The 72089-nt window shown below is 41.6% G+C and overlaps 2 long non-coding RNA genes across 2 annotated transcripts; one reads left to right on the plus strand and one right to left on the minus strand.

Moving 5' to 3' along the window:
* Positions 1–14011: 14011 nt before the first annotated feature.
* LOC128096938 (uncharacterized) lies at positions 14012–24652 on the minus strand. The gene is made up of 4 exons (XR_008213773.1): positions 24154–24652; positions 22030–23013; positions 20774–20992; positions 14012–14120 (listed from the first exon to the last, which is right to left on the minus strand). It is a non-coding gene; the product is annotated as an uncharacterized LOC128096938 (long non-coding RNA).
* Positions 24653–57748: 33096 nt separating this feature from the next.
* Positions 57749–68754, plus strand: LOC128096854 (uncharacterized). The gene is made up of 3 exons (XR_008213758.1): positions 57749–57966; positions 64738–64884; positions 67377–68754. It is a non-coding gene; the product is annotated as an uncharacterized LOC128096854 (long non-coding RNA).
* Positions 68755–72089: the final 3335 nt, after the last annotated feature.

The raw sequence follows: 72089 nt of genomic DNA on the forward strand, positions 1-72089 counted from the left end.
TGGTCTCTGGTCACTGCTTTTAATTGGCACTGTCTTCTAATCTGAATTGATGTGTCCTACCAACATTTTGTTTTCTGTGTTCCCACTTCTCAGTGGCAGTTTTGTGCAGATTATTTCTCATATTATTTCATCAGAATATTAGAAATTGAGGCCAAGAGCAGAGTTTCCTTCTTGGCTGAATTGTACCATTGTAATGGAAATTATATCGGTGAATTGTCATGTGATCTTTAACCTGTTAAAAGCCAACTTTGGGGCAGGAGTAGTATCTCTGTTGATCTCCAACCGCACCTCCCTGTCTTGGGTCAAGGTGACTCCACAGTTCTGTAACTAGGAGAAGGAAAAGCAGCAAAAAAATTAAGAGTATTAAAAGCATCACACCCTTGAAACAGCTAGAAGGTAAAACTTTCCCAGCAGCGGTAACTGTTATTTACCCCATGACATAAAAATGCCTACAGTGGACAGAGGAAGGATCTGGAAGCTCATCCACAGAGAGAAAGCACAACCAAGAACTCCCCCTGACTGCTTCTACTTCTCCAGCTGAATCCTGATGAGTATTGGAAGACCCTGATTTGACTTACCTTTGTTTGCTCTTTTTTTTTTCCCCCAAGACATGGCTTCTCTGTGTTGTTTTGGTGCCTGTCCTGGATCTCGTTCTGTAGATCAGGCTGGCCTCGAACTCACAAAGATCCGCCTGGCTCTGCCTCAGAAGTGCTGGGATTAAAGGCATGTGCCACCGCTGCCCAGCCTATTTGTTCTCTTAATCAGGGTACTCATGATGTCTCTGTGGGATGTTGTAAAACTGCTGTTTGATGGTTTTGCTACCTCTCTGTGGTTTCTCTCTACCTGCTACTGTTGTTTGTCCTTTTGCTGTTGTGTAATATTTGTTTATAGACTCCCTCATTCAAAACCAAAGGTTCAGCCGTCATAGATCAGTCTTATGCAGAGTGACCATTAGGCATGGGGAACTGTGGTGGGCTATTTTTTTTTCTGTGATTGAGAGGCCGAGAAATTTGGTCTGTGAAGAGAGTAGAAAATGCTACAAAAGATAAAAGGGGTTCCTGACCCACCTTCTGCTCATGCTCATATTCCCATAACTCATAGAAGCCTGGATGCTTCCCTGCCTGGTTCTATATCTCTTACCGTCCACCACTTTCTCATTGGTTACCTCTGCTGGCTTCACTTGACTTCTGTCAGCTCAGTTGCCCTGATATGCTGGTCTGGCACATACGACACTTCTTTTACTTGTGACCTAACTAGAGTCAAAGAAAAAGAAAAAGAAAAAGTAGAGTGGGAACCTAGGCAGGTTTCTATTTCTAAGCTTATACATGTGTGTGTGTGTGTGTGTGTGTGTGTGTGTGTGTGTGTGTGTGTGTGTGTGTGTGTGTGTATGTATTAATTTGAGTACGGCATACATAAATATACTGTATTTGTATAATTTGTACCCACATTCTCCTCTAAATCCTCTCAAATTCATGACCTTTTCTTCTATATTTATCACACACGTGCACGCACATACACACACCCCTTACTGAGTTCAGTCAGTGTTGCCCTTACTTGCATGTGCTTAGGACTGAGCACTTAACACTTGGGTTTTGTCCATGAAAAAACAAAAACAAAATAAACAAACAAACAAAAGCGATTCTTCTTCCCTCAGCAGCCATTGATTACCTATAGATCTTTACCTAAGAGTGGGGTCTTGTGACATTTTCCTCAATCCATGCTGGTCTGTTCATTGATGTGGTCTTTGTGTGCCTAATGCAGGCAATCGTATTGTTGAGAGTTCATGGGAACAGCAACACTGCCCTGTCTGGAGGAAACTATCATGCAGTAGTTATTTTAGTCCTGGGACTCTTACAATTCAGCAGGCCCTCCACCTCCCAACACATGCACACAGTTCTGAGATGTTCCCTGCACCTTAGATGTAGAGGTTATAGTATAGATGTTGTATCTGGGCTGGGCAACCCACAGTTACTTATTCTCTTCATTTTGACTGGCTGTGAATCTTTCTAACAGTCTCTATCCATTGCAAGAAGAAGCTTCTCTGTGAGATGTGAGAACTGTAATTATCTATGGTCATAAGGATGAGCATTTAGAAGGCAGCTGGAAATTTTGTTACTTTAGTACTATGGCAGTAGAAGGTTCTCCTCTTGACTAGGTTGGCAGTTCTCGGCATGTATTTCCTCCAGTTGTGTGGGCTTTGGGTCTGGTTAGACAGCTGTTTGTTGCCGCCAAGATACACGTGCACCTCGAGGGATGCCTTGTCATTCTTCTCATTGTTGTGGTTCCCAGGCTTTAGAGGTAGTTAGGATTATTGGAAACCTTTCTCCCTCAGCAGCTTGCATAGCACCTTCTGATACTATGAGAGTTAGTGTGTGTAGTCCAAGCAATAGGGTCTTACCTTGATGTTCTAGCAGGCAACGAAGAGCTATGGCAACAGCCTACAGTGTTTTGGGGGGTCTTTTGGAATCCCCTAACCAACAATTCAAAGGGGGGTATTCTCTGCCCGGCCGGGGTGTTTGTGTTAGACAGTCTATGGTTTCTGGAGGGGGACACATTGTCCTACCATGCGGTCTAACTGCATTAAGACTGTGTATGTGCATGTACATATTTTTGCATATGTTATATGTGTATTTTTAAGTAAGTTTATAAAACAATAGGTTTCCTAATCAGTTTTCTAAATCTCCTATCCTATTTAGGACTACTATTGCTATGATAAAACACCCATTACCAAAGCAACTTGGGGAGGAAAGGGTTCATTTGTCATCATTTAAGGAAGTCAGGAAAGAAACTCAAACAGGGCAGGAACATGGAGTCAGGAGCTGATGCAGAGGTCATGGAGGATGCTGCTTACTGGCTTGCTCATCTTAGCTTCCTCGGCCTGCTTTCTTACAGAACCTAGAACCACCAGCCCAGGGGTGGCACCTCACACATTGGGTTGGACCTTTCCCGTCAATCACTAATAAAATGCCTTACATTTGGATTTTTTTTTTTCGAGACAGGGTTTCTCTCTGTAGCTTTGGTGCCTGTCCTGGATTAGCTCTGTAGACCAGGCTGGCCTCGAACTCACAGAGATCTGCCTGCCTCTGCCTCCTGAGTGCTGGGATTACAGGCGTGTGCCATCACTGCCCGGCACATTTGGATCTTCTGGAGACATTTTCTCAGTTGAGGTTCCCTCCTTTCAGATGACTGTACAGGGAAAAAAGTAGGAAATTCCTTAAACGAGGATAATTACAGCTGGGAATAAATAAGGTAGGCATGAACCTGGAACTTCATGAATATTAGATGAAGTTTTTAGATTTGAAGTAGAAAACCTGAAGACTTTATTTCTTGAGTTCCTATGGGATTCTTCTCACACACTACTTCAGACTTGGCATTATTTTCTTCACTTACCTGCATGGAAAAACAATGGAATGGGCATGGAGAAATAAAGCATTATGGCTCTTATCAGCACCTAGAAAAAGGCACCCCTGCGGTGGAAGCTCAAGAGCAGGATGGCTGAAGATGAGGGCATAAGGTATTTGCCTCTAATGACCAAAGGAGAATAGGATTTTGGCATTCCATCCCCAACAATAATCTAAAACAGTGGGGGCCTCAATACCGTGCTTAGCCAGTTCTCCCTTGGTCTCTGTAGACATGGGGAAAGAGAAAGGCAGGTGCCTCATGAAGGTAGCTCTGTTTCCTGTACGTCATAACTTGGTTAGGTAGAGCAACACATTTATCTGGAGGCTTTTTAAAAAGCGAATGTTGCCATAAAATGAAGGCTAAATAAAACTGATAGAATGCTGATTAATTTTTAATAGGCAGAAGTTGTGTGCTGCATGTAGTAATATTGAAATTAATACATAATTAAAGTAGATTTGTACAGAATAGTTCACTTGAGAGTTGAGTGGTACAGAACAAAATTGGACATCTCCAGATATGACTCATAGCTCTGCATCCAGATTTTGGAGACACAAGTGAGATCAATTTCCTTGAGGCAAAGCCATAGTTATTAGAGGCCATTAGGAAATCTCTGGGAGCTTTAGCCAGAGTCAAAGCCTTCAATGTTAGTTCATAGGAGGTGGCTTGGGACACCAAGTAGGATAAAGTCAGCCCATGTCACAGTCTTCACTGTGACTTTTCTCCTGTGTTCTCATTGGCTAATGAGTTTTTGTTGGGCCAAGCCTGAAAAGGTAGGAGAGCAGAGCTATGAATCTACATGCTTAAATATAATTTGAATTTGTTGTAGCATGACTAGCAAAATGGAACAATGGAATCCTCCAGATGATAACCAAACCATGGTTACAGTTCCTTTCTCCGCAGTTCTCCCTCAGTGACTAATAGATGGCCATGCTGCTTCTGAGTAGGGAGAGGACACCTGTGGATTCCAGCAGAAGAGTGTTACAGGGAATAGCTGATCTCTTCTCCTTTACCATTGGCTCCCAGTTTTTCCTCCCACAATTTTTAGTTCATGAATCCTAGATGGGATTAATGTCACTCTGGCTTCAGTAACAGGCTTGTTCAGGCCTGGCTGATCCGAAGGCTGCATTCACCTGCCCACTATGATTAATTCAGGGATTAGGATGTTACCTAAAATGGTCCAAATGGTCTATAAAGATCAATTTTAGAGTTTCAGAAACACTTTGGGAGAGAAACCTTTCTTTCTAAGGTCTTAGAGCTGAAAAGAGATAGACCTGGAAGTGAAGATGTGCCAAGGCAAAAGCCATTTAGAGAATAAACACACACAAAGAAGACATGTTATTATAAACCAGACCACTATAGAGAAAACATCTTCTAAAAGGTGGGTACCTGTCTGTACTGGCTGGTTTCATGCTAACTTGACACAAGCTAGATTCATCAGAGAGGAGGGAACCTCAACTGAGAAAATACCTTCCTAAGACTGTGCTGTAGGCAAGCCTGTAGGGCATTTTCTTAGTTAGTGATTAATGAGGGCGTGCCAAGTCCATTATGGGTGGTGCCATCCCTGGGCTAGTGTGGTCCTGGGTTTTATAAGAAAGCAGAGTGATCAAGCCAATAGCAACAAGCCAGTAAGCAGCACTCCTCTGTGGCCTCTGCATCAGATGCTGCCTCCAGCGTCCTGCCCTGCTTGAGTTCCTGTCCTGATATCCTTTGATGATGAAATGATGTAGAAGCATAAGCTGAATAAACCCTTTCCTTCCAAAGTTGCACTGGTCATGGTGTTTCATCACAGCAATAGTGACCCTAAGATACTGTCTGTATTGATATTTGAATAACATAGACTGGTGCTGTGCTGAGAGTCTGTCTACACCTTGACTTCTCAGTTACATAGCCAATAAGCCTCCCCACTCTTTTGTCCAATCTCATTTGAGTTGAATTTTCCACTACTGCAACTCAAAAATCTTGACTAATGCAGCATTCTCAGAAGTCTGAGCCTCCTCTGTAGTATTAGCTATTGAGAATTCTATGATTAATTCACATTCTACTCTATTAAGAACTCATGACAGGAGCTCTCAGATGACCCAGCATTTAAGAGTGTGTAGCGGTCTTGCAGAGGACCAGAGCTCAGTTCCGTGTCCTCGAATGTTCAGTGTTCACGACTTGTGTCCAGTGGTTCACACCCAACCACTTGTAACTGTAGCTCCAGAGAAGCTGATGCCCTGGAGTCTGATGCCCCATTCTGACACTGTAGCATCTGAATTCATGTGTACATAGCCCCCCTCCGCCATGCAGACACGTAGTGAAAATTAGAATCAATCTTAAAAAGAACTCAAGATCCTTGAGCCTGCCAAGTTCGCACATTGCTTCCTTCTGGAGACCCTGGCACTCGATTTGGTTGTTGGAATCACCCCAGGTCCCTTCCTCTGTGTAACCCTGGAAAGCGGGGAGGCAGAAGAACTGGACAGAAAGTTGGAAAACTCATGACTCCACAGCTCCGCTTTTCTGTTTGCTCCTTCAGGAAAGATCCCTCCAGACCAGGGCTTCTTGAGCTTTAAGGAGTGCACACATCAGCCAAGGATCTTGTGAAAGGCATATAATGACTCAAATGTCTAGGAAAGGGTTTGTGATTTCTAATAAGTTTCTAAGTGGTCTGTATTTTACTGTTCTAAGGATCAAGTTTTCGATTAGCAAGCAACTAGATATTATTTAGGCAAGTTAATAAAAATGAGAGATAGGTAGATAAATAGACACAGAGAGGGAGAGTGGGGGAAGAAAGAGAAATGGAAATTTTCTTCAAAGAATACTGGAATTTATTCAGGAAAATCAGAGAATGGTAACAGCAATACTGCAGTAAGCTATGAGCATATTCACTGTGTACCTGTGTGTGAATTTGTTCGTGTGTGTGTGTGTGTGTGTGTGTGTGTGTGTGTGTGTGTGTGTGATCAGAGGATAACTTTCCAGGGTCTCTCTTTCCAATATGTGGCTTCTGGGGACTGAACTCAGGTCACTAAGCTTGGCAGGAAGCCCCTTTGTCTGTTGAGCCACCCCCGAGTCTGTGGGAATTGAGGCAAGGTGAAGTTTCTAAAGCACCAGGATAATTTTGTATTTTGAAATAATGACCCTTGGCACCAGGTTGAGGTTGAAAAGTCGCTAGGCAGCTGCTCTTGCGGAAGTGGTCTTTGTGCAAGGTCGAAGTTTCGGCTGTCTCTCAGACAGCTGTTATCCTTTATAATCCCAGGCTTCACTTACGCTAGGGCTGACACAGTGGTTCCATTCTTATTCTCCTAATGTTTACCCATTTCCATCTTTGCACACTGCCCCTCAGCCTCTATCTAGGGTCTAGGCGAAGACCCCAAATTCTTCAAGAGACTTTAAGAATAATTTTCAAAGGGAGGTCATTCTTTAATCTTGACCACCTTGTTTGATGACAAAACACTTATTTATTTTAGAATATGAAACAATTTGCATAACTTATTTTTAGAAATGAAACCAGAAACTACTTCTTACATTCTTATCTTTAGTGTTAAAATTCTCCCAGAGACAAAGCACTTCTAACAGATGATCAAAAGCCAGTTCTGTCCTAAGCAAATTGAGACATACAGGGTCTTCTTTTCCCCCAGGCAACTGTGAACATCAATATAGATTTTCCAGACCAACCACTACGGTCTCTTGGAGGAGCCAAAGCTATTAGAGTTTCAGAGAAACAGACAAGGAGTCAGTCCTTTATTTAGTAAAAAAAAAAAAAAAAAAGTATCGGTTCTGAACCTTCAAGATTTTCTTTTTAACCTCTCTTTCTAAAGTGACAGATAATGATAAGAAGGATTCTGTGTCAGCACTGAAAGAGAGCAGAGTCAGAGGGAGGGCTCAGACATTTTCTGAAACATGGAAGGCAGATGGGCAGGAAAGCATGCCAGAGATGGAGGTCCTCACTGTAGCACAAAGGAGAGGGTCTGCAGGTGTGCCATGCTCAGAGAGAGCTGGGCCAGGACCTCGTCTGTTTGTTTATATATATATTGTTTTTTGAGATTATAATATAGTCACAACATTTCTCCTTTCCTTTTCCTCCATGCAAACCCTCCCATAATACCCCTCACCACTCTCCTTCATGGCCCCTTTTCTTCATTAATTGTTATTGCATGAACATACATACCTACAAACTTTTATATATTTCCAAATATAACCAACCTATTCAGTTCATATAATGTTATTTGTATGTAAATTTCCAGTGCTGACTGTTGGGCACTGGACAACCAATTGGTATGCTTTTCACTGGGGAGACCACCTCCCTGGTTCCCTTCTTTTCTTAGTCGCCTGTTGTTGTTCTTTGTGTAGGGTTGAGGCTTTTCCTGTCCACTTTGGCATGCTTGTTGGGGTCATCCTTCTTCAGCTCACATTTGGGCAGTCATGTTGGTGACACTTTATGGGTGTAGTTTCTGACATTACTAGGAGACACAATGTCACAGCAAACTCCGTGATCTTTGGGTTTTTATAACTTTCCACTTCTTCTTCTGCAGTGTTCCCCAAGCCTCAGGTGAAGGAGTGTTCTGTAGATGAATCCATTGGAGCTGGACTGGGCTCCACAATTCCACATTTGCAAAGAGAAGTTTTCTCTATGAGGGGCGAAGACTACAATTTTCTGTGGGTATAAGGACAGATGTTGACAGATTATCATTAGGGATCCTGCTGGTTAAGTAAATTAGAGGCTCTAGATTTTCCTACAGGAACATGACTTCACTAGCATTGAATAGCTGGCTGGGTTTCCAGTATTGGGCATCCTTGTTGAGCAAGTCTTATGTCCAATTAGAGAGCTGTTGGTTACTGCCAATGAATGCCTGCCATACTAGTGCACCTGTAAAGTTGCCCTTCTGTGCTGGCCAGGACCTTGTTTTGTGAACCTGTGGCAGGCTGGTGACCAGCTGGCCCTTCAAAGGAAAAACTAGCAAAAGTGCTGCACATGCACGTGTGTGTGTGTGTGTGTGTGTGTGTGTGTGTGTGTGTGTGTGTGTGTGTGTTTGCTCTCCTGTGTGTCTCAGTCATGTGTGAGAAGAACATTTTGAAGCAGCACCAATAACTTCTCAGAAGGAAAGTTAAAAAGAGACAATGCTGCAATATTTAGGCTTCAGGAATCTGCCTCTTAGAATTATTAGAATAAGCTACAAGCTTGATTAGTATTCCTGCTGGGCCTTTTGTTTAACTTTCGGCAAAAGGTTTTATTTCCCTGAAATATGATTCCAATATGATGATCATAAGCCTCAGTTAATTCTGAGACATTTCCCTTCACTTATGAAAAAGGGCTCATCAGCAGTCCCTGCCGAAAACTCATTAAAATACCTTTTAAGCTCTACTTTAAGGCCATTTTAGTATTCGCTGAAGTGTTAATTAGGAAGCTGCAGTTCCCTCTTTTCTGCTAGAAACCTTCTCAGGTAGCATCGCTGCTAACTCTGCTTGGCAATTCTGCTGACTGTTCTGTTCTTAGAGTTGAACTTTTAGCAGAATAAATGGCTCTGTTTTTGCTTTGCTCTATTTCTTGTTAACTGTTAGTTTTTCAGCCTCAATTTCTGATTAACCTAAAGCTATCACTTATCAATTTATTGAGATGCTACTCACACATTCTTCACAGTTAGAGAAGACACTAGTTAAAGTGACCCTTGCCGTGGTGAGCACCACAGAAAATAAATATGCGCTCATAGCACTGGCCTTCTATCTGGTTGAATTCCACTTTCTTAAAAGTACAAAGGTCTCCTGTGCAGATTCAATATACTTTTATTGTGATTTCTTGGCAGACATTCAGCAAAATCACTCGGCTATTGTTTTCAAGAAAGTGCACAGAGGAAAAGTAAGTTTATTTTGCATTTGAGAGAGTTAAGTTGAAGAGGACACAGGAACCTTAGCTTCCGGTTCAGGTTAAGGATATTTTCATAGCAACTCAGGCACAAATATAAAGTCAGAGTTTTCAAATGTAGTCTTGCTTCAGATTACACAGGAGCCTCTGTAGTGTTGAGGCCCAGTAACCTTTTTGTGTCAAACTCCATAGGGGTCCTGAGAGCTATTCCTTTGAGTACTCTTAGACAACCAGTATGTGGTGGTAGTGATGAATAGAACCACTGAAGTCAAATACATTTATCTGTGAGTAATTTAATCCAGGCAAAATGGTGCAGTCTATCCAAGACCATCTCAGGAGCACGTTGTAGCTGGAGGTAGTGCATTTCTTGCCTCAAGTCAAGAGATGTGAACTCAGTAGACACTATGATCCTGCTAGGACAAAAAGGATCAGTGAATCTCTTGAGCAGAAGAGCAGTCCTCCTCATCCTTCTTGTCCTCCTCCTCCTCTCCCTCCTCCTCGTCTCCTCGTCCTCCACATCCTTTCTTTACTTCCTTCTCTTCTTCCCTTTCTCTTCTCCCCCCACCCCCATTCTCTGAGACTGCTAAGGCTGGTCTAGTACTATGTAGCCAAGAGTTGCCTTCAAGTCACAGCAACCTGCCCCCCTCCTTCAGCCTCCCAAGGAAGTACAGCAGCCATAGTAACAAGGCAGTGATAGAACTGGGAAGGGTTGCTCTGCTGCACAACTCTAGGCACCACTGTTTTTATTTTTATTTTATAGTTATATCAGTCATCATTGCTCTGTAACCATCACCCCAAACTTAGAAGCTTGAAATGCTAGATAACAATTATCTCACAGTTTCCATGGCCCAGGCATCAAGATCTGTCATGGAGTTGCATTTATACTAATAGTTGGAGTTGACCAGGCCTTGGTTCTGTGCCACATGGACATGGCTGTAGGTGGCCTATGTGTCTTCATGGTATGGCAGCTGGTTTTTCATTAAGTCTCTCTCTTCTCTCTCTCTCTCTTTACACACACACACACACACACACACACACACACACACACACACACACACATATATATGCACACAAACATTGGATTAGGTCTAAGGGCTAGAGTTAAGGTTAGGGTTAGAGTTATATATAATACACTGGGTTAGGGTTAGGGTTATATATAAATACATACATTGGGTTAGGGATATATATATATATATATATATATATATATATATATATGTATAAAATATGTGTATTTCATAGGTCTTATTTTATCACATTGGGTATTCTATTTGCCAGAAGTATGTAAGTTAAATTCATATTCAAGAGTAGGGGACTTAGAGCTTCAAGGGGAGACTACCAAGAATGTGTCAATCTGTCTTTGAAATCTCCGTGGTCAGCCTGGAGATTTCAGTGGGTAAAGGTGATTGCTCCACAAGCATGGAAACTCGAGTTCAATCGTTGAAACTCATGTGAAGGTAGAAGGAGGGAACTGACTCCACAACTTTGTTGTCTGACCTCCACACACACCAACGCCGTGCACACACCATGCAACATATTCACTAATAATGAAGCCCTACAGCAGTCTGTGCTTCTTCCCTCATCCAGTTAGGTGAGGCACAACTCATGTGGATACACATTCCAGACTTGATTAAAAACCAAGAGACCAAGGTGAGAAAAGCCTGAGATGTTTAGAGCAATTCCGGTTATGAAGTAGCAGTGTCTCTCTGCACTGGACGATGGCACCCCAGGCCCAGGCTTCTGAGTCGGCCTCCTCATCTGTGTGAGGGGTTGTAAAGAGGCAGCAGCTTTGCCAGCACTGTCAGGTGACTCCCCACACTGGACGCTTCAGTGTGCTCTCTTGGTTCAGTCGCTGGCTGACTCTGAGGGATGTGTCTTTCTCCATGCCCATGGCCACCACCTCACTCCACTATGCTGTGTAGACAGCACAAATGGTCTTCTCCATGCCTTCTCTACCTACAGTCCTGCTTTTCTAAGACTCATCCACCTCACAGCAATTGGAATCACCTTTAAAAAGTATAAACTCCCAGATACGTTTTCCAACCCCAAGTGGTGAGCCCTAAACACATGTACGTATGAGTATATGAGCAACACTAAATGGAGGAGAGAGAGAGTGAGAAAGAGAGGGAGAGAGGGAGAGGAAGGGGAGAGGGAGGAGGGGGGAGGAGGGAGGAGGGGAGGAGGGAGGGAGAGAGAAACAGTAATTAGAGAAGAAGAGGTCATTCATTTGAAAGGAGTAGGAGTGCATGGGAGGAGTTGGAAGGGGTTGGAGAGGATGGAAGTGATAGAAATACAGCACTCATGTAGGACACTCATTTTTTTTTTTAGAGTGAAGAAGTACACATCAGGTTGTACCACACCTCTGCAGCAAGCATTTAATACTTTCACGTGGTTTTAAACTGCAATCAAAATTCCTCCCTGTGACTCAGGGTCTTCATGCAGCATGTCACTCCTGGTGTCCTTTCTATTTCTCCTACCTCAGGCCTCCAAGTCTTTGCAAGGCTGTTTCCTTCTTGATCTCTAGGCCTTAACTTAGCGATCACTCCCCACAGACACTTCCCTGATCACTGAGTATTATAACTTTTTACATAACTGTTTTCTTTCTTTTCTTTCTTTCATTTTTTTTTGATGGGGTGTTATTCGAGACAGGGTTTCTCTGTGTAGTTTTGGAGCCTGTCCTGGATCTCACTCTGTAGACCAGGCTGGCCTTGAACTCAGAGATCCGCCTGGCTCTGCTTCCTGAGTGCTGGGATTAAAGGCGTGCGCCACCACCCGGCAACTGTTTTCCTTAACAGCACTAAACTTATCTGTACTCTCCCTACCTTTCAAGTTTTTATTGTCTTCACCCACCTGGATGGCTCGCTGTTTGAGGAGAGGGCCCTATCTATTTAGTTTGCTGGCTGTTGTACCCTTAGGGTTTAACCCAACCTCAGGCATCCCAGCACACTCTCTGAAGTTAGCTATAAGTGAATGAATAGTGGAAAAAGGCATATTAAATGCTAACACAGTCCCTGGCACATAGTAGGTGTCAAGTACAGCCTAGGCAATTGTGTACTGGCTGTACTGATGTCTGTTGGAAAGGCATCAACTGTAGATCTTGACATGTTAAATTGTCAACCACAATTTATTGATGCTTAGCACTTTGTGTAATGGATGTGGACAATGGCTACTCATACATGTATTTGTCAACATGTATGTATTTTGGGACTTCCTGTGAGTTGAACTGACGAAATTTTCAAGTCTTCAAATCGATATTATTTAGATTTTAAATCCCAAGCCACCAAATGTTGTACCCCCATGTAGAGAAACACGAGTCAAGTGAGACGACCGTGTTATATGGCTTCAGTTTGTACCATAAAGCAGGCTGCGAAGTAGATCTTGGTGTTGGAAGCACCATTCACTCACACACTCCATCAGTTTGCCTTTCCTGCATATGACAAAAGCAATCTTCTTTGTGCATGCATATTTGTCCTCTTACAACAGGGACATGGATGGAAAAATTAGGATGAGAAAAATCATCAAAAGAGAAACAATTCTTAAATGTAAGGACTGTAATTGGCAGTTTTCATTATGGGTGCGGCAGTATCTTCTCTAGGGACATATCCATGCCACATCTCCTGGTGTCTCCCTTGGCAAAGAGGCTACCACAAGGAAGTTGGTCAGCATGTTTCTTAAAGGAAAGGAAACATGAATCAATGCCAACACCTTATGCACAGCCTAAGAAAAAACAATACCAGGTCTATGCTTTTGAAAGCAGGCTTTAGGTCGTTACCACTTTGCTTACTAGCAGTGTAACTTTGGACAATGTACTTAACTTCTCTGGCCCTTAGATTCTAACACTGTAACTGGGAAGTTGCTAACTTTGTAGCGCAGGATTGATGTGGTAAAAAATGGGAGATAAGAAAACTAATTGAATGAAGTCAGTTATTTTTATTTTCTTCCCTTTCAGCTGGCCTCAGGTTTCTAATGTCTTCAACCCTTCAGCTCCCACATGTGGGTGGCAGATGTCAGTTCTCCGCAGACTGTTGGACTCAAGGCCTCAGCTGGTTGCTGTTGCCTATTGAGTTCCTATTGTCTCAGGCTACATGGGCCTCCTTGGAGACAGCTCACAACATGATCACTTGCTTCATCACAGTGAGCAAGCCATAAGGTAAGGAGAGAACGTGAGCAAGGTTGAAGTCATTGCCTTTTGTGCTACAGTTTCTAAAGTGGTGTGCCATTGTTTTTGGCAGAGTCTCTTCCTTAAAAAGAAGCTTCTAGGTTAGGCCTACATTTGAGAAAATTATGCAAGGACATGGACATTGGGAATTGGGGATTTTTGGGGTTCATATTGGAACTTCCTACTGCAGACTTGGGAGGGTAAAAAAGAAGAGTCATGTCCAAGGAAGAGAGCCTCAAATAAGCTAAGCCTCGGAAAATATGAGTAAGCTGGATTAGAAATTGTAACTACTTTAAAGAAATGCATGTTTGATGGCAAGAATGTTGTATTGATAGCCTTATGTATTCATTTGCCTTGAACTTCTTAGTTGCTGAGGATGACCTTGAATTCCTTACCCTCTGGCTTCTAAATACCAGGTGCTGGTATTTTAGGAGCAATCCTTGGCTGAGGCTAAGAAGAATAAGTCTTAGAGGGCTGTTGTACGACACAGTGCTTGTGGCTAATCATATGATATTGTAGACTTAAAAGTTCTTAGTATGGTCTATTAGTTACTCTTCTATTGCTGTGACAAAATACCAAGTCCAAAGGAACTTAGAGAAGGAAGGGTTTATTTGTGCTTAGGGTTCCAGAGGATGAGAATCCATCACCATCATGGCAGGGAAGTGTGGCAGCAGGCAGGCATGTTAGCTGGAGCAATGAGCTGAGAGCTCACATCTTAAACTGCAAGCAGAAAACAGAAGGAACAAACTGGTAATGAATGGCACATGGCTTTTAAACCTCAAAGCCCATCCCCCGCAACATACTTCCTCCCGTAAGGTCACACCTCATAAGCCTAGTGTGGTGGTTTGAAGGAAAATGGCCCCCAAATGGAGTGGCACTATTAGGAGGTGTGGCTTGTTGGAGGAAGTGTGTCACAGTGTGGGTGGGCTTTGAGGTTTCATATGCTCAGGATACTGCCCAGTGAGTCAGTCAGTCAACTTCTTGTTGCCTCTTAGTCAAAATGTAGAACTCTCAGCTCTAGCACCATGTTTGCTTAACTGTGGCCATGCTCTCCACCATTATGATAATGGACTAAACCTCTGAAATTGTAAGCAAGCCACCCCAGTTAAATGTTTCCTTTATAAGAGTTGCCACGGTCATGATGTCTCTCTCTCTCTCTCTCTCTCTCTCTCTCTCTCTTTTAAGATTTATTTATTTATTATGTATACAGTATGTATGACTGCAGTCCAGAAAAGGGCACTAGATCTCATTACAGATGGTTGTGAGCCACCATGTGGTTGCTGGGGATTGAACTCAGGACCTCTGGAAGAACTTAACCTCTGAGCCATCTCTCCAGCCCCATGATGTCTCTTCACAGCAATAGAAACCCTAACTATGACACCTAACTAAACAGTACCACCAACTGGAGACCAACTATTCAAACATCTGAGTCTATGGGTAACAATCTGATGCAAACCACTAAGATCACTTGTTAAGTGGTCTTGTTTTCTTACAGTTCTGAGAACTGAACCCAGGTCCCTGAGTATGTCAGATAAGCAGCCTATCACTGAGAAGATCCCAAGGCCTTCATGTTAGTATTTTCACTGCAAAACAAAATAAAAGCAATCCATAAAATAGCCTGTAGGGATGCAGGAAACTTTTGGGAGTAATGGATGTATCACTACCACAATTAGGACAATGGCATCAGGAATACAGCTATTCCATCATTTCATGCATATGTCTGAATATATAAAGTTGTCTAGATGAAACATGTCCCATCTTCTATTTGTTATATCTCAATAGTGCAGTTATTAAACAGAGTTTATGAAGTGCTGTGTATAGAAGAGTAAAGAAAATTGAACTGTGTGCCTATGTAGTGAGGTGTAGTGAAGGAACTGAGGAGAGAGGAGGTTCCACACCATTGTTGGAAGATCATTCTTACATCCATGATGACAAAGGGCACATTCATTTCTCTCACAGCTACCGCCATCAGAGTCTCACAACCAACATGCCTGCCAGGTTCAGGTCTACAGAAGCAAGGAGCTTTGAGGCTGTACAGCATACTATTAAGAATCTATCAATCGATTATGAGGCCACATGAGCTGTATTAGTTGTAAGCAAAGGGCAGGCGATTGCTCTTGTTACAGTAATGGAACTCCTGAAGAAAGACTTTTTGGTCAAGAGAATGGAATCCGTGGCTTGAGTGGAGACCCAACATTCCAGTTGGGTCAAGTTGATCACCTACCAAGGGATCACCCCCAGGAAAGAGGGTTCACCTTAAGCCATGCTGAAGAGATAAGTGAAATAATTTAATGTTTTTTTATGTTAGTTCTTTGAGAGTTTCATACAATGTGTTTCGATAATATTCACTCTCTCCCCCCAACTCTTTCTAGATATACTTCCTCTTCCCTACCCTTCCAGGTTTGTGCCATTTTCTTTTAATTCTTAGAGATCAATTTGTATTACTCAAATATTCTTGCATGTCTAGACTTTTTCTGGAGAATAGTTGACTTACCAGGAGCTACACTTTTAGAGAAACCATCTAAACCATCTCTCTTTCTCTCCCAGCAGTTAACAGTTGCCAATAGATACATGGCTAGGGGTGGGATTATGTGCTCAACTCTCTTTTTAATTTTGTATAGCTTGGCATTGTACAGTTATTGTACATGCTGTCCCTCAGGGCAAGATCCCACATGGTCCCAACTACCATGTGTTCATATATTCAGCTAGTCATCTACCTGTGTCCATAAGAAAATGTAGTCTTCTACTACCTCTGGCTCTTATACTTTTTGTGTTCTCTTGTCCTATTAGTCAGGGTTCTCTAGGAAAGGAACTGATAGCATAAATCATTCTATCATCTCTGTATCTATGTATCTCTCATCTATCTATCTTTATCTATCTATCTATTAGAAATATATGCACATATACAGCATGAATCAATCTGTCATCTATCTATCAATCATCTATCTATCATCTATCTCTGTCTATCTATTGAAAACATACATATGTATGTTATATATTATATAATATATATAAATGTGTGTGTATATGTGTTAGGAAGTTGTTATAGCAGTAAGTTTCAATATATCTATTTTGAAATGTCTTTAGTGTTATCACTAATCCCTATGATCCCTCCTCCATCCTACCCTCTGCTCCACTACTCCAGTTTGACTCTTCCTGTGTGGGATAATTTTCCCATATATGTGTAATCTGTATAGATTTATATAGAGAAAGCAGGCCTTTGCTTCAGTCAGAAGGTGGTTGTTATTTCCCGTGATAGTCATGCCACTGTTGCACCAGTGGGCATGTCTTGCAGGCCAGTCATTGTTGTAGCTCTCAGGGTTTGTTGCTAGGTGTAATGATTACTTTTCTTCTCTGGTGACTTGTGTGGTCGTTTGAAAGAAACGGCCTCCAAAGGGAGTGGTAGTATTAGGAGGCATGGCCTTTTGGAGTAAGTGTGTTCTTGTTGAAGGAAGTGTGTCACTGTGAAGGCAGGCTTTGAGATCTCATATATGCTCAAGTCACACCCTCTGAGAAGTTCACTTTCTGTTGCCTGCAAGATGTAGAACTCTCAGTTCCTTCTCCAGCATCATGTCTGCCTGTACCACCATGTCCCACCATGATGATAATTTGCTAAACCTCTGAATTGTAAGCCACCAATTAAATGTTTTCCTTTATAAAAGTTGCCATGGTCATGGTGTCTCTTCACAGCAGTAGAAACTCTGACTAAGATAGAAGTTGTTACCAGCAACTGGGGTTTATTGCTGTGTTAGACCTGACTGTGTTTTTGCTTGGAGGAATTTGGACTTTGGTACTTTGAGTTAGGAAAGCAGTGAAATGCTTTAAGTATTACTTAATGGGGCATACTAGTAGGAGCATGGAAGACAATGGTGCTGATAATGATTTGAACTGTTGGGGGCTGGCTCAAGAGGTTTCAGATGAGAAGAATTTTGGTATGTCGCCTAGAGATTGTTCTTGTGATATTTTGGTGAAGAAAGTGGCTGCTTTTTGCCCTTGTCTGAAAAGTCTGCCTGAGGTTAAAATGAGGAGATTTGGATTAATTCTATTGGCAGAGGAAATCTCAAAACAGCCTAGTATAGACTCTGTCATGTGGTTACTAGTGTTCAGGCTTATAAAGATTTATAATGAAAAACAGCAAGCTGAGAAAGGAAAACAATTTGAGGAGAAAAGGAGCACTAAGAAGTGGAATGGAGTTAAGTCCTGTGTTCAAGGACATAAACAGATAAGAAATGGAATATAAGGAGTTGTGACCTCAGGGCAAGATCCCACAAAGCTAAGGTTCCAATTTGTGAAAAACAATGAAAGAAAACCTCAGTGCCAGGTGTGGTGGTACACACCTTTAATCCCAGCACTCCAGAGACAGAGGCTGGTGGATCTCTGAGTTTGAGGCCAGCCTGGTCTACAGAGCAAGTTCAAGGACAGCCAAGTTTAGTCAATGAAGGAAAACAGAAAGCTGGTGAAGATATAATTGAATGAGGGGGCCATGTTCCAGCCCCAGTAAGCAGCAGAACTTGGCAGCTTTGGCCATGTGATTTTGGAGTTAAGGATAGAAGAAATGGGCTATGGAACCTTTCTCTATGACTAAGGAAAACCACTGAGGCCAGGAATGTGTCAGGAGACCCAGAGAGGTCATTTCAGGAAGCTGTGAAGGTGAAGCCTGGATTGCCTTGGAGACTTGAAGATGTTGGAGATGCCAGAGCTGTGGGAGACCTGCTGAGGAAACCTGTAATAGGGCATGGAACCAGCTCAAGAGAAAGAAGTATGTTGTAGTCAACATAGGAGAAAGGAGTTGGAGATCTGAAGAGGGTTTTGACATCAGACATGGAGATGCAGAGTTTGGAGTTTGCCCATTTGTTTTTAATCTTGCTTTGGTCTGGTATTTCCTCACTATGTTCCCTTCCCTGTGTTTTGGAATGGTAATGTATATCCTGTGCCATTACATGTTGGAAGTATGTGATCTGCTTTTTTATTTTGATTTTACAGGTGATTACAGTTTAGAGACTGCATGAATCTCAGAAGAGACTTTGAACTTTAGACTTTTAAATAATTTTGAGATTGTTGTAGACTATGGAGACTTTTGAAGTAGGACTGAATGCATTTTTTTTGAATTATGATATGACTACAAGCCTTTGGGGCCCAGGGAGTGGAATGTGGTGGTTTGAAAGAAAATGGTCCCCAAAGGAAGTGGCACTATTAAGAGGTGTGGCTTTGTTTGAACAGGTATGGTTTTGTTGGGGGAAGTATGTCACTGTGAAGGCAGGCTTTGATGTCTTATACATGCTCAAGCCATGCCCAGTAGACAGTTCACTTCCTGTTGCCTGCAGGTTGTAGACTCTCAGCTACTTCTCTAGCACCATGTCTGCCTGCATGCCACCATTTCTCACTATGATGATAATGAACAAAACTTCTGAGCTTTAAGCCACCCAATTAAATGTTTTCCTTTATAAGAGTTGCCATGGTCATGGCATATCTTCACAGCAATAGAAACCTTAACTAAAACAGCTTGCATAGCACCTTCTAATACTCTGAAAGCTAGCCACTAGGGATGATGCTGATAGATCCATACCAGCTTGATTTCTCCATATTCTATGTCTTTAGCAATAATATCTATCTTACTGTCAAGCTTTGGAGGGCAACTTAGAACAAGCCTGTAACGTTCTCATGCATGGGAGTCTGTGTATCTATAGGACCTCACTGGCACCAACTCCAAAAGAAATAACTCATTCCTGGCACCGGGCTTTTTGTTTGTTAGTCTCTGGTGTTTAGTAAGGACATTATTGCCCTGCTATAGAGTGACCTCATTTTAATTCTTGTGTGTGTGTGTGTGTGTGTGTGTGTGTGTGTGTGTGTGTGTGTTAGGAAGTTTCTACAGTAGCAGGTTTCTATATATCTTTTTTGAAAGATCCATAATGTTATTACCTATTTCTATACTTCCTCCTCTACTCTACCCTTTGCTCCCCAACCCCAGTTGGTCCATCCTGTGTGGAATAATATTTTCTCTAATGGGATATTTTACTTTTCCTTCCACAGGTCCCTGACCCTAGAACAGCCACGTTTTGTTGCAGTTTCTGTTACAGCCATGCAGTTTTATGAGTCTACTCATTTTCTGTGTTATTCAAACAGCATAGCATACCCTTTGCTGCTTTCTCTTCTCTAAGCAGGCTTTCCCCGAACACTTCAGCCTTTCCCTAACACTTCTGGCTTTCCCTAACATTTTGGACATCCTTACTGTCCTTGTGGCTGCCTGTCTACCACGTGTCTGATGGCCAAACTCCTTTGAAGCGCTCTTTTCCCTCTACTCCTCCATTCTCCTCCCCCAGGCAGCTGTGAGATTTACAGCTTGTCTGCTTTGGAGGTTTTTCTTTTAAACTCTAATAAAATTGTCCATAAGCTTCTGTTGGAGTTAAATTAAACTCTCTATTAATGAGACTAAAAAACACAAAAGGGACCCCTGATTTCCCCTCTATTATCTGGTAACCATGAAAGGCCCTCCAAATTCTGGACTAATCTCTTTCTAACTTCAGGAAAATTTAAAGGAGAAACAGTAGTTGGTTTGTCTTATGGTGGGATGAAGTTTCTTTTTTTTTTTTTTTTTGGTTTTTCAAGACAGGGTTTCTCTGTGTAGCTTTGCGCCTTTCCTGGGACTCACTTGGTAGCCCAGGCTGGCCTCGAACTCACAGAGATCCGCCTGGCTCTGCCTCCCAAGTGCTGGGATTAAAGGCGTGCGCCACCACTGCCCGGCGAAGTTTCATTTTTATCCACTGTTTGTTTTAGTCCCTCTGGTATAGAGCATCCCCTGTCTCTATCTTGAAACCTTAAAGTTCTGCAGTTGGAAAGTCATGCAAAGCCATTAGTGGAGCCCTGAGATTGAAATAAACATGGGTAGACTCTGGTGGCCGTTCAGAGATTTAGAAAGGTTTTAAGCTAAAAGCAGCAAAGCAATCTTGTTTCCTTCTTTGTTAAGCAAGAATCTTGGAGACAGTGGTCTCCGAGGCCCTGAGCATTCTGCATCTGGAAGTTTCTGTAAGTAGCATGAGTGCTTAGGAATCTACTTGTTTACTTTGCTTCCCAAGATTAATCTTAGGGCTGGGTATATTTTTCTCCTTTCAGCCTGACGTTAATTCCCAGATGTTTTGGGTCATATCATTGTGGAGAAGGTCTTTTCTTGTACCACTGCAAACTGTTTAGTGGAGCAGTTGTTAAGATAGCGTTGGTCCTTGTGAAAGGCGTTTGCTCCCCTACTCTGCTGCTGACAGGCTGAACTCTTTTTGCTTTTCCAGGAGAATTATTGTCATTTCCAACAGGGAGTGTATAACCCATGAAGAAGAGGGACAGCTCAGGGTGATAAGGAAGAAGTGAAGAGTATAGCCTACCTTTGTCAGTCATCTGGGAGCTCAAAGCAGCCATGTCTGTATCTCTGTGCGCCCAGAGTCATCTCTGCCACGTGGGAGGCCTGTTGAGCACAGCCCTCCGTGGCTACGCGGTGCGGGGGTGGTGCAAAGCCATCACTTTTGAACTGAGAGGAGGTCTGTGTGGTTTGATAAGGGACTCTCTATTTATGGCTATCTTGAAAGGCTCTTGAGCTTGACATCCTGTAAAGAAAGCAGAGTTTATGGGGAATGACTAGACCCTTATTCTCCTATGAGCGCTGCATGCAATTTGCCACACACATTTACTCAGCAAAGGAAGGTTTGCAGTTGGAAAGGCCACAAAGTCCTCCTCCTTGCCGAATTGGTAGATCATCTGACCCAAGCAAGAGCTGCATTCAGAGATTATACTTCCAATAATACATTATCTCATAAGATCCCTCTTCTACATCCTCATTTTCCTGTAAAATCATTTTTCTACTTTTAAAAAAATGTAAACAAAAGGTTGCATATAAGAGTGTAATGTTAGACTCTCACCTCTGCTCAGGCCACAGTCTCTGCAGCAGCCTCATCTCCCCCTTTCATAGGTACCCACAGGCATCTTACTGAGATGTTGTCTGTGAGTCCCTAGCAGTCCCCCTCCTTACCTCCTTCTTGGGAGTCAGAGAGCCTGGTTGCAGATTCTTGCTGTGAAACCTCTCACTACCTCCAAGATCTTTTAAGCATAAGCTCCCTCTGCTATGTGGGCCTGGGACCTGGACTCTCATGACAGATGCTGTCATATCCGTCTGTCTGTCCACGGGATTATGAACCTTTCTATTCATCCTCTTAGACATATCTCCCCATCGTCAGAAAACTACCCCTCCTCTGTGGCCCCCTCCCTTGCCTCTGTACTCCGCCTTAAATCCAAGATGGCCTTCCTTTGCAGTCCTTCCCTCCACATCTTGCATCTTGGTATCTACCCTCCCACCGAGTCCTTCTTGTGGGAAATAAACATGCTCTTGGTTATCTTGTCCCAAAACACCCTCCTCAGGTGGACTATGGATCCCAGATGCGTTTCCTTTCACCCATGTTTTGGGAAAAGTAAACTTGCGATCTCCGTGGTTACTCTTCTTACTTCCTGTCTTGGTCTCTGCCCCCAACACTCTGCTGGGACTGCTGTTCCTGAGGTCCAGGGGTCCTTTCAGTGTCTTATCTAATGACATCGATGCTTTCCAAAGCTATTTTACTGAACTTCGCAGTTGTATTTACTTTTTTTGTACCTTTGGACATCATGAAATCTTACTTTCTTCCCTTCCTCAGTTCTCAGACGATTTGGTTGGGCTGTGTGGTTGCTCAGTGAATCTGCTCTGTTTTCAAAGGAATTAAAATGACTTATCTGAATGAATTATGAATACCACATGCTCACTGTAGCCAGTTCTTGTTTTTTGAAAGTTTTTTTTAGGTTGGCTATCCAAATGAAAACCTTGTTGTTAACTTTAAACAATTTTTAGTAGGTCATATATTCTAATTTTAGCCAATTAATTTTAACATTACACTAGCTTAGCAGAGAAAGTATCTTCTTGGATCTCTTTCTCTACTCTTATTTGTACAGAGCTGGTTGGCCATTAAATCTATGTGCTAAAACAGCTGAATCCAGAACGTTCCACTCACAGGACAGAAGAAGTATCCAATGTTGTGCTTTAGAAATGAAAACCCCGGAAATCTGTAAATGAGAGTTAAATCTGGAGACTAGAGGTAGAGAATATGATTAAAAAGAATATGAGTGCTTCTTTTTTTTATTTTTATTTTTTTTGGATTCTTCAGCTGAGACAGCGAGAAAAGATGGTTTATTGTACACGAGTTACACTTGGCCACAAGTGAGAACAGAACTAGTCTGGAATGCCATAGGTCCAGGGCAGAGGGCCAGCGGGACTGTTTTGGTTGTCATGAACGCAAAGTCTCTCAGGTGGTCTCTGCGAGCCGATGGTGCTGTTCAGGTCCATCAAGACTTCCAGCGTTAGTAGCACACAGTCCAGCGACGTGCACCAAAGTCCCAGCCTTCAGCATCCCTTGCTTCGGCGCCTTCAGCCTCACGGGTGCACAAGCCTAGTTTACTTAGACCTCTGCCTCAGCTTTCCCCTCTTGGCTTCAGCCTGCGCATTGCATTCGCTTCTTCCTCCCTGTCGCTCTCCTGGCGCAGGAGTTCCAAGGAAGATGGCGCCACGGCCGAGAGCAGTATGAGTGCTTCTAACAGTTTTTTCCCCCTGGGCAGGAGTTTAAAAATAAAAGAAAACTGTTATTTGCTTTTTCTCTACTACCTAAAAAGGCAATACAAAGATTAGAAATGCTAAGTTGTTCTTGGCATTTGAATAGATGTTTTGGAATATGATATAGTAACCCTTGTTTAAGTCAGCAACATAGTATGGAGGCAGGGGGTTAGGGATAAATTCTTCATACATACAATTTTATTGTTACATTTGGTAGAAAAAAAATAATATGACATTCGCCCCCCCCATCCCCGCCAATATTATCATCTTCTTACTAGACAAAAATGATCTCTTTAAAATCCCACCCAAGGTAAACTACATTGGTCATTTAAAAAACACCAATGGTTACTTCATTTGTTCAAAAAATTCAGCCACATATACCTTTCCCCCAAAAGATAACTATTTAAATAGGTTGAAAGAAGGTCCATGAAGGCTTATGCAGGACAAAGCAATAGTGTGTATATTTATTCTTTTTTTTTTTTTATCACAAGAAATTTTGTTTCCTTCCGCGGGCTCACATGAAATACAGCTGGTTTATGCCCCGTAAACAGCCCCAGCGTTCTGTGATTCAGAGGAGAGCGGCAGCCCGCCTGACTAATGGCCGTTTAAAGCCTCTGATGCACAGGGATCAAATTAAGCAAGGCTTTGTGTTGTCAAGATTTAGAATCTACGGATGCAGCGACATTTATTCATCTGCCTTTTATTCAGCTCGGAAGGCTCACAGGTCAGCGGCTTCTGATTGCTCTGGCTGCCTTCCAAGCTGGCAGCAGGGGGAGAGACATTTCCTGACGACTCCACCAGGTGGCAGTCTTTGATGCAAAAAAAAAAAAAAATTCAATTATTTGAAACTGCCTTCTCTCCCTGCGTGCTTTCTCCTCTTTCTCACTCCCTGTCTCCTCCTCATCCCTCTTCCTCTCTCTCTATGTTTTGATTCTTACTCCTAAGGTTCATCTTATTTATAGTTTCCCGAGTGAATTTATCATATAGTAACGCACGTACAGTCACAACCTTCTTTCCAGCTCTGACAGAATGCGGTGCTGCCCTGGTAGAATAAACGCACATACAACATACAATCGTGACCAAACCTCAGCATCGACTACCAAGACCTCATCGTCAACGAGACAGACATAAAATAACCTGCCCCAATGTGCATCGGATCCTGCCTTCTGCCTGGAAGAACTGATTGGCACCTGTCCAACCTTGCTCTTCTCACTGGTCACCAGGAGGTGTCTGAAGCAGACAGCTCAGGCTGAGATCTGAAAGCCCATGTCTGTCCATTTCGCTTTCAAATGCTCTGAAGGCATCTTCTGTCTCTGCCACTGCCTCAGGTCTCACCACAGGCCACAGGGAGGGGTCAGGTGACTCCTCCGGACTGACCACTGCACAGCGGAAAGGGCAGCTCTTGCACCTGTCAACATGGCTTTACTAAGCCTGGAGTCCAGCTCCTGGTGGAACAGAGTTGACCGAACCGAATGCTTTGTTTCGTTCCATCTCCCCCTTGCCTTTTATTGAAAATATGTTATTTTCTCACATAACATATCCTGATTACAGTTTCCCCTCCCTCTACTCCTCCCAGTTCCTCCCCACCTCCTCTTCCATCTGGATCCACTCCCTTTTTGTCTCTCATTAGAAAAGAACAGACTTCTAAGAGATAACAACCAAACATGACAACATAGAATATAATAGAATAACCCAAAAGCTATTGGGGTTGAACATGACAATCCAACAGAAGAAAAAGAGTCTAAGAGAAGGCGCAAGAACAGAGACCCACTGATTCACAGACTCAGGAATCCCAGAGAAACACTAAACTGGAAGCCATAATGTATATGCAGAGGACCTGGCACAGACCTGGGCATGCTGCTACTTTACACTCTGTGAGTTCATCTGAGCTTTGCTCATGTTGATTTAGAGGGCCTTGGCTTTTTGGTGTCCTTTGTCCCCTCCGGCTCTTACACTTTTTCTGCCTCCTCTTCCTCTGGGTTCCCTGATGCCTGAGGGAAGACATTTGATGAGACATCCCATTTAGGGTAGAGTGTTCCAAGGTCTCCCACTTCCTGCATATGTCTGGCTATGGCCCTCTGTATTTGTTCCCATTTGTTGCAGGAAGAAGCTTCTCGGATGATGGCTGAGCAAGGCTCTGAGCTATGACTATAGCGGAATGTCATTAGGAATCATTTTATCACTATATTTTTTTAGATCAGTAGTATTTGGTTTTACCCTAGATCCCTGGGCTATCCAGTCTCTGGTTCTTGGTCACCCAAGCAGTGGTGGGTTTGGGCTCCATCTCATGGAGTATGCCTCAAGTCAAGTCAGATATTGGTTGGTTACTCCAGAGGGAGATGAAGGAGGGAATCCAGGGAGAGATAGCTAAAATTAAGGGCCATTTGAGGGTTAGTATGGAAACCTAATACAGTAGAAACTTCCTAAAATACATAAATATATGAAGGTGATCTAAATGAAATAGTCAAATTATATGGGAGACAGCCTCCAAATTGGCCATTTCTTGTCACCAAATGAAGCTTCCAGTACAAGGATTGGGTTACACGTAATTGAGTTGTTGACCAAAGAAGTCCCATGGGAACCCCCAAATAATCCAGGCTGTTGCCAAGACTATAAGTGACTCCACAAACTGATGGTAAAGCCCCATTTCTGAAGACAACACCTACACTACTCACTGAACATGGAGAAGTCCAGCTGGTGCCTGCAGAACCTTCAGCCCTATGTTCTAGTGTCTTTGGCACAAGAGAGTATTCTACATGCTACCAAAAGAGAAACATAAACAAGCTGGTCACAAAACCTTTGATTTACAATGGTGTCCTTCTTGTAAAATATGCTAGGGCAATAGTTGTACAACCTTGTAGGAGAAACCAACTAATATCTGTTTCATTCAGTCTAAACAACTCCACTTTAAATCAAAGATGAAGAAACAAAGAAAAGCCAGAAACTTCTTGAGGTGACTTAGAGACAAGACTCAGACTCAGGTCCATTCACACCAGCACCTAGAAGACGTTGGAGCATTCCTCCGGGTTAATTATGCCACACTTTCCCAGTTCCCCATGCTTTTCCTTTGTCTCCTCCTTTCCCAGCTCATCCCCAGACCCACATTTCCCCACTGGCAGCCCCCTCAGATGCCATCTTCACTGCTGATTTAATCCTTTTTGGTTAGTGACATGAACATTTATAGAGGAACCATCTACTTTGCAAGTAGCCTGCGCATACCCCTTACCTAGTACTCCTCCTTTGGGAGGTCTTTATTAACTCCTGTGCTAAGCACATTACCACTTTGTCAGATGTTTCCTATATTTTAAAAAGTAGTTTTACATTTTCTTCAGTTTATTTAGAAGCTTGGTTTTCTGTATAGCATGCTTTAATATTTATGAATATGCATCTATTATTATTTCTGCTTTGTTGTCTTTCTGGCACAAACTTATTTACTTCAAGACTGTAAAAAATACTTTCTTACATTTTCTGGCTAGAGATGTTTTGCCTTGATTACTTTAAAAACTTCAAAGTATTATTTTTTATGATAAAAAGTAGAAATCTAACTTTATTCCACTTTGAGACTAATTGAGCATTTAAAATAATAAAAAATAAACACAGTAAGTAATCAGGCACATAGTAAATTTACTCTGTGATGTAGGTATTTTTATTCTCATTTGCTAGAGGAAGAAATAATGGCAGATAAGTGTTGTGTAACTCCCCAAATCCAAATAATAATCTTCATTGGTTTGAGGAGCCATGGAAGCTGGCACTTTTTAACAGGTAATCTCACTTGGGAAACAGGACTAAGGGTCCATCTTCATAGATTTAAGTAAGATAGACTTTTCCTTATAATTATATTTTATATTTTTTTCTCTCTAAAATATTGAAAGGTAGGATGAAGGTTAACTTAATGTACTTTCAGACTATATTATAAAAAAACCAAGTTTGTTCAAGTGCTTCATAAAGAGTCTAACACAGAGACTATAATATTAATACAAATATAAATTTGCAAATGTGAGTGTGTATGGGTCTTCCAAACTCAGCACATTTGAAAATACTTCGCCCATTTCCATAACGTATCCAGCTGTGAAGGCAGTTGAAGCTGTACCTGCCTGCTTTGGGCTATCCTTCTCTGAGGATGGTGGTTGGACACTCACCCACTTGCCTGCTCTCTTGCTGTTAGGCCTGTGGCAGTCTGGACTTCCTTCTGTTTGGGATGCAGTGTGTTGCTTTGGAGCCTGCCCAAGCCACTCTCCTAAACTAATCTCACATGTTTCAGGCTCATTAACTCTATACTCTAACAAGTTAAGTTCATTTGAGTTACATTTGTTAATTTACTCTGCCAGGGAATTACTCATGCTGGATGTGTGTGTGGTTATGCCTTAGTGGCCTGTGAGAGATCGTTGTTTACTACTGGAGAGTGATTTTACCAATGTGAAGAATTTGATTTCACTCATTTTACCCAGAACACTAGAATATCAGCATTCTATACTTGACTTTATGTATCCAGAAACAAATTTTAAATAAAACAAAACCATTAAGGCTGTAGAGAAAATCAGCACATTTAGGGACCAGGTATTGTGATGTGGACATTACAGCATTAAATCATTAAATAATTGATTTGAGCAAAATAATAGCCAAGCCAACATCCATTGTGGTTCAAGCAGAATTATCTTTTAAAGTTTTCAGAATGCAAATTGTGCTAGTCTTCTGTACACCCAGATAAAACACAAGAATATTTCAAGAGCACTTTAGGAGAGCTCACCTCCCTTGAAGTGAGCTTTGAAGGTGGACTGTTTTTTGTTTGTAAGAACAATGCCTGAATTTAATTTGAAAATCTGAGCCAAATTCTGTCCCAATGAGCAATATCAAACATTGTTATGATTATGTAGAAACTGATAGCTTTCAAAGAAGAGGTTTCTTTGTGTCTGTTTCTCTCTCTCTCTCTCTCTCTCTGACACACACACACACACACACACACACACACACACACACACACACACACACACACAGGAGGGTGGGAGCTACAGACTCAAATTACAGGAGCCATTGCTGAGGGAACTCTCTTGTGTGGTTTGCAGAATAAACCCCACTAGAGAAAACCAAATCTCCATCAGTTTTCGGCAGTGTCCATGTGTGAATAGGAGGAAGGACTTGTAGTAAATACACTCAGCTGACACTGAACCTTGGGTAATTGAAGTCAAGTGTTGAACACTCTCCATGAGTGCTTAAAGTCCTGCACACAGCCAGAACCCAGTGTCTTTTCCCACAGGGTGGGAAATGGAATGAGAAGAACCAAGATTCATTGACTCAGGGAGGGCTACATGCCCCGGCCAGCAGGGCTTCAACGGGAACTCAACCACCCTAAGGACAGAATGATAGGGACAGGAGACACAAAGAAAATACACAAAGACAATATTCTGATCAAGGTGCAACTTTATTTTTCTCCAGGAGGGTTTATATAGTTCCTGCAGGGTGGGAGGAGCAGGAAGCTGTTATCTGCATAGGGTGGGGCAAGCTAACAGGATGTTTATGCAGGATGTTGACAGGGTGAAAAGGTCAAGGGCTCTACTCAATGTCCTGTTGCTAGGCAACCAGCCTGACTGTAAGATGATGTTCTAGTTCCCTGTCTTATTGGGGGTCTGTATTTTTCCACTAACTAGAGATTCTGTCCTTGTCCCTGACAGCTACAGGCTCAGAAAGACAAGAAGGAGGGAGGCTCTCAACCATCATAGGACAGAGCGGTTTCCACAATCCACATCAACCAAGGACTCCCCATTCTGATAGTGTGTGTGTGTGGGAAGTAGAAGGTGATGCCAAACCGCTGCCACTCATTCCATGTAGTTCATTGTGGACGTGATTCTGGTCAAGTTAAGGGTGGCAAGTGGCCACTGTTGCAATCACCCAACTCTACACTGTTTGTTTTTTTTTAAATCATACGATTCTTGATAGAATAGTTTCCCCAGAATGGCATCCCTGGATGAACTTTGGTGGTGATTTTATTCAGGGTTCTAGACAGCAGAGAAGGGAAGGATCCCCAGAAAACAGTGCCCACTTAGGTCATGGCTAGTGCTTGGATTAATTCAGAAGAAATTTTATAGTGTAAGCTCAGGGAGAGACTAGATCCTATTTCTTGGCAAACTGTGAGCTTTTTGAGGAATTTAGGTCTGGGATGGTAATGACTTGTTCAAGGCCACGAAGGAAACACAGTGAGGCTAGGACAGAGTGCAGATCACCGAGCTTTTTTTCCTGGCTAGCCACCCTCAGCTTCCCGACTTCACCAATGTTCTTGTTCTAGTAAGGGAGAAAGCCTCCTTTAATCTGTTTCTGGAATAAAATCTTCTCTGCCATTTGCAACACTCCAGAGGATAGAAATATAACAAAATCATTGTTTTGTGTTAATACTTCCGTTTCTAGCCATCTCAGCCATCAATCAGAACTTTTATCTTGTTGCCTGAAGAGACAAGGACATTTAATTCACAACAATTTCCTCTTCCCTTTCTCTCAGCGACTCTATTAAATAAAACATGATGGATCACACTCTATATTTGCATGCCAGCTAAAACACGGCCAAGCCTCTGCCGGAGCAGCATGAACATGGCTGTTTCCTCTCCATGACAGAGGTGAAAGGGGAGATAGCCCCAGGGAAGCTTCAAACACCGAGGCTGGGTTTCTTCATTAAGAGAAGGGGCCCAATTAATACCCAGAGTGATAACTGGAAGGTATGCTAAAAATTAATAAGTAAGTTCATATCAGCAAAGAGCATAACCCTTCCTAATTAAGTCCAGCATTTAAAAAAAATAACACTTGGGTCTTAGAGGGCAGAGCTGGGCATCATGTGGCCCAACATTCACGTTTCTGAACTTGTCTTTTGAGTTAATTCCCTTCTTCCCATTGTAGCAAGAGTAAAGGCTTTTTGAATCTTCATTTACAGACAATGTTCACCTTTCTTCTTCCTCTTCAGGGTGAGAGTGCCCAGGGGTGCTTGTCTTGCACGTGTTTTAGAGCAACTCAATGTACCTTGCAACCTTTGGCGTATGGGGCTATTGAGTACAGCATCAGCAGGACCTTGAGGGCTTTGCTCAGCCCAGCCACCTGGCTTTATGAAGACAGAGGATTGCATTTTACTTAGAGATTCTCTTCCACAGAGTTTATGATTTGCTGAAGACTGAAGGGAATTGATGGCGTGTGGCCCTGAATGGTAGGTCTGCTGTCTGCCAGTGAGAGTGACATTTTATTCTTCCATTTACTCATCCAAGAGATCCTGTTTTGGCCGAGGATGTGAAAATGAGCTAGGTGCAATATCTTGCTACAAGAAATTTACAGATGGTGTGAGGTTTAAATAAACAAGCAATTATAAATGTATGTTAAGAACCATTAGAGGATGACCCAGATTCTGCTGGACCACACCAAGCAGTTCAGGATGCAAGTGAGGGTTTAGGAGAGCCTTCTGGGGGAAGTGTAGTCCAGACTGCAAGCTGGAGGATTCAGGGGAGCCTGTTCAGTAAAGCACTGGGGGTACCAGACAGAAGACTCAGTCTGAGGTGAGTCATTCAAGGGAACTGTTGTGCCACTCAAGGGCAGCGGAGCTGGATAATTGACAGTGGTAAAGGAGCTGGGAAGAGAAAGGGGTTCTGGCCTCAGGACTGATATTAGACACTTTTGGGCTTGTTGCTCATTGCAGTGAGAAACTACTGAGTAATCATTAGAACAAAAACGATGAAGGGAAGTTTGTGCTATGGAATGTGCATAATTAATTAATAGTATAGAATTAAGAGAATTTGAAAAGGATACCACCATCCCCAAACTGCTCAAGCTTGGGATTTCTCCCTGCCCCCTTTAGCCACAATTTACCAGAAGGATTCTTAGCTTATTTAGACTTGGGAAAATTCTTAGAAATTGTACTGACTTGCTCACCAAAGTTCACAGTGTTTCCAAGTTTCAAAAGTATAATTCTCCATTGATATGGTCCCCAGATGGACAATATGATGCTGCTAGCATGGCTGGGTTACCTTTTCTATATTAGAACAATGATTTAATACCCTAGTAAATCCTTTTCTTCTTTCTTTCTCTGTGTGTATGTGCCTGTGTGTGTGTTTATGGATGTGTGCATGTGGATGTGAAAAGCAGAGGTTGGTATCGGAGTCTTTTGGATTTGCTTTCTACTTGATTCAGCATCTCAATGGAACCCAGAACTTGCTGATACAGTGTCATAGCTTTAGTTGTCACCTTGACACACTTGGGAAGAAGAAACCTCAACTGAGGAGTTGTCTCCATGGGATTTGCCTGTGGGCATGTCCGCGGGACCATTTTCTTGATCGTGAAATGATATAGCAATCTGTGGTAGCCACTGTAGGTGGTTCCATCTTTAGACAGGTGGACCTGGGCTGTGTCAGGAAGGTAGCCGAGTAAGCCAGAGGGAGCAAATCAGGAGGCATCGTTCCTTCATGGTTTCTGCTTCATGCTCCTGCCTTGAGTTCTTGCTCTAATGACCCCTTCCCTGGCTGCTTTTGTCCGTGTTTAGTCCCAGCAACAGAGAAACAAACCAGAACACATGGGTAATCTGGCCAGCCGTCTTGCTTTGGGTATCCCATCTCTGCCTCCTCAATGTTGGAATTACAGGTGGCAAGACACACTCACCTGGCATTTAAATGGGTTCTGGGGATCCAAACTCTGGTCCTCATGCTTGCTGCCATGGAGCAAGTGCTTTAACCAATGAGCCATTTCCAAGGTCCCTAGCAAACTTTTGGATCACAGTAACCAAACAATAGTAAAAAAACCCCCAAAAGCCAGATTCATACATTCTAATATAGTCATACAAAACACATGGCTACACACAGTAAGTTCCACAGGGAAAGAGAGGTGGGGGTGGGGTGGAGAGAAGACCACGGTTGAGGTCTAGTAATAATAAATAAATGAACCCTGAAATAAACACATCAATAAATAAACACAGAGGATCCATATTATAATACACTCTACCAGTAATACCGCATCCAAAACACAGGGTGTCCTCTGGAGGGTGATAATGGCTGAGCTCTTGTAATAGACCTCAAAGGCTGTGGAAGAGCTGGGACAGTTCACTGTGCAGTCTGCTCATGTGGTGACTTGTTCCCCAAAGAAGTACGAAAACTTTGTTTAGAAGAAGAACAATAAAACTATACAGTGCCCACAAAACGCAACTCACATGTTATTGTGACACCATCCCGCTTTTGAAAGCTAGTTTTAAAGTCGGCACACACTGTTCCAAGGCAGACCCTTGCTCTTCCCCATTATGACAAGCTTGAACTGACAGGGCTCTCTCTGTATTTGGAAAGCCCAACAGAATGATGTCAAACCCAAACCAATCGACTGAACATTAACACAAAACCTCATTTCTTCTAGTCAATTAAAACACGCCCAAATGCCCAAGCCAAATACTCCACGGTTAGTTTTGATCAACTTGATGCAAACCTGGGAAGAGGGAACCTCACTAGGGAAATTATCTCCATTAGACTGGCCTATGTCTGTGGGCCATTAGTTTCTGCTTTTGTTTTTTTGAGGCAGAGTTTCTCTAGGTAGCCCTGGCTGTCCTGGAACTTGTGATGTAGAACAAGTTGACCTCAAACTCACGGGGATCCACTTGCCTCTACCTCCAGAATGCTGTAATTAAAGGCATGCACCACCATGTCCCACATGTCAGGTTTGCGGGGGCATTTTCTCAGTTGCTAATTGGTGGGGGAGGACCAAGTCCCTGTGGGAAGTGCCACCCTCAGGCAGGGGGCCTTGGGTTGTATGAGAAAATAGTAAGCCAGTAAACAGTGCTCCTCATGGACTCCACTGAAGCTTCTGTTCCAGGCTTCTTAGCTTCTCTAGATAATGGGCTGTAAGGTGTAAGATCAATAAGCTCTTTTTTCCAAGTTGGTTTTGGTGTTTATCACCGCTATAGAGATATAAACTAGGGACCCCGAAGACCAGGGCATTTTACTTGGCTGGCTCAGCATTTTAATGGTGGGAATTGGACCCTGTGACCATGCTTTGGCACTGTTCATGTGGGATCCCACTTGTCCTGCAGACTTGTTCTACTGCCAGAGGAGCCTCAATTCTGCCTGAGAAGTTTCACACAAATTAAAATCTTTGCCGAATCTGAATGAAGGGAGGTGGCGCAGGATGTTAACAGCATCCAAGCTATCCATGTAGTTAAAATGACTTCAGCCTTTAAACTATTTGGCCCAGAAATCCCAGGCTATCTTGCTTAACAATCAGCAGTTCAGGTCTGAATTATCAGAAGCTCGACAAGACCTTAATATTTCAAAATTATGAGCAGTTACTTCCAGGGGCAAGTCATATTATTGAATTATGACCAATTTATTATCACAGGGGAAAGCAAGTGTAACCTGACATCTTAAAAAATGTCCCAACTACTGCTTTATAATATAGGAAGAATAAAACTACATGTACTTTGCCTTAGCACCAATCTCATCTCGATCCCCCAGCTTCCCAAATTCCACCCATTAAAAGAGAATAAGAAAGAAAGACCCAACTAGTACTTCTCAGCAGCATCCAGCTCTCCTTAGAAGTATTCAACATCTTAGAAATTATGTACAGTTCCTTTTTTTTTTTTTTTTGGTAATAAGCTAAACATGGCTTGAGAATTCGTGGGGCTGAGGGAAAATAACTCATCCAAAATTATTTCTGAAAATGTCTTTTGGTCAGAGAGCAGGGATCCAATTAAAAAATGCAGACATGCGTTAGTTTGTTGTTTTGCATGCTTTTCAAACTTTAAACAACCTTTGGTGACTTTGTCTGTGTGAACCTCAGTCACTGCTGCTGGGAGGCTGAAGTGTTTTCTGTCCTTTTCTTATATGTAAGAACTAAAAAGGTACTCCCTCCCACACCAGTGTTCTGTTAGAGCCAGAAAACATCTCTGATGAGGCATCTTCTAGTTGAGCTGGGTGGCTTCCAAGGAGGGTGTGTGAGCATCGTGTGGTGATTTGAATGAAACTGGTCCCCATAGGCTCATGTATTTGAATGTTTAGTTCCCAGTTGGTGGAACTGTTTAGGAAGGATGAGGAGGTGTAGCCTTTTTGGAGGAGGTGTGCCGTCATTGGAGTTTGATGTTTCAAAAGCCCACAAAAGGCCCAGTCTCCAGCTCTCTGCCTCCTGTTTGTGGATCAGATATAATCTCTTAGCTACTGCTCCAGTGCCATGCCTGCCTGCCTGCTGCCATACTCCCTGACGTGATGGTCATGGACCCACCCTCTGAAGCTGGAAGCAAGCACCCGATTACATGCCTTCTTTTTATCAGTTGCCTTGGTTATGGTATCTCCTCCCAGCAATAGAATAGTGACTAAGATACATCAGAACTAAAATGTTTGCATTCTTCCTGAAGTTTACTGATCTGGTTGCATTTGTATTTTGAATATTTTACACTATTTTCAAATAAAGTTTTTACTTTCTGTGGTTTTAGTGCAGTTTTTAGTTCCTTGCATTAACCATCCTTGATGATGATGATGATGATGATGATGATGATGATGAATCTTGCTGGCAAGTTCTCTTTCATCTTCTCATGAGCAGGACAAAGAAGACGTCCCAGATGTCTTCTGAGTGAGTCTCACACAACACCATGGAGCTCTGCTCTGGAAGTCCTTCATATTCACTGAGGCACTGGAGCTTTAGCCCTGCTCACCCGACACTCTTATATACTTCGATACATCTTGTGAGAAACTTCTTCCTCCTGTGCAACAGTTTAGGCCAGAAGTGCTGATCCTTCTGGTTCTGCCCCGATGAATTTCAGACATGGCTGCAGTTCACTTCCATGGGAATTCACAGGCCTGTAAACAGGCTAGTGCCACTGGGAATGGACTGAGAATTCTGAGCCATGCTGTGGCAGTCCTTTGGCTGTCATCTCCTAGGGTCATCTGGGGGAGGTGACCACACAGAGGTGTGTAGACATCTCTCTTCTTGTGGGAGGGAACGGACAGCTCCTTCTGAGTCTTAAATTCCCTGTTAGTGTGGGCTGGTGACCACAGCTCTGTAGCAACCCCCACAGTTGTAGCAGTTAAGAGGTGCCCTGCATGCTTGCTGGAGAAGAAACTATCTCTTGGGGGTTAGTGTATAAGCTCTTACACACTCAGGCCTTTATGCCCTAACTCAGAATTTGTTTCCTTCTTTGAAATTTTCTATTGTCTGGTCCTCAAGTCATTGTCCCCTATTTTAGTTCTCCGTCCACTTTGGGGGTAGGATACGGGATGTATGCAGTCCTGGGCTTGGGGGCCTTCCACTGACTTTTCAAAGAAGGTTGGTTTTACTTGGCCCAAGTGCTTGGCTCTGCTTGTTGGGTCTGCCAGTCTACCTTAGAATTCATTATACTAAGCATGCATGTATGTGTATTCACATGTATATGTAGAGTACACATATGAGAAGTGAATGGTTCTCAGTTATCTCATCAGTAATAAAGGCCTTACAAGGCTCATTGGCTCTTCTTGGCCTCAGCATTTCACCACACCTACTGGAGGTCATGCATAAGCAGAGATCCTGTAGACTCTTGAATAGTCTTCATACAAACCTCTTGGGTTCATTTACTCCCTTTGCTAGCCCAGTATGAGACTGAATTTAGAAGCCAAAGCAGATAGATAAGTTCCATGTAAGTGTCTGGTGAACCTGACTGAGGCTCATCATATCTCACACCTCTTATTGCTTTCCACGTCACTTGCTGTAGATTGACTCAGAGAATGTTATGTTAGCCTAGAACCCCAGACCATCCTCACTGCCCTGCGGTTTCCTAGAAAACCTTTAGACGTATACCGCACAGTTCCCTTAGGATTTACAATTTTTTTCAGTTAATGTTTACCTAAATTGAAGTAAACTTTCTAAGAAGCAAATGGTTGAGAATCTCCACATGTAGCTGTTGATGGTGCAGTGTTGGAAGTGAGAGGAGTCTTAGCCCTTCAGGACCCAGAGATGCACAGGGCACCAGGCTGACTGTCAAGGCAAAGGTGATGGATAGGTTTGCACAAGGGAAGCAGTTATTTCAATAAGGTTTATCTGAGTTAGCCCAGAATAAACAGCTGCTGTTCTCTACAGGGAGCGCCATTTGACATGAATGAAGACAAGGACAATGATCAGGTCTGAAAGACAGTTAATTGAAAAAGAGTAGCCTGCTCTGATCTGAAGAGTGAGCTCCTTGGGAGGATTCAGGTAGCCAGAGTGAGTCAAATGCTTTCACATAGAAGAATTTTCCCAGGGAGACAACAAACACCGGACTTCATTGACCTCAAATCAGGAAAACGTTGACCTCACAGCCACTTAGAGGTGCTGGTTTCCAGGTGGTACATCTCTTAATTGCAGTGCTCATTAAGATGGCAAGTTCTTTTCCTGTTAGGTCTATGGAAGCTTATAACATCAGAAAACAGGAGAATGAAAGAGCAGGTATTGAATACTTAATTCCCCAACCCCTTTTAACCAAATAGCTCAGGCTTTTGGTTGAAAGCTAAAGATTTTGGTTAAGGACTTAATGCTCTTTTGATTGGATCTGGGAATGAACGATGAGCAGCATCTGTCTTGGAGTAACGAACGTTAGTTCTGTCTGAATGGCAAAGTAGTCACACACCACCCATTCTCTACTTTGTCACCCTTGTCTGTTCAGTGTCTGCTTTTCAGAAAAGCTGTCAGACCTCTACTCTGATGACATTAGTGTTTCCTTCCTTCTGTCAATAATTGCCTGTATATGTTTTCTTTCATGATATGTAGTGTTACATGAAGTATTGTTACCTGTCCACCCATCTTTGTAATGTAGTTGACTGTGACCTTGATCCTTGTGAAGTCGGAAACTTTGTTTAAAGTTTAAGCACTAGCACCCAGGCTAGTGCTTAAAGTATTGAAATGAACATTCAAGTACACCGGACAAGGATTTTCACATTTCTCTTTAATAAACTGTGTTCACTTTCCCACCTGTTTTGAAAGCTACTTTATTATATATTTCTTCTATTCATTTATGATGAAGTAATAAGAACAGACAAAATATTATATATAATCAAGAAAATGCTAATGATAGAATTTTTTTTTGTGTGTAGAAACATCAAAAAGTCAACATGTTCATTGTAAATACAAATATTTTATAAAAAGCAAGTTTGAATAAATTATGGAATAACTACCATAAATTTCATCAAACAATTGACATGTGTAATTGTGTCAGGGTGTTTAGCTTTCATAAATGATCCTGCTATAACTTTCCATACATTTAATTACAAGTTAACATGCACTTGTAAGGAATGACAGAGACCTGTGTGTCTTCAGCCACTTTCTTTCCCCTCCCTCCCCTTCTCCTCCTCCTTTTCTTCTTTTTTTGACAGTTTCAAATAAAACTGCTGTTGAGTGTTGTATGCAGGTTTCTGTGTGAATGTGAGATCTCATTCCTTTTATCTTCACTTTTCAACAAAGCACATTAAAGGGAGAAAGAAGGAGTTTCTGCCTTTTCTGCCCGAAATGCATGGTAAAACTAATTTTAAAGGTTTTGTGACCTTTTGGAATTTGTGGATGGATGTTGAGACAAACTGACCCCACATATCTCTTAGTGTGGTGTACTGAGGATACAGTATCATTTATGTTATATTCCTACCCCAAACAATTTGTGTGACTTGAGTCTAATTATGGGAAAGTCAGGAAACCTCAGCTGAATAACATTCTTCTTAATAAGTGGTCTACACAGTAGTCTCCTCTAATCTGCGGGGGATCCAGGATCCTCAGTAGATTTCTGAAAGTGCAGATGCTGTCAAACCCCACATATCCTCTGTACTTTTCTATACAAGGGACAGTTTTCTGTCCTAATTTTTCAGAACAGGTCCCTGGATCAACAACAAGCTCTCTGAACAGGTGTATGGGCTAAGGATGTTTTGGAGAAAAGAATCAAGGGAGGACAGGGAAAGAATATGATGAAGAGAAATCTGTATAAAACATCACCAGTTATTTGGCCCCAGGAACGCTGTGAATGCTAAAATGAGTGCCTGCAGCAGAGTGTAGTGCTACACAACTGTAACCCCAGGATTCAGGAGGCCAAAGCAGGAAGGTCTTGAATTTGAGATGAGCCTGGGATATCTAGAGAGACTTCTCACACAACAAGAAAAAAATGTGGTGAATATTTTTAGAAGAGCCAAAAGTTATCTGGAAAATTACATGCATTTTTAAACTAGGTAATACTACAAAATGGAAGTATTAAGACACAACACAAAGAATATGAGGTAAGACTAAATAATCACTATAATGTAGGCTGAACTGTATTGTAGTTCTAGGAATTAATATTAATTTTAAGGTATGATAGTACTGTGCCTACATAAGAGAATATCCTTTCTTAGGAGATTCATGTTGAAATATTTTTTTATGAATGTCTTGACATCTGCAATTTAAATATGGTTCAGAAACTATTTGGAATATTTTATTTCCATGTTAAATTTCCTTAGTGATCTTCCTTATAAGGTACAGCCTGTGCTTAGAGTCCATTATACTATTTAGATTCCATAAAAATGTTTTTTTTTTAACATCTTTTAAAATCAAACATAAAAAGTGAATTCATAAGCCTAAGAAATGTTTTAGTAAACAATATTATCCACTAATATTTATACAGACACAGTCATAAAATATAATCCCATTATTTTGAGACAAAGTCTTACCCTGTAGCCAAGGCTGGCCTAGAAGTCATGATGTAGGTTAGGTTGATCTCTCAAGCTCTGTGTTGGGATTATAGGCACAAACCACCAGGCCTGGCATAATTTAAACAGGCTTTTGGAGGAAGAGGCACATGAAGTGCATAGGGCTCCTGACAGTTATACAGAGACACAGAGAACAGTTTCTGCATGATGCCCTTAAACATGACCGTTCTATGTAACAGCCTTTGTTTTTTTGATCTAAAAGAAGATTAGACACATATAGTTTCATATGTGCCCAGTGAGTGGATGTATGAATTAATGCATGCATGGGTCCCTTTCTGCAGAATTGTTCTTCCTTAGGGACTCAGTTTGTCTGATCTGTACTTCTCTCATGGTATTTGCTGGCCTTACCATGTGTTCTATGATACAAAGCCACAGTCCACTGAGGCAGGCAAAAAATAAATCCACAGTTCATTCATGTCAAATGCTAACTGAGCAAAGGAGAAGTAAAGTGTAGGACTGGAACACAAATCATTTGTCGAGCGGGCAAGCCCTGGGTCAGTGTTGAGAAAGAGATTGTGCTTATCTGTGAAGGAGGAAGAACTCATGGCCAAGGCAAGCAGATTGTTCACACAGGTAAGGCTGCAGAGCATGGACACCGGAAGCCAAGGCGAGGCAGGCAGAGCGTAAGACAGGTAAGTCTGTAGGGCACAAACACTGAAGTTTAGGAGACGCTCAGGGCATACAGGGGAAGAGTAAGCAGTCTAGCTGGCGTGAACCACAGAGCACATAAAAGACGTAATAGGACAAACGAACAGGGTCTTGGAGATGGAAGTAACTCTTAGGAGCCTAGATCAGTTGGGGCTGTGCAGGTATGGGGTAAAATGAGGAAGGGAGGAGGCAGAGAGGCTCATTCAGTGTTTATTTCAGCAGTTCACAGGGTCATGTGGGGCCCTGCAATGTACTGTGGGTACATTGTAGGTGAGACAGTCAAGGCAGATCTCATTTTGACTGTGGAATCAAGGGCAAAGATTGTTCAGGCAGCATTTCAAGATGTTGACTCCTGAAGACTGAGAGACTTACATTGCCACTCCAGAGAAGAGGAAGTCAGGGTGAGCAGCCGCTTTGAAGGTGTTGAAAGATGATGAGCGTGGTCTGTCTGTTCTCAGTATAAAGAATCATCGAGCGACCAGTGTTATGCGGGATTCTAAGAGAGAAAGAGAAATCAGAAAAGAGCGACGGGCTGGGGAGAGGACTCAGTGGGTGAAGTGCTTGCTGTGAAAGTTCAAGGACCTGAGTTCCGATCCCCAGCATCTCTCTGAAAGCTGCTTCTATAACCTCACTGCTTAGGATCAGACACAGATGGCCTCTAGGGGCTTGCTGGCCAGCTAGTCATGCCCAGTTAGTGAGCCTGGTTTCAATGAAAGATCTGTCTCAAAACAAAACAAAACAAAACAAAACAGAACTGGAAGACAACTGAGGAAGACATAATGCTGACTTACTGCCTCCACATGTGTGCAAAGACCTGTGCACAAACATGTGAACACACACATGTATACGACACACGCACAAAATATAAATTAGAAACAGGGATACAGGCTTATATGGCAGTATGACTCAAGAACTGGGCAGGCATTATAGGTTGGAAGGAAAGAGAGGAGAAAACGTTGAGGTTACAGTTAGAAGTGTTGCAGGGAGTCTCAGCCATGTTACCCAAAAGCCGGCTATGGGATTTTGTGCTTTGTCAGGTAGGAACTACATTCTAAGAGCATCATACAAACTGATGCAATTGTTAGAAGAGGAAGATAAATAGCTGTCTCGGGTCTCTCTTGCCTTTCTCATCCGGACAGCATGGTTACTAAACAGAAAGTCATGGACGGGCAGGAGTGAGAAGTCCATTGAACTGCAGCTGTCCTATGGGTGTGACACGATGAGGTCTGAGCTTCAGGGAGAGTGGCAGACCGGATGCTTGGAAGACGCTGCCAGGTGGAGGAGAGGGCGCGCTGCTGCAGCAGACCGGTTAGGAGGAGGCTGCGGCTGTGAGAAGTGTTTTCAGAAAACAAACGCCAGACACTTTCCATGGCAGCATGACTCCTCAGTGGGCTTGTTTAGCAGGATCTCTCTCCCTAGAGGCAGAGTTAATATGGGACAAATGGGCTTGAATTGTGGAAAATAGGGGAAAGAACGGTCTTCGTATCTATTAACAGGTCTGATGGAAATGGAATATGGGAAAGTCATCTTCAGCCTCGACATTTCAAACTGAGCCAGGTACCGAGACACCATACTCCATTATTCAGAAACAAAAAGATGATTTTCAGATTTTAAGTTTTTAGTCATGTTTTTTAAGCAGCAGAAGGTGACATTGGCCCAATTTGATGTTCCCCTTTTAATGGAAGAATTTAAAAGGCATACTGACTTGGACCATCTGAACTTATGCTTTAAAAAAACCAGAGACTCCTTCCCTTTGTTCCACTTTTTTTTATATTGGGATCCTCTTCCACGTGTATGTGAAATGAGAAGCTGTTTTCTCACTGCATGGAGGCTTGGCTGATTTGTTTTGAGCACATGAGTTGATAGGTAAGGACGCCGCACACCCAGCAGTGAGCATGATCTTTGTTGGGAGTATATGGCAGAGCAGTTTGCAAGCACTCAGAATTTAAAAGCAATCTTGTTTTCATATGAATGTTAAATTTTGCTAGGTGCGCCACTAAATGACTTTTGCCAGGATTCACTGTTATTTGAACTGAATAGTTTTCCTTAGGATTCCAGGAGCTAATCATAGTTCATATGCTACTACTCAGGCTCTAGTCAGTTCCGCTGGTGTAAACACCTGCTCTCACTGTTACAGGGTGGAAACACTGGCAGGGATCAACTCAGTATTTCTATAATTTCAGGGGTGTTTCCCTTCCTCAAATGTGAGATATATATATATATATATATATATATATATATATATATATATATACACACACACACACACACACACACACACACACACACACACTCTCACACACATACATAGACATATATACATACATATTATCACTACAAAGATTTTAAGAACTTGCTTTGCACAGTAAGATGTGAAGCAGTGTTTTAGGCTGGATAAAGGTTTCCATTTCTTCAGCCCTTCTTGTAGTATCGTTATAGGTCTGTGTCCTTTATCACAGGACTCTGTAAAACTATCGTCCCCACCCCACTGACCTTATGCCAATACACCAGCCCGAAGGAGAGGCCTTAGAAGGTCTTGTGTACTTCTCCTGATGCTACTGACAAGAAAGTCAGAGATGATAATATGATGCTGCAAAATGCTGAAAAAACAACAGCAAAGTACTGACTTTTAATCTAGAATTCCATACAAAATGACTAAACACCATTCAAAACTAAGGTCATAATAAAATGTTTAGACAATCAACAAAACTCAACTAATTAAAGTGAAGGAAAATATTAAAGGGTGGTTGTTATTCAAGTAGAAAGGAAGTTATTCTAAGTGGACAGCGAAATGTGTAAGAAAAATGAAAATCAATGTTAATAACTGTATTAAGTAAAAACAAGAATATTATCTTCCGAAGCCTATTTGTGGAAGTTCATGGAAAAGAGGGAGAATGAACAAGAGTCCTTGAGGGTACAATGGCTTTTCTCTAAAGTTGACAGAGGGTATTAGCTTACAATCTAGAAGCCATAAGAATAGAATTCATCATTAAAAAAGACTTTATTTTTTGATAATTTCATTGATGTACATAATCATATTTAATTATTCCTCATATTTCCCCACACTTCCTCCCTGCCCACATGTGCATTGGTGTGGGGCCATCCATTGGAGCATGGGGCCACCACTATCCACATCTTTAAAAGAGAATGATTAGTCTTCCCCTAGCAATTGTGTATTGCCAGTATCTCCTACTAAGGGATGAGTTTGGGAGATCATCTTTCCCATCAATGCTCGGATTTTGGCTGGCTTGATCTCATGCAAGCCTTGTGTAGGTAACCACAGCAGCCGCGAGTTCCTCAGCGCAATAGTCATGTCCTCCTAATATTCTTCCCCATCCTTTGTCTCTTGTATTCTTTTGGCTTTCTCTTCCATGATGGTCCCTGAGACCTTTGAGAAGGGCGTCAATACCAACGCCCTCTTTAGGGATGAACTCTCAATTCCTTATTCTCATACTTTGACCAGTTAAGCAACTCTCTACTGACTTAGACCCACTGCAAAAAGAAGCTTTCTGACCAAGGTTGAGACCTAGGTCTGTAGGTATACATATAAACATTTAGAAGACAATTTGATGGCATGGAAAAATAACAACAGCAGGTTCTACCCACTGGCCCATGAGCTCCTTAGCCATAGGCTTTTGACTAGGATTATGGTACTAGGTATGAAGTTCCCGCCTATGGAGCAGGCCTCAAATCCAACCAGAAACCCATTTATTACCCCACAATGATTGCGTCACTACTGCAGCAATGGGCACATCTTGCATGGCCTTTTGGTATTGTAGCATACAGGCTCCAATGCAGGGTAAGATCTTTGACGTTTTTTCTTACCCAGCAGCTGGCATAGCCCCTTCCTGTACTATGAAAGAAGCTATCAGGGAGGACATTACCTGATCAATTTGAAATTGATTTCAGCAAAAGGATCTTATCATCTAGTTATGGTAGACAAATAAGAGGAATGGTTATAGCCTCTGTTGTTTTAGAGAGCCCCAGGCCCTCCCAGAGTAGTAACTCATAAATCAGTATAATAGACCTTCTACTGTGAAAATCATCATTTTTAATCACTTTAATGATATAAAAAGAGTAATTATATCGGTAGCTACTGTACCTTCTTTGAGAGTAAAGTGACAAACTCAATAACCAGTACTAACTTACATTTCCCCTCACCATTTCCCCCAGGATACAGCTAGTTGTGGCACTAACCGAAAGTACAAACTCTTACTAAGTCTTACTGATTCTCATTTCCAAAAAGGCCCAAGCTCTAGCTCTTCTCCTACTGACTGCATTGAAAAGAGCTGTCTAGATCCTCAGATTTCACTGGACACACCTCAGGGAGTAACAGTCTTTAGACTGAGGGAATACTAAAAACCATAGGACTCCAGTCTTCTTGACCTTGGCTTGATATTTTTCCAATGCCTTTTTTTTCTTTAAGATTTAAATGTTGCCTAGATTTTACAACTTTTTTTTTTTTAACAGAGAAGAGTTGGTCTCAGTCACTAATTTTCTGTTATCATAAGTAAAAACATTAATATGACTTCTATGTTTTGGAAGAGACAATGTAAAAATTAATAACAATAAATGTCAATATCAACAGCATTGTATGTAGATAAAGTTCTGTTATTCTGTTTTGTTTTTTATTGAACCCAGCACCCAGAAGTTCTAAAGCTGGGGGAAATGTTACTGTTCACCTTGACTCAATCCTTACTGAAGACAAACAAGAGGAAGTAACTCATACAGGAGCCTGTAGAGCTAGAGTTATTAACTTGATCTGCCTCTACTGCCCCACAGCTGCCCACACAACTATGTAGTGAAATAAAAGCAACAACCATTGAAACTTTCAGTAGCAGGTGCATTAAGCAGAATTACTTAACTTTTCATTTAAAATAGTCTTTGATGTGAGGAGCTATCTACTTTCTAGAGATACTTGAATTACTCCATCACTGCTGTTTTATCAGAATTTCTTTAGTAATTTCCCAAGAAATGTCTTAGTTTCCACAAATCAAAAGGTCATCTTAATCCATCACCTTTTAAACATTCATTAGTAACTGCTTCTTTGAAATTTGCTTCTTCCTCTCCTCCTCCTTTTTTATTCATTTATTATTATTTTTTTACAGTGCTGTTGTGTGAACTTTTCCTGGGGAATCATGAATAACCATAAGGCAACGATGAGAGACCAAAGGGATGGCTCTACCCAAGTCTAGCTCAGTGAACCAGTGAATTTATTGGGCTTGGTTATAGAAGCATGAGTGAGAGGTTACCTACAGGAGCATGAGTGACTCCCAAACAGTGGCATCATCAACATGTCTTCCCCAGCATGGTTGTCACCTTCCCCATCACTGCACAGATGGAGTGCCCTCCTCAGTAACATTTTATCCTTTGTATATTCCAGCAGCTGCTGAGAACTGCATACAGTTGGGAGGGAGGCCCAGAAGGGAGCAGTTGGCATCCCAGGTGAGTGTCTAATGACCCTCCCCATCACTTCCTATAAGGAAATGCAACAGTCCAGATCCTGAAGGTTTCTTAGGGGTAACCACAGCTACTCTGATTACAATGATAATGGTCATTATGCTCAGAGGACAGAGTCCCACAACAGGGGTTTTTCTTTTGAAAACAATGCTCCCTTCTTGTTCATCTTCTTCTGGAAGTAGTCAGTTTGCATTTGATATTCTATAGGAACATCTTCCCTTCACTAGTATCATTTCCTCTCATGTCTTTATTGAGATGTAATAAATGTAAATAAACTACTTCCAATTATAGGGAAAAGGATGCTCATCCTTTAATAAAAGCATATTAAGTCCAAATGATCCTTTCAGTTAATTTCAACAAAAATTAGAATAAAGCCTCTAAACCAAATAATTATTATGATGCATAAGTGACATTTCATGTGTGTCAGAAATTTAATTAAACTGCTTATTATTTGCTTACTTCATCATTACAATCGCATGAGTAAAGCTAATCACTTAGTTGCTTTTAACCACATTTAATTTATAATCTGCCATGTCCCAAATTTTACAACCATGCTTAAATTACTATAAAATAGCTAAAACCCCAGAGCAATAAAAATCTTCTAGGGTTTGCATTTAGGATTATAGGATTATTTATATAATGAATCTGGATTTCTGGAACTTCTAAATTCAAAACCTTATATACAGCCAGAACTGTGGCTCAGCAGTTTGCCTGAATTCAGTCCCCATGGGTGGAGGGAGAGAGCCGACTCCTGCAAGTTGTTTTCTGACCACTGCCTGAACAAAGGATGCAGCCTTCCGTCCACCTGATGCACACGCCAACTAAATGTAATTAAAAAATCCTTTTGTATAAATAGCATAAGGCCATTACTCTTTTTCTTTCTTTTACTAAAAATAGATTTTTTCTCACACAATATCCTCTGATTATGGTTTCTCCTCCCATTTTTCTCTTTGTTCTTTCTAGCTCCTCCCCATCTCTCCTCCCGTGTGGATCCACTCCCTTTCGGTCTCTCATTAGAAAACAAACAGGCAAAAAAAAAAAAAAAAAAAAAAAAGAGAAAAAAGAAAACAAACAGGTTCCTAAGGGCTAATAGTGTAATATAATATGCTATAATAATATAATAAAATATAATATGATAAAACAAAAGTTGACACATTTGATTTGGACCAAACAAACAGAAGGAAAAGAGCCCAGGAGAAGGCATGAAAATCAGAAACCCACTTGTTCCACACACTAAGGAATCCCATAAAACCAGTAAACTGGAAGCCATAATATATACACAGAGGACCTGGTGCAGACCCATGCATGCTGCCTCAGTCTCTGCAAGTTCATATGAGCTTTGCTCATGTTGATTTAGAGGGCCTTGTTTTCCTGGTATCCTCCAATCCCCTCTGGCTCTTACATTCTTTTTGCCTCTTTTTCCTTGGTGTTCCTTGAGCCCTGAGAGGAGGGATTTGAAGGAGACATCCCATTTAGGGCTGAGTGTTCCAAGATCTGGCTGTGGGTCTCCGTATTTGTTCCCATTTGTTGCAGGAGGAAGCTTCTCTGATGATGACTGAATAAGGCACTGAGCTATGAATGTAGAAGAATATCATTAGGAGTCATTTTATTGCTCTCTGTCCTCACGTTCTTAGTCACTCAAGCAGTGTTGGGTATGGGTTCATTTTGTGGAGTGAGCCTTGAGTCAAATTGTGAAAATAACCATTGGTTGGTTATTTTCACAAGCTTTATACTACCATTCCCCTATCATATTTTCTGGCAGGACAGCACTATATATAAAAGGGTTTGTGGCTGGGTTGTGTTTACATTTCTCTTTTGGTAGAATGCAGAAAACCTTCCCATACCAAAGACCTTAGAACATAGAGATGAAGGCTCTATGTGGGCACCAGCTGGACTTCTCCATGTTCAATGAGTTATGTAGGTGTTGTCTTCAACATTGTGTAAGTTTGTGAAGAGCAACCTATTGTCTTGGCCACAGCCTGAGTTGTTTGGAGATTCCCATGGGACCCCTTTGACCAACAACTCAATTAGATGTAACCTATTCCTGGTACTGAAAGCTTCATTTGATGATAAGAGATAAAACCATTACTCTTATTCATACTTTCTAACTGAGATATACTGGATTATTATCTTCTAAGGTTAGTGCTTAATGCCAATTATTACAAATCTTTGTGAAAATCGAAATCAGCTGCACAGACATCTGAATATCACAGACTAGTGCCATTGCTCTTGGTCACCAGAACTAGACTAAGACGTGTTTGCTAAAGATATCATACATTTGAGTCATAGAACATGCAAAACACAAGCTGATACTCATCTCATCTGAAACCTTCTTGTCTACTAGCTAGCTTCATAGTTCTGGAAGATGCTATGTATGCGCTATGTATGCTATCAGAGGAGAAATGTAATTATCAACATTACCCAGCTGTGAACCCTAAGAGCTACAACAATAAGTGGCCTGGAAAGATAAGCCCACCAGTGCAATAGTGACATGATTGTTACTGTAATAACTAACTAGTTTCTGATTGGATTTAAGACCCCGACACAAGATGGAAGTCATCACTGGCACCATTACTGGGGCAAACAACCTGTGGCTAGATAGGTTATAGACTCTAGGGGGGAACCTTTACTACTCTTCTAATAGAAATAATATTAAACCAACTCTTAATGACTTATTATACCCATAGTTTAGTATATCTCTTAGTCCTTATTAGAAAACCTTCTTATTGTCATAGATAGTGATTGACACAGAAATCCACAACTGATCCAAGTACAGTGATTAAGAGACGATGGAGTGTTCAGCTCTAAATGGGACATCTGTATCACACACCTCCCCACAAGACTCAAGGAGCTCCAGACGAGGGTGTGGGACTACTGGAAGAGTCAGAGGTGGTAGATAATGACAAGAAAACAGTGTTTTCTAAACTCAACAGGGTAGATACATATTTGAACTCACAGCAGTTGTGAGAGAATACACAAGACCTGCACAAGCTCAAGCTAGACAGAATCCTAGCAGAGGGGTAGGAATGATGCCCCACCCTTAGCTGAGGAGCTATTGGCAATTGCAAGGGAGAACAAGAGAGGATGTAACACAGCATGCTGACTGACCCTGACCACAGAGTTCCATGAGCTCAGTTTGAAAGTCCAAACAAGGAAAGAATCTCAGAAGACATTTGGGGTCCTTCTAAGAAAAAGCAGAACAGCCCTAAACAATTTTAAAATGAGGCACCACCTTGCTATAGCCACAGAGAGCAGACATATAAGGCCTTACTCATGCAGAAACACTGCTAAGTTACCAAGAAAGGCTTTCTAAACAAAAGACTGAGAATTTAAAAAACGAAACAAAACCCACAATTGCTAGGGATGTCTTTCTTTATGTTGTGAATGTGTTGCTCTGATTGATTGGTAAATAAAACACTGATTGGCCAGTAGCCAGGCAGGAAGTATAGTATAAGCAGGACAAGCAGAGAACAGAATTCTGGGAACAGGAAGGCTGAATTGGGAGATGCCAGCCCGCCATCTAAGGAACAGCATGTAACAGGCACACAGGTAAAGCCACGGAACACATGGCAACATATAGATTAACAGAAATGGGCTGATACATATTTGAACTCACAGCAGTTGTGAGAGAATACACTAGTTAGTGGTAGGCGTGAGCTAATGGCTGAACAGTTTTAAATAATATAAGCCTCTGTGTGTTAATTTGGGTCTGAGCAGCTGCAGGACCAGTGGGTGAGAGAGATTTGTCTTGACCACAGGCCAGACAGGACTGGAGAAAACTCCAACTATACACAATGTCAACATGCAGGAGAGAAACCAGAGGCATCAGGAAAACAAACCTTTAAAAACAGAGAGATACACCTATTATTAGATAACACAATATATTTCTTATTTGAACCATCAATAAAATGCCACAAAAGTGGTCCATTGATGAAAAAGAAAGTGCTTTAGAAAATTGAAAATGATTTTCCCAAACTGAAAACTTCAGCAGAGGCTTTGGAAAATTACATTCAGGGAATCATTAAGACAGAAAACCCAACTGACAAAATGATGCATAATTGAAGATAAAGATTGTGGTAATTGTGTCCCAGAAAACCAATATACAACAAATTATGACTTTCAGAAAGCCCAGACAGTGTGCAGGAGAAATTATTTTTACTATGTTACCAATAGCATGACTCGGAGCTGGACTGTGGTTTGTAATGGAAAGGGCCCATGAGAGCCATGATCAGAGCCTGGCTCTCCAAGTGAAGTGTCTGTGCACAACACTTCAGAATACCAGGGAGTCAAAGAAGGCATACAGGTGTCAGGGAAAAAGCAGCACACATATGAAATGTGGAGTGACTGTGGTGATGATTAAATGATCCATGTCATCAGTTGTGATAATAATTACAGAAATCTACTCATGATAAAAACAAAATATGGAACTGTACCACCATGAATCACAGTGTCAGTTTACAGCTGTTGCTATGGTTCTGAAGTTATAGAAAATATATATAAGGTGATATCTCATTAAATTACTTTGATAGTAAAAGGAAAGAAGAACGAAAGCCTCATCCAATATTGGTGAAAGTCATACCTTGGTCACATAGACTCTCTGAAGAAGGGCAGAGCATCTTTCTTTGTGTGTGTGTGTGTGTGTGTGTGTGTGTGTGTGTGGTGTGTGGTGTGGTTGTGTGTGCATATGTGTGTGGTGTGTGTGGTATGGTGGTGGTGGTGGTGGTGGTAGTGGTGGTGGTGGTGGTGGTGGTGGTGGTAGTGGTTGGTGGTGGTGGTGGTGTGTGTGTGTGTGTGTAGGCCAGGGACAACCTCAAGTGTCATCTTCAGGAACATAATACACTTCCTTTGGGATCTCTCTTTGGCCAAGTAGACTCCAGTGTCTGGTCAGGGAGGTCCTAGGATCCTCCTCTGTGTGCCTCCCCAGCACTGGGAGTATAAGCATGCACTATTACAGCTGGCATTTTTTTTTTTTTTGGTTTTTCGAGACAGGGTTTCTCTGTGTAGCTTTGCGCCTTTCCTGGGACTCACTTGGTAGCCCAGGCTGGCCTCGAACTCACAGATATCCGCCTGGCTCTGCCTCCCGAGTGCTGGGATTAAAGGCGTGTGCCACCACCGCCCGGCTACAGCTGGCATTTTATATGGGTTCTTGGAATAAAAGTGAGGCCCTGGTGCTTCTGAGGAAGCACTTCACCCAGCTCAGGCAGAGGCATCTTTCAGGACTCCCCACTTTGTGTATTATCTCTCTGTAGCTTCTTATCTACAGAGGGTATGGGACTGTTATCTTGAAGCACTAGGCAGAAAATCAAGTATAATTAACTAACACTATGTAAAATAATTAAATGGCAAAAATTTAATTCATGTTAATATCTTTTGATGAGTCTTGTTACATTTCTATGTTGTTAATTTTTTAGGAGGGTCCAAAAATTACAGCTTTCCTTTAGCACTGGAAAAAAAAGTATAATAGATGTAATTTTATCTTAAAATCTTGTAAATGCTTCAGTTTAAGGAGGCTTTAAAAATTTAATCTGATAGCTTTTGAAATCAATACAGTCCCAACTGGTAATAGCCTGATATTACCAGTTCTTGGAATGTACTGAGACAGTTTCTCTGAATGTTACTTGATGTCAGGAAAACTCTGGCAAACACACTGTGTAATTTTATCTCCCCCAGTTTTAGTGGAGTTATCAAGAAGTAATACCAACCTGGGTTAATAATGTACTTTTTCTACACACACACACACACACACACACACACACACACACACACACACACACGCATGTACACATACAAACACACACACATACACACATATGCATACATACAAACACATACACACAGGTATGCATACATACAAACACACACAGAATTTTTGTAGCTTTCAAGCAAAAAATCTCAAGAACAATCTCCTATTTGTTCCATATTTCACTTCAATTCTTTCCTTTGAAAGTCTCACAAGATTTATTTTTCTAAAAGGTATTTACAAAGATTATTTTGGATTTCATGAAGTGACATAATCCTAAGAAAAGAACAATATAAAGTTAGAAAGCAATACTTTTGTAGTTGCTATCAAATGAAATGCTCATGTAAGTTAGATTTATGAACCAAACCTTACCCATTTTCTAGAGGCCATAATTTTACCTTTCAATACATCTCATCAAAAGAATGAGATGTGGGCAAGGATTTCAGATTTCAGAAGGAAATAAATTGTCTAAAGGACGAAAATGTATTGAACCAGATTGAACGGGAAAATAAAGTTTGAAAACATTGCAGTTATTACAATAGAGTCTCTTCCTGTCACATTATAATGACAGGAATGCTTTGTAGGCATGGGATTGGCTGCAGGCCTTTGAGAACTCAAAGGCAGAGCATTGAAATAGTTATGATAAACTGGAAGGAGGGAGACAGCCTTCTACCATCCCAAGCACAGCCACGCTGGGTGAGCTCCTGAACGTGAGGCATTAACTTAGTGTCATTGTCAAAGCTAAGAAAAGGAAACTTCATGTCCAGTTATCAGAAGCTCAGAACAACGAAAGATGTCAAGACTCAGAAGGTAAAAATAGAACTTATCCATGCGATTATTTAAAAAAAAAAAAAGGTTCCCACAGAAACTGACCTTTCTGTCACAAGTATCAAGTTCTTGAGGAAAAAACCACTCTGAGAAAGCCCATCCAGGGGTATAAGCGGAGGCATAATAGTTTAAGAATTTCCAGTGGTGAGCAATCTAGAGAGGATTGAAATAGACACAGTCAGCTCTGGTACCCACAGGGGTGAGCATGGGTTATATGCAAGTGAGCTCTCTCATTTAAGGACCTTGGGCATCCACTGCTTTCCATGTCCGTGGGACTCCTGGAACCAATCACTAAGAGGCTACTGAGAAAAGACTTGAATGTGTGAAGTAAAATCAGAGATGACCAGGGGAGAGACATAAGCAGGATGTGAGGGGAAAAGGAAACATTACATTAAAAGGGCTAAGCAGAAGTATAAACAAACAAGAACATGAGCATGCCCTTACATTTAAATGAATCATAATAACAACAACATATCTGGGAGTTTAATAGGGAGAGATGGAACTGAAATATAGGTGTTATTAATAGGGATAAGGTAAGGGCGAGTCTGAAGTGGGTCAATGTATCGTAATCACAACTGATACAGGTGAGCAACTAACAAGTTCAATGGCTATCATTTAGGTGAAAGGACAGACTGTGTCACAGGAGACAAAGGAATTCTATCAAGGAGTCAAAAATGATAAAGAAAAAATTATTGAGATCACTATGGGGCAATATAGGTAGAATTCAGAAGTATCATACTGAGAATGAAATCAAGTTGTAATATAATGTCTATAGCATGATACCAGTCATGGAAACTTGATAAACTTAACCCAATACACACACGAAAATATAAGTAGTTAAATATGAAACAAACCCAAGGAGATAATATACTCAAACATTGTATAAACGGTTGCTTCTGGGGAGAAATGGGGGAAATCAAACCTGAATCATTTTCAGTAGGAATTTGAGTTGCAGCTGTGATCTTTTAGTTATTTAAAAAACTTAAAAAAAAAAAGACATTAGCTCTCCCAGAAGACAAGTATCAGCATTTGTTATGAAAACCTGGACTTTTTCATGTGTGCAAAGTTGTTTTTTTTCTTAAGCACTAAAAGAGATGAAAAATTATAAAATTGAGTAACTTGAATGTGGGATTTATTAAATCTGATATTTTGTCTGCACCCCTACATGGAAGTCTGTCTTCCATGGGAGACTCTTGGAAGTAATGTGGATATATCATCTGCAGAAATAAAACTCCCAAGCTCAAGGCAACCCACTCAGGTGAGGAAAAAGTGACTCGTTCAATGCAAGACTTGTTTATCTTTTTCCAGTCACCCCACCCCACCCCACCCCACCTTTATTGGCTTTATTATCAAACCTTTTCCAGCATAAACAGATACAGAAGTGAAAAGGAAAATAGAGACAGTGACACCTGATGGGTGAGCACTCATCTTTTACTTCTCATGGTAAAGACATCTTTCTCATTTGTCTTCTTTTATGGCTCAGAGTGGCATGTGACAACTGGTAGGCGCTGGGGCTCAGCTGCAAGAGCTTCAGGGATTCTGGCGACAATGGAATGAATCGATTTGAAGAATCTATTGTTATTCAGTATCGATGAGGGAAAGCCTTCAACATTCAGTGACCAAAGAAAAATAGTGTGACATACAGGGAGTATGTTTCTGTAGTAAGGGAAAATAGAGAATTCATAATGAAATCATTTTAGTCAATTAATAATTTAAGAGACAAGTTTAACACATCCTTTGCCTTTGATGTCAACTAGAGTTTAACATATTAATTGCCCCGATCGGATGTGAAATAATGCAAATTTAATCCTGAGCCTGCTCTTTCCTATTTGCCTTAACTGACAAGTCTTTTATGCTTTTCTAGTATGAGATTTTTCTCTTTAAAATATTTATGATTGTGCCAGATATGTGTAGATTTCTTTAAAAAAAGAACCTCTCATTTTTCAAAGCAATTAAAAAGTTAGAATATGTCCCATTAAAATTCAGGACTAAAACTTGTCATTAAATGGAAATAATCTGTGTGCTGAATACCAAAGGAACTGAGCTGATAATGCTTGAGTCCAGTTATAGCATAGTGACAAGACACCAGAGGCTGAAATGGAGTGATGCTGGAATTCTAAAAAGCCAGGGTGAACTTCATCTGCATATATGAAAAATGGAATGAGGTTTAAATTTTTTTAAAGAGTATTTTGAAATTCAGGTTGAGCCAATGCATGCAAAAAAAAAATGGAAAAGTGCTTGGAACAGCATAGAGGATAATAGAGAAGATGCAACAAAAAGAGATGATCTGGGCGTTTGTCCCCTGAAATAATGTCTCCATTCTATTCAGGGAGGGATGCTGCCTTGCAGAAGGTATGCTGAACAGAATGAAATGACAGAGATTGGCACCTTCTTTGCAATTAGACCTGGGGAGTCAGAATGAAATACTGGAGGGACCTTTAATGTTCTCATCCAATGCCTGAAGAAAAGATTTCGATGACTATCCTGAACAGGATTTGGTTGCTCATTGGGTCTCAAGCAATTTACATACAAAATCTGTTCTGTCTCTTTCACTTCTCTCAGATCATTTATCAGTTTCTAAAAAAATAAAATTCTGGGAGCATTTTGGTTTACTGTCTGTGGGTTCTTTATTATGTTCCTGCTATAATCCCTGTCTCCCTGGGTCTGCCACATCGTTAAGTCATGAAATTCCTGGAAAGATGATCTGCAGCCTTAACTGCACATGCCTTATGTGAGTACTCACTCTTGGGATTAGGATTTGGATATAAAAATGCTAAGATATTAACCAGCTCATTTTGAGATGCTAAATGTATCAAAACCAGTAGCTGACTGAAGAGGCATTGTCCAAGAGAACACATTTGGATATAAAGGTTATGTATTTAAATATTCTGTTGGGATCAGAGTCAATGCTACTTGGCTGCTTCATGTTCCTTTCCTGGGACTAAGACATTCAGGAGAAGTGAGAGTTGGATCTTCTGGTTTTGATATTATTAGTGATGTAGGTTAATTGTGCAAAATGATGAGTTTCATGACAGTTTTGCACATGTGTATACTTATTTGATCATGCTAGAAATGGGAACTTCTGAACATGAGCCTCCGTGGACTGCTGTCTGAAGTTTAAAAAGGAGCTCACATCTCTGCTGGTGAGGGATGCTCTACTCCTGTTCCCTTCCTCCTAGTCACCTGGAGACAGGTGATTGTCAGCTGCTAATGCACAAAGAGTTCGTTCTTAAGTCAGGGTGATGAGCGAGGGAACACCAAGGGTGCTCCTCATTTCACAGATATTCATGGAGACAAGAACGTGTGAGGCAACATGAAAGGCACTGTTGTCAACACAGGCACAGGGGCTCTGCCCCTGAGGAAACTGACAATCCAGTAAAGACTACAGATAATAATAATAGGGTTATCATGAGGCCAATGTTCAAAAAACTTCTCCCCAATCAAGCTCTAAACCAACCAAGAGACAAAGGTATAGAAAACTAGAATCAAAAGACAACTCTGCATGAGTTTTTGATTAATATAGCTTAGATATGAAACAGCAATGAGATTCCTAATAATAGTAATTCCATACTCAGAATTAGATGGGTGTGTCCTCCATGTCACAGTCTCCCCAGCTGGCCTCTTTGGGGTGGACCCCATGAACGCTTACTATAGATACCAGCCTTTGTCTCCTGAAGAGTTGGTTTCTGAGCGGGAAGCCATAAACACCTAATGAAACATTCCAACTTTCCCAGTCAGATAAATTCCTTCTTCCCATAGAAGATTATGTTATCAAGATATATTTCTAACTATATCTTTTAGACTTATCTTATGAAGCCTCCCAAGTAAGAGATCTAGAATCAACTTTTGCTTTTTTGAGCTATGTATAGTTCAGCAGTGCCTTCATTTTCCTGACTTATGTTCTCCTGACAGGCTGTGCTTTCTCATAGGATCAACTGAAAATTTTCTTGTTCTACTTTTGTGTGTGTGTGACAGTTTCATACATATACACAGTGTATTGTGATTATGTTCACCCCATTACTCTCTCTTCTTCCTTTTCCTTGAATACCCTTTTCTTCCTAACAAGGTCTCCCCTTCTTTACCCCAGTCCCCACTCTGTTTCTGTCTCCTGACCCACAAAGTTTAATTAGGGTTGTTTTTATGAGCTCTGCCAGGGGTTTATTTGCTGAAACATGGGCAAGATCCCAGTGGCTACACCACTGAAGAAAATGACATCTCCTCTCCTGGCAACCATGAACCATCAATAGCTCCCCAGAAATGGGTGGGAGCTCATGAGTACCTTCCTGATCCATGATGGAATGAAAAAGGGCCCAATTTTGTACAGGCCTTGAGCAGTAACTTTGGAGGAAAAGGGTCCCAAGAGCAGGCAAAAGAGTCAGAGAGACCCCCCACTCCCACTGTTAGGAGTCCCACAAAAACAACATGCTAACAACCACAACATACATGTAGAGGATCTAGCACAGACCCTTACAGACTCTATGATTGTTGCTTCAGTCTCTGTGAGCCCCTGTGAGCTCTGGTTAGTTGATTCTGTGGACTGTGTTCTCCTGGTGTCCTCAAATCCTCTGGCTTCTACAATGCGTCCTCCCCCTCTTCTGTGGGGTTCCCTAAGCTCTGTCTAATGTTTGGCTGTGGTTCTCTGCATCTAGTCCCATCAGTTGTTGTATGAAGCATCCTTGATGATCATTATGCCAGACTCCAATCTTTGGGCATAGCAGAATATCATCAGAAATCATTTCTTTTCATTGACTTTCTTTTCTTTTTTTCTTTTTGCCAGTCATGTTTGCTTCTATTCTAGGTCACTGGGTTATCCAGCCTCCAGTTCTTGGCCATCCAGCCAGTGTCAGGCATGGGCTCCCTCTCCTGGCATGGGTATCAAGTTGGACCAGTCATTGGTTGGCCACTCCCACAAGTTCTGAGCCACCATTACCCTAGCACATTGTGCAGGTAGCACTGGACACCTTGCCTGGTTCAGAAGAAGGCTGGTTCAGACTCCATATCCTCCATGACTAGGAGTCTTCACGAGGGTCATTTTCATAGATTCCAGGGAGTTTCCACTGCACTAGATTTTTACATCGCTCCTGAAATGCCCACCCCTCCCATTCCAGTTTCTCTTCCAGTACTCTCTCCGTCCCCTCACCACTGCCTGATCCCTCCTGGTTCCACCCCCACTTACCCTAGTCTGCCTGTGAAATCTGTCCTATTTCCCCTTCCCAGGGAGATCTGTGAATCCTCCTTTGAGCCTTCCTTGTTACTTAGCCTCTCTGGGTCTGTGAATTTCATGGTTATGATTTACTTAACAGCTAATAAGTTCTTCACTCCATTCTCCATTCAGGAAGCAGAAGAAACTGGATGATTGACCTTAAAATCATGCAATTAGTCAATAGGATTGAGAAATCACCCCATCATTTGTTCTGAAGCTGGCTTTTAATTTTTTGACCCAAATTAGAGATGAGTAGTAGGCTTTGTTAATTACTTAATAAAAAGACCTAGGCTCCTTATTATCAAAAAAAGATGTGCCACATTATCGGATTACTTCAGCCTTCCTAATAGAAGTGAAATTAACTGAAGAATGAAAATCAAACACATTTTTGGCAAGCAGAATCAAAAAAAGATATGCCTAAGAGTGACTAAGGCATTAACACACAGACCACACAGAAACTGAAATAAGCAGAATATGTGATGGTTTGAATAGGTATGGCCCTCGTTGACTCATGTGTTTGAATGCTTGGCCCATAGGGACTGGCACTATTAGGAGGTGTGGCCTTGTTGGAGGAGGTGTGACCTTGTTGGAGGAAGTGTGCCGCCATGGGAGTGGGCTGGGAGGTCTTATATGCTCAAGATATGACTAGTGTGATACACAGTTTCCTTCTGCTGCCTGTGGATCAAGATGCAGAAATCTCAACTCCTTCTCCAGCACCATGTCTGCCTGCATACCACCATGCTTCTTGCCATCATGATAATGGACTAAACCTCTGAATTGTAAACCAGCCCCAATTAAATGTTTTCCTTTATAAGAGATGCTGTGGTCATGGTGTCTCTTCACAGCAAGAGAACCCCAACTAAGTCAGAAAGTAAAGGTAAATAGATGGGCACAAACTAAAAATGGGTCTAGAAGCCTGTGGGCTAGCCTGGAATAAATACACTGCAGAGCAGAAACAGGAAGAGAGACCCACCTCAGTCTCAACAAGATGAAGGTGAGACTGGGCTCAGAAAGTCGTCCTCTGACCTCTACAGCATGTCATATCTGCAGTCACACACAAAAAAGAAAGAGGAGGAGGGAGGAGAGGAGGAGGGAGGAGAGGAGGGAGGAGGGAGGAGAGGAGGAGGAGAAGGGAAGAGGAAGGAGAGGAAAGCAACAAAAAGCAAACATGCAGATTTTTTAATTTTTTCTAAAAAAAAAAAAAATAGAAGGCCTTTCCCATCTTCACCTTTTTAGACTATGGTTTTGTGCCAACAGTGGCCTACTGAATGCTGTGCTTCAGAAAGATGCAGATTTGCCCCATCACAGATACCTGGAAAAGCAGACGCAGTACTTAAATGGAAAGCTGCAGGATTCTGCAGAGCAGAAGGCATGGGAGAACAGACCATAGCGTGTGCTTCCCGAAGGTAGGCTAGCCCAAATTTGTCTCAAAGTCACCAGTTATCCAAGTGTGCTCTGCTAGCAGAGAAATCCCTCAGTGTGAGGGACTGGGAACTCTCCACAGGAGAAGAGATTTCCTCCAACAAGGAGGTGCTACCCGAACAGGTGTCCATTACAGCAGTGGTACGTGAGTAACTGTGAGAATAAACCCAGTAAGTAGCCTTAGTGCTGAAGAAATTAAAAAGGATGAGATGGTGTGTGTGTGTGTGTGTATGTGCACTAATCCCGTTAGATTACAGAAGCTGGGTGATATAGAACAGAGCAAGGACTTCTCGGGACGTCTTTGGCAGAAAAGCTGCAGACAGTGTCCCCTCAATTCTACCACCACAGTTCCAGCTTCTTCATTCTCCTCTTACCTGGCTCCCTTCCCTACTAACAAGTTAATTCCATCTAGTATTTCATAAAATATCTCTTATAAAATATAGTATGCAAGTGGAGAAGGACAGGACATCAACATCAATCCAACATATTTTCTATGTTGTCTTCCTAATAATTATACCCCGGGGTTTTGGGTTACAAGGTCAGAAGGCTGGCAGAGAGCTTGGCACACCCGGTTTTCTTGTGGAATCGTGTGGGATGAGGTAATAGAACAAGGAGCAATCTGGAGATTAGTAGTTTCCTTGAGCGGGACTGAACGTCCTGGAATCAAATGACAGTCTATATTTTTCTTAAGAAAAGCCATCCATTCTTGGGTTTAGTATCTCCCCACAGAAATAAATAGAAATAATTTTTAGTGCAAAAATGTGGTACCATACAAATATACAAATATTCTACCAAATTAGGAAATATCAAATAGGAAAAAACATGTGACTTCACTAAGGTAAAATCTTTTAAAGGATGTATATTCTAATAGAATGGCATTTTAGTTTCTCTTACAATATTTAGTTAGGTATTGTGAAAAGACAAAAATCTAGACAGGATATATGCAGATTTCATGTATTAAAAATTCATTTGAAGTGAGCGTGGAGGGGTGAGCACACTGGAATGTTAATCATCTTTAAAGGCAATGTCTTCTTTCTTAGAGAACGGCTCTCATTTTCAGGTTTTGCCTGGATCTTTGTCTCCATGGCTCATTACTTCCCACACCTGGAAACTTCTATACCAGACCTTTGTGACTTATGGAGGTGCCCATGAAGCAGCCCTGTCCAGCAGCTGGACTTTAGCTTGGGAATCAGACCCTAATTGTCCCAATGCTGATAGCTAAGTAGCTGGACCTCTGAGCCTCGGGGATTGGTCTCATCGGACCTAGTCTCCAAAATGAGGTCCCACTTGGTGCTCTTTCTTTTTTCTCCCTGGTGCAGGTCACAGACCTCCTTATGCTTTCCTAATCCTTGATTCCTCCTTAAACATAAGGAGACTCCTTACCTTACAGACTCTGTGGCAAGGATTCAATGACCTGTAACACATGCAGTACCATGCTGAAGGCAGGCACTCAACATGGGCTCCACAGCGTCCCTTCTCTGCCTAGGTATTTACTGGGGAAGGCCAAGGTAGTATTGTAATCATCAAAATCTGAGTGTGACTAAGCTGTTTGGCTAACTAGCATTTAGACACGCCAGTCTTCTGCCAATGCAGAAAAGGATGTCTCAGGCAAATGTGCTGCATCCTTTGCTTAGGCTAGCGTGATAGTGGATTGAGAATTAGATGCCCCAGTTGAACTTAGGGGCTTGTAAAAGCCACTGCAGAGGTGACCACAGGAAAGGATATCCTGGAGACTTCAGCTCCTTGCTCATTTGTCTTTCAATCAATACCACTTCTTTTTTTTCCTGTTCTTCTTACCCTAGTGCAGATATTATTTTAGCTTCCTACACCTCCTGTAGGTTAAGGATCCTCTCTGAAGGTCAGGCAGTTCATTTAAAAATGTCTTAGTCTATGTTTCAAGAGCTGGTGAAGATAAAATATGTTGGTAAATCTAAAATATCAGATCTCAATCCAGTTTGTTTGTTCTAGAAACTCTTTCACACAAAATTTATTTAAGACCTAAGACAAATGATTTTATTTGTTTATTTATTTATTTATTTATTTATTTATTTATTTATTTATTTTTGTGGTGCTGGGGTTTTAATCTATGGCCAAGGTCAAGGTCAATGTGATCAGTTTCTGAACTACTAAGGTAAAACCTCACCTCCTCAAAAATTATATGTATATATATACATGTCTGTATATATACACATACATGTATATATATACACACATACATGTATACACACACACACACACATATATATATGTTTGAATGAGAATGGCCCCCATGGGCTGATCCATTTGAATACTTGATACCCACTTGGTGGAACTGTTTGGGAAGGATTCAGAAGGTGTGGCCTTGTTGGAGGAAATGTTTACTGGGGGTGGGCTTTGAAGTTTCAACAGCTCATGACAAGTCCAGAGTTTCTTTCTTTCTGCCCGTGGACCATGATGTACCTACCAGCTATTGGCTCCATGCATGCTACCAAGCTCCCCACCATGAAGATAATGGACTATAAGTCTGAAACTGTAAGCAAGCCCCCAATTAAATGCTTTCTTTTATAAGAATTGCCTTGGTCATGGTGTCTCTTCATAGCAATAGAACAATGACTAAGACACATACCCACACAGACATACAAACATATATGTCATATATACACATACTCACTGGATATATCTATAGGTAGTTTCTGTATTAGAAATTAAAACAGAGGTATTTTCATATTTATGAGTTATAAAAATAAGAACATGCACATTACAGGTGAACATAAAGTTTTAAACTAAAATGATTTTTTTTTTTCAAAGAAGCTTTAGAGAGTGGTAACATCCCAACTCTTTTTATATGAAGAGAAGACATGTGGCTTATCTTTCACATCAACACTTGATATAACGCAGTGAGCTGGTTTGTTTGACACATGAGGAGGACACAGTCTCACATGGATACACTGCTGGAAAAGTGGAAACCCTGAGAGTCGATATCAATACAGTTTATAAAAGATTACTTATGCCGGGCGGTGGTGGCGCACGCCTTTAATCCCAGCACTCGGGAGGCAGAGCCAGGCGGATCTCTGTGAGTTCGAGGCCAGCCTGGGCTACCAAGTGAGTTCCAGGACAGGCGCAAAGCTACACAGAGAAACCCTGTCTCGAAAAAACCAAAAAAAAAAAAAAAAAAAAAAAAGATTACTTATAATCTAGAATCGTTTAAAAAAATGTTCTTAAAGAATTGACTTTGTTTTAAATCATGCGTATACATGTGTGTCTGCATGCTCATGTGTGAATGCAGGCTCCTGCAGTGTCTAGAAGAAGGTGTTAGATCCCAGAGAGCTGGAGTTACAGGTGATTGTGAGCCGCCAGACATGGGTGCTGGGAACCAAATCCAGGACCTCTACCAGAGCAGCACATGCTCTTAGCCACTGAGCCATCTTTCCAGGCCTATAGACTAGAGTCTTAAACCCTAGCAGTGAACGTTTTATGCTTTGTAACATTAAGATCCATTTCACTCTCTATGAATTTTCCACTCACACCTGAGTTTTTATATTGTACATGGCTTATTTGAAAAATACTGATCTAGTGAGTTATCAGCCCTTCTAAGAATTGATATTTTATTACAGGACACTTAAAAATCATTCCCCCCACCCCCAGATCACTACCCTTCAGATCAGAGTAGTTTTTATATACTGGAAAGCTATCAAGCTCATGGTGATAGATGGAAGTTTTCAAAATTCTAATTCTTTTTCTTGAACGCTCAAGTGTTATCAGCGGCTATGGATTTTGTTAGTTGTTTTCTGGAAGTGACAGTTTTCTCTTGCACATTTCCAGATGACACCTGTCAGATACCCCTGTCTGAAAACCGTTTGTCAGCTATTTTCTTTTGAGTCCAACTGGTGTCCCATAGAAAAGCAGGATGCACAGCGTGCAGCGCAGACACACGAGTTCTGGTCAACGTGCCCATTGTCAGCACTTTCATTCTTGTCCTATCGAATCTTACGAAGCATCCACTCGAGGAACAGTTCAGTCAAGTTTTGATTAAAAATCTACGTACTTCAAATAAAATTTCTTAAAATTAATTTTGCTCCATCATTAAACACATCTTTAGGGGGATCCATTTCTTCCTTTCTTTTCACATGTAGTCCATGTCTACAAAAAATGAAGTGATGGGCCGGTAACTAACTCAAGGATCTGTGTTTCTCCCCATCATTGGCTCCCTACTCCTCCCAAAGTACACTCACAGTTTATTGGTGGAAGTATTAAGGCAACTCTACGTGGTTAAAAGGGAGGTTTATTATGTGGGGTAACTTACAAGTAAAGGGATAGGTAACAGGGTCCGGGAAAGGTGTACTGCAGTCCAGCAGTGTTCTCTGGAGAACTCTGCTCAGTCTACCTCCAGAGTCCAGGATCCAGGAACCAAGAGAGCCAGCACATCCTGATTTCAGGTCTTAAGGGCTCCTGTCCCCACCCTGCCTTGTAGGTGTGACAGTTACCAGAAGCCTAAATGGGGGTAGTACTTCCAGGACAAAGCTGGAACAGCTACCCACTACAACAGTTAGTACATGTTTAACTTGGTGCCTCTTCTTGGTGCCGTTACCCTGACTGGTGCATGCCAGCCTCTTACCCTTGATGGATTTACATCATGAATACATATGCCAATGTAACAAAGAATGGTAATCAACTTCTTAGCAAATTAATTTTGAAATCGCAGAGCTTCTAAAAGGATCTTGAGGATTTCTGGGGTTCTTGAACCATATATTTAATTGCTAATGTATGCTTTAGAAATTACATGGCCGAATCCAGAGTAGGGCCTTAGTAAGGAACCCTGATTCCATTATGATGACCCACAAACTTTATAAAAGAGTGAGATTATGTACATGCCTGTGAACCAAAGGGTACACAGATCTAGGAGAAAAGTCCTTTGTCCAGGCTTTTAATTTTAACCTACGCGCTTTGGTCCATCATTATTTCTGTAGTCATAACTTCTGAGATAAAAATCAGAGTTCCTTTATTGTCATTTAAATAAAGTACAAATAACAAAGCCCTCCCACCTGGAACAATGGATGTCACTTATTCAAAGGTTGCTGTCCCCAGGTAATTCTCTATGATCATTTGGGTTGCAGAGGCTCATACTAGCAGGAAGCTTCACAGTGGAAATGAGGGGGGCTTGAAGTTAGTGCTGAGCAAAGGTTGATAGCATGAGGAAGCTGGGGTAGGCTGACCAGAACTGAGCTTCAATGATTGTTTTGGAGAACATATTAACCTTTTTCTGCTTGGTCCTGAGTTGGAAATAGGCATGAAAATATGGCAGCTGACCATCACTGACTGGCATAGTTACTTCTAACCATCAACTTGACACAGTCTAGAGTCATCTGAGAAGACAGTCTATACTGAGCAATTGACTACATCAGATTGGCCTGTGGGCTTTTTGGTAGGGTATTGTCTTAGTTAGGGTTTCTATTGCTGTGAAGAGACACCATGACCCCGGCAACAGGAAGTGGTCTGGGACACTGGGCATATATGAGAGCTCAAAGCCTGCCTCCATAGTGACACACTTCCTCTAACAAGGCCACACCTCCTAGTAGTGCCACTCTGTGGGGGCCCACAGAGACTCCATAGTGAGGCCTCATTCCATCTTGATTCGGGGTCAGAGAGTTTGAGTTTGCTTTGCCCCAAAAGGCTGCAGAATAGGATGTTTTGGCCAAAGACGTGGATACCAGGTGTCTTATACTTCAAGGCCTAATTACAAAGTGCTTTCCCTTAAGGCATGGTTATCAGGTGTTTTGAAAATTAAGGAAGAGTCGACACTTGTTTGTACTTTGTACCTTGATCTTGAAGAGGGGGATCTTTTGCCTCTCCCCTTGCTGGTGTATAAAAAGCCCATTAGGTGACTGTGGTATTGACCCAGAGTCCTCCCAAAGCTATCCTGTGTCTCTGTCTTTTTCTTCGTCTATGTCTCTATATTGCATATCTATTATTTCTTAATCCTCATTTCTCCCTTCAAGGATGGTTAGACAGGTTGGGCTGGTCCCTGACACCCCTCCTTTGAGGGCCATTTTCTTTCAAACCACCACTGATAATGATCATTAATTGATATAGAAGGGCACAGCCCACTGTGGACAGCACCGTTCCCTGTGCAAATAGTCCTGGGCTGCATTAGAAAACTAGCTGAGAATGATTCTTTGAGTGAGCCAGCAAGCAGTGTTCCTTTATGGTTTTGGCTACAAATTACTGCCTTGACTTCCTAACCTGACTTCCTTCAAAGATAGGCTATGACCTGGAAGTGAAACCTAAATATATGTGTTCCTCCCTTGAATTGCCTTTGGTCAGAGTGTTTGTATCACAGCCAAAGAAATCAAACTTGACCGCTGACCTCAGTCATTCTTGATTATCATTGTCATAAATAGTCTGGGTGTTGTCTCCATGTGGAATCTTTTACTGGTTCTCTCTGTTAATATAACTGACAGATGTGGTTTTCTTAGGTAGGTCCTGAGAAAAGTCTCTTAGGTGTACATTCACGATTAACTAACCCAGCTAGAGTTAGCCTAATAAAACTATGATGTAGTGAAAAAAAATCAGATAAACATTTAAACGTCATGGTCTCTATAAAGATGAAAAGTGACAAAGGAAGAAGGTGAGTGTTAGGTAACCAGCTATCTGGTCTGCCTGGGGCTGAAGACTTTCAGTCTAACAGTGGGGTGGTCCAGGCAAATTGATCTCACTGGATGTGCCATAACAGTGTGTGGAGTTATATTTCACAAATAATCATTTCTCTACCCAAACAGTGCAGTGTCCTCAAATCCGTGAGTTCAACCCTATCTCTCCAAGTCTCCATTGGTTCGGGAAGCCAAGCATCAATCTGTGAGGAGAGGGAGCATGCGTAGTTTGACAGCGCATCGTCTGCCAGGGTACCACTATTCCTCTTTATCCAGGTAAATATAACCTGAGATTTGAGAAGGCAAATAATTCCCTCAATCCAATGTTGCCATAGCTGTTATTTAATTAGTGTTTCCCACACAGCTGAATAAGTCAATTAGGAAAAAAGCCTTCAGAAGCCGTACTGGTTTTGTAAATAGGGGACACTCTGGTCTCGACTCCTGACCTACCACACCCTGAGGACCATGCTAAACACTCACAGGTGATATTTAAATTTGCCAAAAACATGTATTCATTTCCAAACAATAGAACAAAGAAGAAAACTAAGATAAACATAGGGCATTTCATCATTGGAAGACATTTCCTCTGGCTGTCTAACAGAGGGCAATTTAATTCCGAAAGATTGCAAGTATTGATTCAAGAGCAGGCCCCTAGATACTTAACAGATGAATGAAACCAATGAAAAGGGCACTCGCTGTTCTCATTTCCCAGTACGAGAGAGCAAGTACTAATAAAGGGAGAGAGTTACTTTTAGAAAATGATACTTCCCCCCGAAGATTGCATCTACTGGAAATGTTTTATGAATGTAGGTTGTAGGTTATTAGCATACAACAATACATGACTTAGAAGAGAAAGAGGGCAGACAGTGAGTGGCGTAGGGAAAAGGCCTCCAGATGAGGCTCTGGATAGAGATGGTAGCCTGGCTACCTGAAGTGGAACTGGGCCTGAAGGGAGTTTCGATACTGGGAAGGGCTGTGAAAACGCGCCATCTGCATTTCACTGTTAGCTCTTCTGCTCAGCCACCACACTTCTACTCTGTGGGTCTTGTCAGCTGCACTGTGTTCTGGGCTGCCTAAATGGTCTACACAGGCAGGCAGATCTCTTCCAGGTGTTTATACCGTACATCTATTCACAGGGAAAGTGTGTGTGTGTGTGTGTGTGTGTGTGTGTGTGTGTGTGTGTGTGTGTGTGAGAGAGAGAGAGAGAGAGAGAGAGAGAGAGAGAGAGAGAGAGAGAGAGAGAGAGAGAGAGAGAGAGAGAGGAGAATAAGTGTTGGAAATTGAACCTAGGGTCTTATGCATGCTAGCAAGCACCCTACTCTGACCTAAGCCCCACTGCTCTGTGTTAGTCAGGTATTAGAAGGTCTGAAGGTCACTTGGGATGGACCTCTCCTCATAATCAGCAGCTTGTAAAATCAGGAATGAAAACTGCCGGACTCCAGTATCTGGTCCAAACAATGCCATCTTCTTGATATCTCTGTCCTGGCTACAGATAGGACATTCTAACTACCTGGAGGATCTTACAATTACTTCGAGGTTTTCTGGTAGAGAGCGAAGGCATACTGTGATACCTTCCTTAAAAGTTAATCCAAACAGGCTGTGTTTCCTTTTAAACAATTTCCAAGTATAGTCACCCTACTTTTGATCAACGATAATCAGGGTAAGATTATTCATATCACTAAGTAAGCCAGGAAAAACTTTGTTTACTCAGAAAAAGCAAGACTAATAAATAATTACCTTTCAAGTTGTTTTTTCTTTTTTTTTTCTTTAAGGCAAGGTCTCCCTATGGAGCCCAGGCTGACCTTGAACTTCAGTGCTGAAGTTATTGGCATATGTCATCATGGAAACTCTTAGGAGAGTTTTAGGGTAGCCTTTAAAAAGACCTAGAAATTGGGAAATAGAGCTGAGAACTTATCAGAGTTCACCCCCAGAGCCCGAATATTCGATGAATTCTTCTCATCTTCCAGTTTCTGAGATGTCTTAACGTTCTTGAGCTTGTCAAAAAGTGACTTTCCTACTTTGTACAAGAGAGCCTTGCAAGCCTTGGTCCCAGAAAGTTGACTCAAGTTCCTAGAAATGCTCCTGTCTGATTTGTGCGTGTTGTCCTCAACTGTGATGTTCTGGGAAAAGCCTTGGCTATGTAGTCGATATTTCTAATTATTTTGCCACAAGAAGGACAGATTCTTATTGAACCTATGCAAATAATTACATTGCCATGAAAACAGGAGTATTTTAGGGTTTCTGTCCCTGAGGGATCAGGCAAAAAGTAAAAGATAAATGTTTCATTTGTGATTACAAATTATAATCTACCTAATTTTAATGAACTATAGATAGCTTAAGAGAAAAAACAAATTACTTGCATGAAAAATACAGGACGTATCAACATCAAGAGTATCCCAAATGAAACCACAGTCACAAGCCCAGCCCTGTGGTGAAGGCCCATCGTTTTTGCTACTTGGGGAGGCAAAGTCTGAGGGACTGTAAATTCAAGGCCCTCTTGGACCTCAGAGTGAGTTCAAGGCCAGCCTAGCCAACTCAGGGGGAACCCATCTCAGATTCAACAGTATGTGGAGGACTAGGGAGAGGATGCTCATTGGCAGAGAGCTTGTGTAACAAGCAGGAGAACCTGTGCTCAATCTCCATCAACGCAAACAACAAACCAATCCATCAACCAGCCAAGCAAAACCTGTACTAATTTTCCTTACTTCAGTCAGTCTTAAGGAATCAGTTACTGTTTATCTCATGAATCTATCTGCTTCACCTTCAAGGTTCCAGAAGCCTGGACACCCTGACTCAGCCCAGCACTGTGGTCTCATAGCTTTCTGAGCAACACCACAAGAAGCCCGTTTCCCAGAACACACTTGAATCCTTCTGTGGGTGTCTGCAGGACTTTGGAGGATGTTGGCTACAAGCACTTTGAGAGAATTATGGCAAGACAAAAATACATCAGTGCATACCAAAATCAACATAAAGTTAAATTTAGAAAGAGACATCACAAAAAGAATGGATTTAGTTATATCTGTGATATACAACATTATAAAAACAAACAATTAAACAAAAATCCCAATAAGGATGAAGATTCAAAGTACTTCTCTAGTCTGATGTCAGGATTAGCCTCAGACCATACGATGGCCAGTGAGGATCCTGACATTTTCCATACATATGATATAGTTTCTGAATATTTTTATTGAGTTTTTACCCCACAAATATAACAAAGGAAAGTTTAAGAATATTTTCTTGTGTAACAACACTTCTCATGAAGTTTGGCTTCTTAGAAAAACCCAATTATCTTTTGAACCCTGCGTTTACATGGTAAAAAATCTTTTGTGAGTTTCTAGGGGCCCTCTGGGACATTTGAGTCAATTTTAAGTGCAAAAGATACCATTTAGGTGATCTGAGGCAAGAGGATCATATATTCAAGGTATGTCTGGGCTAAGAAGTGAGCTCAGGATCTGTATAGGTAACTTAGACACTGTCTCAAATCAAATAATCAAATAAAATAATAATAACAATGAAAAAGATGAACAGGACCTCAGTGGTGGCATGTTTGTCTAGCATGTGTGCGGACCTGGATTAAATTCCTAGTACCTCTATCCTGACCACCACCACTACCACCAACAAAAACAAACGAAAAACCTGTTTACAGTTAGGATTTGAGAAGGGAAAATATCAGATGTTGCCTGGATATTTGAGTACTTTGTGAAATCAGAACTTGGAATAAAATGACAAAAGACTTCAATTCACTGTCTGGCACAGATGAAACAATTAAATAAAGCAAAGCAGACTTCAAAAGTAAATGTAGGAGTCACATAATTATAGAAAAAAACCATCCTGACTTCTTCTGAAAATGAGAATATTCAATTTTTAACCAAATAATCAAAGACTGGGAGAGGGCTCACAGTGGGAAAAGCATCCACTCTGCAAGTGTCAGGGCTGGAGTTCAGATCCCTAGAACTCATGGAAAAGGCAGGTGGGTATGGCAGCTGTATGTAACCCCAGCACTCAGGCAGTCTGGATGCCGGGAGCAAGCAGCTAGACTGGCTGAACTGGCAAGCTTTGGGTTAACTGAAGGCCCTGTCTCAGCAAACAAAGTACAAAGTGATCAAAGGAGGTAACTGACTTTGACTTTGTGCCTGCACATGCATGTGCACCCCACACATGTGAACACACACAAGTGTATGTGCAAAATAATTGATGGCATGAAACCATAATGCACAAAACATTATTTTGGAGCCGGGTGGTGGTGGCACACGCCTTTAATCTCAGCACTCGGGAGGCAGAGGCAGGCGGATCTCTGTGAGTTCGAGGCCAGCCTGGTCTACAGAGCGAGTTCTAGGAAAGGCGCAAAGCTACACAGAGAGACCCTGTCTCAGAAAAACAAACAAACAAAAAAGACATTATTTTGGTTAAAACAGTCCTTTCCTTCTTAGGAAGATTTAAAAGTAAACTGTTTCACAATTTTTTAAAAATATGGCTTACTATCCAGTAAAATATGTCATTTTAACACAAAAACAAATGCTAATTTTGTAGTAGTACACTATTGATACTAAATCTTATTTTAAATAAAAAATCTTAGTTGAATTTGCCCAGCCTGCTGGTACATCTACTACACAACTCCTGTACCTAAGGCTTAGGGATCATGGTAGAAGAGGAGGTGGAAACATTGTAAGAGCCCGAGGAACAGGAAGTTTGCTGTGAGTTTGCGTCTCTTAGAAATATCAGAGAAGCTCCACCCATCAAGTCTCATCAACATGATTGTCTAATAAAGACTTACACAAGAATGACATCAACAGACACGCTAACAACACGAAAGGGGAAATCTCATGGGGCCTCAGCCCTAGATAAAGAACTACAGGCAACTAAGGAATGAGATGGGAAAAAATAGTTTTCCCCAGGGAAAACCCCCAGCTTGGTTTTCCAGCCCTGACCAGGAGAAGTACATTAATCACCATAAATCCTTTCAACCTTCCCCATCGAAACTGGCTGTGTACTGTTTCCCCATCACACAGGCTGTGTACTGTGTTTCTCCATCACACAGGCTGTGTACTGTGTTTCCCCATCACACAGGCTGTGTACTGTGTTTCCCCATCACACAGGCTGTGTACTATGTTTCTCCATCACACAGGCTGTGCACTATGTTTCCCCATCACACAGGCTGTGTACTATGTTTCTCCATCACATAGGCTGTGTACTATGTTTCTCCATCACACAGGCTGTGTACTATGTTTCTCCATCACACAGGCTGTGCGCTATGTTTCCCCATCACACAGACTGTGCACTATGTTTCCCCATCACACAGGCTGTGTACTATGTTTCTCCATCACACAGGCTGTTTACTGTGTTTCTCCATCACACAGTCTGTGTACTATGTTTCCCCATCACACAGGCTGTGTACTATGTTTCTCCATCCACACAGACTGTGTACTATGTTTCTCCATCACACAGGCTGTGTACTATGTTTCTCCATCACACAGGCTGTGTACTATGTTTCCCCATCACACTGGCTGTGTACTGTTTCTCCATCACACAGGCTGTGTACTATGTTTCTCCATCACACAGGCTGTGTACTATGTTTCTCCATCCACACAGGCTGTGTACTATGTTTCCAAAGCCACACACACAGGCTATGTAGCTTGTTTTATTCTTTCTTTTCTGGAACATTTATCTTATTTTAGATTAAATGCATTTTCCCCAACAAAACCACATCCTATATTTCTTATATATTTTGCAACAAAGTTGTTTCCCTTTGTCCATATTGATTTTAGTAGGTTTAGTAGATTTATTCCATGTCACATAGTTTCTCATTGTGGCAAAGAACACATTTATATGAACAGATTTAAATGTATGTACACTTCTGGACCACATAAAAACAAAAATCTGAGGCTGACTGTAGCTCAATATGTAGAACTTGCCTACTGTGTGAACAAGGCCTCGGGTTTCATCCCCATCTCCTCACAAAAATGTCTAAGTATGAAGTTAAGTTTAGTCTTAGTAATTAATATTTCAGTAGTTTCTAACCCTATTTAGACACAACCTTGATATTTAATGAATGTTTATTACTTAATTTAGCATAAGTCTAATAGTGTAAATCAGCAGGAGTTTTAGAGAAATGATTTTAAAGTCAACATGAAATGCATTATTGTTGGTAGAAACCAATTCCATTAGATGCCTTACTTTCAGTTAACCCACCTGTAGCTTGAATCATCTCAACATTATTTCCTTTATCTTCCCCTTTGATCCACCATTAAAGCCTTTGGATTTACCTCTAAAACATACCTTGGTCCCGTCTAGTTATTTCTGTCCTCGCCGTCCTCTCTTGCTTGGACCAACAAGCTCTTCCTCACTGTAGGAATCTCTTCTGTTGGTCATAGACATCCATCTAGTCTCCATGGACAAGCCAGAAGGATCTTTGACGATGCATATCAGTTCGCTGTCTCTCCCTCCAATGGTTTCCCTTTCTACATAGCATCTTCTTTTCGTCTTTTACCCCAATTTGGAGACTCTAGCCTTCATCTCTGTCTCTAATCTTGCCTTAGTTTACTCTTCTCTTCACACACTAGTCTAAAGGCTTGTCTGTTATGTTCCTTAAGGTGAGATTTGTTTTTCCACCTGAGAGCATTTATACCTGACCATAATCACAAATTCCTCAAAAACTGTCACCAATCCCCCTGCCCTCCCCAATGTCCCATATCTATTCTCATTCTGCTATTGATGGAATGTGCAATGTCCCACATGAGTTCCTGAGTTTGAACAGTTCATTCTCAGCTGGCAGTTCTGTTTTAGAGGTGTTGGAACCTTTTGAGCATGGGGCCTTGCTCTCAGATGTAGGGCTTCAGGGGTGGTTAACTCTGCCTAGCTCCTAGTCCTAGCTCTCTTTGCTTCCTTATCTGGAGATGTGAGGAAGTCACACTGCAAACTGCCTCTGTTGGGGACCAAGTCAGTTGCCATGCCATCCTAGACATAATGGACCAAAATCATTTAAACTGTGAGCCCAAATAAGGACTTCCTTCTTTAAGTCATTTCTTCCTTTTGTCAGGCATTTCTCATAGCAAAAAGAAAAGCTTTTTATCACCTCTGCTTTTAAAAGACATCCAACCTCCCCTATTCCTATAACATCTGTCCTATCACCTGGCCCAAATCAGCATGCATTGGAGGTAATTATTGTAATAGATTTTGTGTGGCTTTTTCTCAGCAGTCTTTCTTGCTGGTCAATTGATTAATCAGATTTACAGGTAAGCCATTTTCAGCCTCCAAACCTTCCCATCATGTCATGCTCTGTTCAAGATCTTTCCATTTCACTTACAGTAAAACTCAGTTACATGTAACACTCATGTGAACAAGCCTCCCTTCCACCCATCCTGCTGTCTCCCCAACTCTCCCTCTGACTCCTTTCACTCCAGATAGATAAGTTTCCTAAACATTCTTTAAATGTCTTTCTGACCTCTTCTCTCTCAGGGCATTGACACAGTCCATGCCATCTG

The sequence above is a fragment of the Peromyscus californicus genome, unplaced genomic scaffold (genome assembly GCF_007827085.1).
Source record: "Peromyscus californicus insignis strain IS unplaced genomic scaffold, ASM782708v3 Scaffold_5__1_contigs__length_169319896, whole genome shotgun sequence".
NCBI classification, from domain to species: Eukaryota; Metazoa; Chordata; class Mammalia; order Rodentia; family Cricetidae; genus Peromyscus; species Peromyscus californicus.